Raw genomic sequence first — 72,089 nt, forward strand, 5'->3', positions numbered from 1 at the left:
GTTGAACACTACAGTATATCCCGCTAAAAACGTATCACCGCACCTCCGCAGATATTTCGGCAGGGTTCGGTTGAAGGAGCTGGGAGCAAAGCTAACTCTGAATGACATGTGGTGGCCGTGTTCTTACCGGCTTGCTGAGGAAAATGGCTGCTTGCCATAAAAAACTCCTCTTCCACCAAACCGGTTCCAGTGCTGGTTCTGGTTCACAACTCATCCAACTTGCAAACCAGCTGAGAACCGCTTTGTTTTTTCATTCATGTTTTTTCAACTCGGGTGCTATGGGGAGCGACGTCATTACGCTGAAAACGTTACATTGCTGTGTTTGCATCGGCACGAAAGTTGAAGCAATAACAAAGTATTTGCTCTAAAACGGACTCCGTGGATCATATCGCTAAAAGACAGGTGCTGCTCTGCTGTATCCTTATTAGGGCTGAAACGATTCCTCGAATAATTCGAGTAATTCGATTACAAAAAATTATCGAGGAATTTTTCTCTGCCTCGAGGAATCGTTTAATTTATTTATTTATTTTATTTTTTTTTCGTTTTTTCACCAGCTCAAAGCCTCGTATTACGCCCGGACTACATTTAATGCGACACAACGCGCTGACGCTGCGCCATACATCCATGCGCTGCGCACGTTAAAGGGGGAAGAAAGATGTTTTAGTAACATGCCATGCTCAGGCAGTCTGCAATGGCCCAGACGGGAGACTAATGTAGTTCAGTGCTTAACTTTTATTTTTAATCCACGCTATATTCTTCTGGTCCGTTCTCCTATATGGTCCCCTCTAAAGCCAAAATTATTGTTCCGCGTTAAATTGACGCAGAGTCTACGCCGCTCTCCGGCGAGGGCGGAGAGCGGCGGTCCGGCTGGCGGTGCTGCGCTCCCGTGCAGGCTGTCCACGGCTACGCCGTAGCCTACGGCGTAGGGTACGCAGCGACGCGCGCCATTATGCGTTGTTGTAACGCGGAACCATAAATCATCCTTTACCCGATATATAAACCTCTGTTCCCGCTACAGTTTTAACTAAAAGAAAAGGCAGAAAATGTCAGAAAAATAAAAACGTAATAAAGCTAACTGGGTAGTTTTCATTTCATTTTATCTCTGTAGTCATTCATGGATAAAACAAGCAGCACTGGAGTCTAATGTGCTCCAGTACAGCAGGTCTCATAATTTTATTTTGAACACTGCCAAAACTCTAACTTAAAACTTAAAATTTGCTTGACACAAGTGACAGTTCAATTGAAACACGTGGGAAAACACCTAACATTTTAAGTTATGTCTGATATCAGGTGTATTGGCATTTTTAGGTTAAAATAAGAACATTTCTTGGTAAGATCCTTAGTTTTTTGAGTGAAGGCAGTGAATGTGGTCGACTGGTGTAAATTCAGGGTTTTTGAATGCACAGCCATGAACCTACTGTATTATATAATTTAGTCTTAGTAATGTCAATTAACATCTAACATCTTATGTATATTTATAATTGCTCTTTAACTAAACAAAAATATGTTTTATCCGATTACTCGATTAATCGATGGAATTTTCAGTAGAATACTCGATTACTAAAATATTTGATAGCTGCAGCCCTAATCCTTATTAATTCATCGCTTATTTGAAAATGTCGGCGTCCTGCAGTCTTGCTATTGCCGTTGGTCTTAATAACTCCACTTACGTAAGTGGTTCTTTCCTCTAGCCAGGCAAACAGTTGCTGCTACCTTGGAACCGGTTCTTCTGTCCCGGAGTCAGTTTTTGTCCGTGGAAACAGAAAGCCCGGTTCCAAACCCAGCACTGGCCCAGAACCAGCACCAGCCCTGGGACCGGTTTGGTGGAAAAAGGGGTATTTGAGAAATGAGAAAAATAATGACATTGTCATTGTATTCGATTTGCTATATATTAAATAGTTTTTGATCTAATGTTTTGCACTGAAATTAATTATACACTACAGCCTGTTTATATAAAACAATTGTTTTGTCATGTTTAATCATCATATCGGGCGAGTTGGTTTACTGTTTTCTGGTTATCAACCATGTTGGATGCGGAGCTGTGATATCCAAACTGTCGCTTAAGTTTGCATTCAACTTTTTTTCCATTGTCTATTTTTATGAAATTCTGCCACACTGCAGATTTCTTTGACATGATATAGTTCAACAAATCACCGGACCTCGTCCTTCTACTTTACAATCTGTCTCTAGTCAGTGGTTACCTGAGAGGTTATCAGAGACGTTACCTGTGAAAGAGGTGTGCTCTGAAAACACCCCCTTTAGAACTTGGTACTTTCCTCTTGATGAAATTAAATTTAATTAAATGAAAGAATAACCAATCAGAATTTTAGTGAGCCAGGCTGCATCGACTAATAAATCGAACAGTCGACTGGGAGATTACAGCCCTGAGTTACACACTGTTACACTTGAGGCCAGCAGATTTTAACCAAGGTTTTGGTTATTTACGGTGGCTCCTTTTCTTCAAACTTTGGATAAAACATGTTTTCAAACCACAAGGCTTTTAAAACATCAAATGTTCTGCACCCTCCTGCCTCTGATCGTGGCTCAGGTGAGACAACTGCTGCGTTTCATGTTTTCTGAAAGAGATTATGATCTTTTCTGTTGGAGTATTTTTTGTTGTTTTTTAACACAAGCATAAGATTTGACAGAAAAGTCAATGACTTCCACCTCTTTTTCCATCCAAACGATGCCATTACTGTTTTTACACAGCTCATTTCTCTTTTTTGTACTGCTGGATGCTTTTCTTTCCCTCTTCTTATCTCTGATTTTATTTGCTCTTTTTGAAAGCACACAGAATGTTTGAAAACAGATTAGAAATGCTGCATCGTCTACTGTGCATATATTTCCTGATATACTTTATAATAAAACCACACCTGAGGACTCAGAGTAAAGTGACTGTCCGCTGGTGAGCTCACATGTCGGTGAGAGGTCATGCGAGGTGAGTAAAAGCACTCTGCGAACACTGTTTTTGTTCGTATAAAAGTATCTTCAGCAACTAGACAGGATTTTCTGCAGAGAGCTGCTGTTGTCTTTGTTTCTGTACATTTAAAGATTTGTTTGACAAAGCTGTGGCTGAGGTTAAGATAAAGTTAAGTACACACATTTACATACTTGAGTAAATGCATGTACTAGTGTAGAACTGATATGTACAACTTGTACACATTACAAATTACAAATTAAGTACTTTACATAAGAGACTTGTAAATATGGCTGGTAAATAAATGTATTTCATTAACTTGGGCAGTATTGACTATACTGAACTGTAATAAAGTACTATGCAGCTGAACCACAACCTTGATGCGCTGCTGCTGCTTAAGGTCATCCAGAAATATTATTTAATAACATGACATTTATAAACTGGGACAGTTAACACCGTGTCCATGTTTGTAGAAGCAGAAGTCTATCTTGTGTTAGATCTGAAGATGCATTTGTCAAGTTGAAGCTAACTGGGTTTAACTCATTTGTAGAGAGCAGTGGCGGCGCGGCAAAGCCCAGCAACCTGTTGGATTGCAGGCTGTCTCCACCCGAAAGGAAGGCCAACCAGTGTTATAGAAAACAGTTCCAGGGGTGCAGCCAACAACCTCGTACATCCTGCTGGAGCCAAGTGGACCAAAAGACGGGTTGACAGCCAAACAGACACACCCAGTAAAAAGCAACCGGGTGAAAACAACAGCACTGACATCAATTAACCCACTGAGGTGTCAGGGAGTGGGGGGGGGGCTCTCCCCCAGCTCCAGCACCTCGGGAGCACCAGCATTTGTTGTACACTGACATCACACTGTATTCTGAGTGAAGCACATTTAGTTTACACTCATGTCTAGATAAATTATGATTTTTATTTTATTAAGGCCCGAGCACTTACATTGCGAAGGCCCTATTGTATCTGTAGGAATTTTTTTTTTCTCTTTTTTTTTTTCCCGACGAAATGAGGGCCTTTTTGCACCCCCTAAACGTGCCCCAAAAGTCACCAAATTTTGCACGCAAGCCAGGCCTGGCGAAAAATGTGATATTTAATGGTTTGCATTAATGGGCGTGGCCTAATGGCTCAACAGCGCCCACTAGAAAACTTTGTGCCTCAAGCCCCACAATACGGTTTGACGTACATGCACGAAAATCGGTACACACCTGTATCATGTTGCAACTTAAAGAAAAGTCTCTTGGCGCCATGGCCGAAACCGAACAGGAAGTCGGCCATTTTGAATTAATTGTGTAATTTTGGCGCAATTTATGCCATTTCTTCTGCCGTTTCTTCGCCTGAACCGTAACGTGCACCAGGTGTGTTATACATCAAAATGTGCGTCTCGATCCTGCGACGATGCGCATTACTTTTCTCAGTCAAAAGCGTTACCGTGGGGATAATAAACGCCAAAGAGCGCGCCCCCCCCTTCATCTGATTGGTCCATATTTGACGGCCCCTACTTTCTGCCATAACTTTTGAATGGTTTGACATGAAGACTCGTGGGTGGTGTCATCGGACTCGGTTTTGAGTACTTGACTTTTATTGGTGAAAGTTGCACGCGCGAGGGCCCATTCATCGCTGCTTGCAGCTTTAATTTTGAGTTATTTTCAGAAGCAGTTGCACCTCTCCTCCTGTGGAGCAAGCCTGGGGACTGCAGACAAAGTGGATCTGTGATGTCATAGGGGGGGGGGGGCTTAATTGTGTTAGTTTCTGTTAATTTTCTGTGTTCCTCCCCCTCGTGTTTGTTGGGCTGATCATCAGCCACTTTAAGTTCCCCTTTGTCTCATGTTGTTAGGTCAGTTGTTTAAGTTAGTGTACTGTTATGTTACTAGTTAGCTTAAGTATAGCTGTGTTGCTTTGACCTCTTTTAAGGGGGCTTTTTTGCTGGTTAATTTGAGTTTATGCTTCTGTTTTTGTTAGAAAATAAAACCTTTTTAGAGCTCCGCCTGTGCCTGCTTGTCGTTTGATTGCTCGGTCCTTCACAACCTGCCTTTCCATCACAAGCAGCAGACATAAACCCAAGGTGGTCTTTAGCTGGACTAGAGGTGCAGTAGGGAACCTCCCAAAAATTTGAAATTTGAAGGCATACAATATTCATGCCGCCACCCCCCCCCCCACCCCCCCCCCCCCCCCCCCCCACCCCTGTAGTGCGCGAGCATGAGGAAGTTACGTTACTATGGAAACCCAAAGCGTTTGAGAACAGATGCAGAAGATAAATGAGTAATGGAACTAATTGAGGTAGATAAGATTTATATGACTAAACGGTATCTTAGTGTGTAACTTTTAATATTTACTTAAGACTTAGTAAGTATGTTTTCCTTAACCACTTACCTGGCATGGACATCAGGGAGCGAGAGCTTGCCTGATAACTGCACAAAGACCTAGTGTTTGTTTTGATATTACAACCAGATTGATTTACCAGCGGAAACCACACCAACATACTCGAATAATGTTCCAGTAATATTTGGATAAATAAATACAAGCCCCAAACTTCAACCGCATCATCACGGTGGTGCCGAGATGGTTGCTGCATGTCTGTTTGCTGCGTTTCACTACATGGCAGTGGTAGTGATGAAAGAGACTAAAACTTGAAGGGTTGTTAGTTTTAGTGGTATTGTGTTCATTATGTCTTCCGTGTTGATAGCTTTGTGGTTTTCTTTTGTTCAGACAAGGATCATAGGTCTTACCTTCAAACTTTTCTGACAGTTTTGGCAGAACTTGCCTTCTTCAGAGAGTCACTCACACAGAGAGTGACTCTGTCAGAAAAAGTTTGAATGTAAGATGATCCTTGTCTGAACAAAAGAAAACCACAAAACTTAAAGGGGATCTTAAGAAGGCTAAGCATCATCTCCTGCACAGCCTACCCAGTCAGGAACAAGGGAACGCCACGTCCCACCCAGCAGTTGTTCAAAGCCACGCTGAAAAACTACTGCAGGTAAGAGGCCTCTCTCGTCCTGGTAATGGAAACACATCTATAAAGCTACAGATCAGTTCATTCAGTCCTATTCAGGGTCAGGTGGAGGTCTGGAGCTTCTCATGGCTGTCGAAAGGGAACATGAAGCGTGCTGCCTGGAGATGTTAGCAATCCATCGCAGTGCCACACAGAGACAAATACTGGACAATTTAGATTCACCAATCAACCTAACGTGCATGTTTTTCAATCATGGGAGGAAGCTGGAGTACCTGTAGAAAGCACACAAGAGCATGGGGAGAATATACACCTCCACGGTACAGAAGATGCAACTCCTAGAGCCAGAAACCTGACGTGAGACAACAATTGTAAACACCGCGCCACATTCCTGCTCAGATGAGCAATTCAAGCCTCTCTTGTTCTGTAATTTTAATTTTCTAACAGCCCTCCAGCCGTAACACGTCCTTACCGATGGCTCAGGTTTTACTCCACGCAGCAGCCAAGCACGCACATACTGTATGCATACAGAAACATTTCACTGTAAAATGCTATTTGATGAAGTCACAGAGCTGCTATTTTTTTTTTAAAGAGGCATTTCAGTGTTAGAAAACAGTAAAGTGGAATCCAGCAGGCACCATAAACCCAATTTAATTAAACTTTTCACAGGTTTCAAGTGTTGCTCTGTCTAATTCTGAGACTATAGACAAGAAAAAACTGGTATTTATTTCTAAACACGTACCGGTAATCTGCAAATTATCACAAGTGGTGCATTTGGTCAGCTGAGTAGATGATAAGCCCACAAGTAAGCTGCCATGGTGACCATCCATCCATTAATCTATCCATGAATCCATGTTCTCTCCTTTCTGAGAATTTCATTTGAAATGAAATCAGAAAACTGAGGCTTGGCAGGAGCTTATTAAAATAAAAAAGCACAGCTTGTGAGTGGTTGGAGTGGCTTTCAGAGGAGATGCAGCTCAAAGTTGGTCTCTTGGATAAAGCTATTAGTATCCCTGATGTGTCTTTTGCCTCTGTTTTATCTCACCCAGAATGGGTATGCGGTAAAGACTGCCTGCATGTATGGAGGGAATCTTCCGCTTGGTGAATTGAAGAAGACAGGGTTTTGGTACACGGTCTTACAAATGTGCAACTCTCCATCTTCCAACACTTTTTAATGCATTCTTGCACTTCATCTTCAGATTTTATCCATCCTGAGAGGTGTCAACCAAGGCCAGTTAGAGCGTTTTTTCTCTTCCTGCAATCTATTAACACATCTTGCATGTTTTATTCAATTTGAAGGAAAATTGTTCTATTTAGTATTTAATTATTAAAACAAGAGGTAACTGCAAGGGAGCCCGCAGTATATGTTTGACCCTGAGTCTGCACAGAGGGAGTTTAGGTCCAAGATAAAATTAAAAACACTCCCCCACACGATCTTATTCATTTAGCATTTTTATTACCTTAATTCATCTAAGGTTCGAGGTGGAGGTTATTACTCCTAGTTCAAAAGCAACGTGTTGGGAATTTCAGCACTCGTTTATTTTCTTTCTTTCTTTATTAAACCTAAATTGCAAGCTAGACTCACCAGAAATGCCAATGAACCCTACATGGGATCATAACAAACTGCTTCAAATCCCCTCCCTCCCCGTGCACAACAAGGAGAAATGAAAATGTGTGAGGTAGATTTTTCTAATTATCATTTTGTCATTTGCTTGTGTTTTTTTTTTTTAATTTACTGGCTCAGAGAAAAGCAGCAGGGAAGACTACAACTATGATCTGGCTATAAATATTGCCTTAATGACAAGGCAGTCTCATTAAGCAGGATACATGAAGACTTGAAGACTTCATAGTTTGTCACACTGTTAATTTGATTAGAAATACAGGTTTAAAAGCTGGAAAATATAACTAAATCCTGACGATATTTCTTACAGTCAGAGCCTCACACTGATACAAATATTGTGCTTGATCTACTTAAAAAAAATAAGTAAACTTTTTGCATGAGATTATTATGTAGATCAAGAAAGACTAGTCTTTGTACAAACTACTTAATTTTTTGTATGTAAATAATACATTTTGCAAGTACAGTCAACTTAATTGTGTTAAGTTTACTTTATTTATCAAAATTAAGTGAAATAAATAAATTAATGAAATTTAATTTAATGAAATAAAGTTCATTAAATGAATTTTGTACATATAAAATTAAGTAGTTTATACAAAGACTAGTCTTTCTTGATCTAATAATAATAATAATAATAATACATTTTATTTATATAGCGCTTTTCTGGGCACTCAAAGACGCTTTACATTAAAACAAAACACATAATACAAATTACAATTACACAGGACAGTACAAAAGGACACAACATGAGACAGGACATTAATCACACATTAAAAGCAGTTCTGTAAAGGTGAGTTTTGAGGTGGGATTTGAATGCTGGGAGGTCAGTACAGTCACGGATGTTTTTGGGGAGGGAGTTCCAGAGGGTGGGTGCAGCGATGGAGAAGGCCCTGTCGCCCCAGGTCCGGTGCTTGGTTCTGACTGGAAGGGACAGGAGGTTGGCGTCAGAGGAGCGGAGGCTGCGGGAGGGAGTGTAGCGGTGGAGCAGGTCGGTGAGGTAGCAGGGGGCCTGGTTGTGGAGGGCTTTGTGGGTGAGGAGAAGGATTTTGAAGTGGATCCGTTGAGAGATGGGGAGCCAGTGGAGCTTCTGGAGGACTGGGGTGATGTGATCTCTGGAGCGGGTGTGGGTGAGCAGGCGGGCGGCAGAGTTTTGAATGTATTGGAGTTTATTGAGGACCTTGGAAGTTGAACCGTAGAGGATGCTGTTGCAGTAGTCGAGTCTTGAGGTGATGAAGGCGTGGATCAAGGTTTCAGCGGTAGAGAAGGAGAGTGATGGACGGAGACGGGCAATATTTTTGAGGTGGAAGAAAGCAGTCCTTGTGATGTGGTTGACATGGTGTTGGAAGGAGAGGTTGTTGTCCAGGATAACTCCGAGGTTGCGGATGTGAGTGGAGGGAGACAGAATGGAGTTGTCCATGGTGAGGGTGAAGTTGTGAGCGGTTTTGGTGAGGGATTTTGGGCCGATGATGAGCATGTCCGATTTGTTGTAGTTGAGTTGGAGGAAGTTCGAGTGCATCCATGACTTGATTTCAGCGAGGCAGTTGGTCAGGGTAGAGTGGGTTGCAGAGGTGAGGGATTTGGTGGAGATGTACAGTTGGACGTCGTCGGCGTAGCAGTGGAAGTGGAGGCGGTGGCGGCGGATGATGTTGCCAAGGGGGAGCATGTAGAGGATGAAGAGTAGAGGACCAAGCACCGAACCCTGGGGGACGCCTTGTGACAGAGGGGCAGTGGAGGAGGAGCAGTTGTTGATGCTGATGAATTGATGTCTGTTGGTGAGATAGGATTTTAACCAGGAGAGGGCGGATCCGGTGATGTAGAGAGATGATTCCAGGCGGGAAAGGAGAATGCTGAGGTTGCCGGAGTCGGAGGAGAGAAGGAGATCGTTGGTGACTTTGATGAGGGCTGTTTCTGTGCTGTGACGTGAGCGGAAACCAGATTGAAATGTTTCAAACAGATCATTGGAGGTGAGGTGGGTCTTGAGCTGAGTGGCGACGGCACGTTCCAGAATTTTTGACAGGAAAGGGAGGTTGGAAATGGGCCGGAAGTTGTTCATGGTGTCAGGGTTGAGTCCAGGTTTTTTGAGGATGGGGGTGACAGCTGCCAGTTTGAGGGTGTCCGGGACTGATCCAGAGCTGAAGGAGGAGTTGATGATGTTGATGATGAGTGGGGAGATGGCTGGGAGACAGTTTTTTATAAATGTGGATGGGATGGGGTCCAGAGCACAGGAAGAGGTTTTCATGCCCATCATGACTGTTGAAAGAGACGCTGAAGACATGGGAGAGAAGTGAGACAGGGGCTGAGTGGTGGAGGGGGGGTAAACAGGTGGGGAGGTGGAGGGGGCAGAGCCGGATTAACGGAGAGGCAGAGTAGGCACGTGCCTAGGGCCCGACAGGGGGGGGCCCAGACAGAGGGGAAAAAAAAAAAAAAAAAAATTTTTTTTTTTTTTTTTTTTTTTTTTTTTTTGTCTGCACACATATTAATGGTTGATAACATGCCGGTAAAAACCTAAGGCATATATATATGTGCATTATTACTATATTTAGTATACATACATATATATATACGCATACATACGCACAGGGCCGCCGCAAGGGATGTGCGATCCGTGCGACCGCACGGGGCCTGGCGCCCCAAGGGGCCTGGCGCCCCAAGGGGCCTGGCGCCCCAAGGGGCCTGGCGCCCCAAGGGGCCTGGCGCTATGGGCCGTTTTTTTTTCCCCTATTTTTTTTTTTTTCTTTATAAATATCAACAGTCACGTTCCATTACAGACCTAAATGTGTACTAGTCTGTTCATATCAATAAATATATGTGCAATGATGACGCGTGTCTGTTGTTCAATCCAATGATCAGACCAAGCGCAGACACAAGCTGCTCTGATCCAGACGGGTGGAGGTGGAACAAACTGTCACACAATGTCGAGAAAACGAGACAGATTCAGGAAATTTCGATCAGGGGATGAAAAAAGAAAAAAACTAAAGACAATGGAAGAGTTTAATGCCTCTCTGAAAGGCACGTTTGATAAATTTGTTACAAAAATCACCGATCCGCTCGGGTCTCAAGCAGCCGTGGGGCCCCGCGTCGAGGTAAGCCCAGATGATGATGAGGCAGGGGAAGGTATCCAGTATTTTGCTAATTGGAGAGTTAAAATTGCGCATAGAGACACCAGATCCGACCCGAAAAACCCAAAAATTTCGCGCGCGCTCGCTACGCTCACGCGCGAGGGCCACCCTGGCTATTTCACACAGGGTCTCGCAAATCTCTCTTATGGCTCTGCATACGCATACACATACATACATATACACATACAGACATACATACTACAGCACACTTTGTCTTACTGCAAATTGTATTGGTCTTTGTAGATTTGACTTCTTATTTAACTATTCAATTTAATCAACACATTTAATTAAGATTTTCTGCAAAATGCTCACAATCGATAAGATAAGGATAATTTAATAGCATTTAATAGAGCATTGTAATAACGTATAAATAATAAAAATCTAAAAATAGTCTGATAGACTGTTTAATATACAACACATGACTTATTTTGGAATACAAAGAACCAACTTGACTATGACTTTGCTATGTAAAATGTGAATTAAGTTTTATTAGTAACTTTGGTAAGTTTAAGATTTCATAAATAACATCGATGGAGGGGGGCCCGAAAATCACAGTCTGCCTAGTGTAGTCCATTTATTTAATCCGGCTCTGGGAGGGGGTGGAGGAGGTGATCAGGTTACTGTAGATGGTCTGGATTTTGGATTGAAAAAATGAGAGGAAGTCGTTGCACTTAGAGACTGTGAAAGAGTTGGAGATGTTGTCACTGGGTTTGAGAAGTTTGTTGATTGTGGAGAAGAGAGCCTTTGGGTTGGAGGAGTCGGAATGGATGATGTTGGAGAAGTAGGTGGAGCGAGCTGAGTTGAGGGCATCCTTGTATTGGTGGAGATGATCAGTGTAGGCGAGTTGATGAACAGTTAATCCGGATTTCTTGCAGAGTCGCTCGAGTTGACGTTTACGGGATTTCAGTTTGCGGAGTTCAGGGGTGTACCAGGGTGCTGAGCGTGCGAAAGAGACTGTTTTGGTTTTGATGGGAGCCAGTTGATCAAGACAGGAGGAGAGTGTATGATTGTAGTAATCCACAAGGTCCGAGGGGTTGTCGGGTGACGGGGGAGGGGAGGCGGACATCTGAGTGGCAAGAGAGGCTGAGAGGGCAGAGGGGGAGATGGATCTGATGTTGCGGAAGGATATTTTGCGTGCTTCTTTGGGAGTGGGGATGGGGATGTTGATGTCCATAATGATTGCCAGATGATCAGACACGTGGAGGTTGAGGCTGGAGAGCTGATTTATGGTGAGGCCGGTGGAGCAGACGAGATCGAGGGTGTGGCCGCGGGCGTGAGTGGGGAAGTCGACGTGTTGAGTGAAGTTGAGGCAGTGTAGTAGGTCCAGGAATTCAGCAGCAGGTTTACAGTTAGCATTGTTGATGTGGAAATTGAAGTCACCCAGGAGGAGAACAGAGGGAGAGATGGAGCAGAGCTGGGTCAGAAAATCCGAGAGATCCGAGAGAAAGGAGGGGTTTGGTTTGGGGGGGCGATAAATGACAGCGGTGACAAGAGGAGTGGGGCCAGGTAGTTTGAAGGCAGCATGCTCAAATGACGGAATGACAGGAATGGGGATGGAGGTTGCTTTAATGTCCTTTCTGTATATTGCTGCAACACCGCCCCCCCGCCCCTCAGCACGAGCTTGTTCCATGTAGGTGAAGTTGGGGGGAGTGGCCTGATTTAGTGAGAAATAGTCCAGGGGTTTGTGCCAGGTTTCTGTTAAACAGAGGAAATCCAGATTATTGTCCGTTATAAATTCATTCAGCAGCAGGCTTTTGTTGTTGAGTGAGCGGGTGTTGAACAGAGCCAGTTTCAGGTGGTGTTGCTTGGTGATTGGCTGAGAGGACTGAGGAAGTGGACGGAGATTGGACAGATTCACATGCTGTTTGTTGTGGTGACGTAACGAAGTTGCAGGACGGCAGGAAGACCAGAAGGAAGGAATGGAGTTTGGCGACGTGAAGTTGTAGGAAAACATGCGTCCTGAGCGGCTGTGTGGAGGATGGTTTTGCCAGAGTGGACCAGGTGTCGGACGCGGGTGGTGGGCCGCGGCGGAGTGGAGCGGCGGCATGGTCCGGGTCGAGAGCGGTAGCTGGAAACTAACGAGAGCTAGTGTCGAGGAGCGGAGGGTCCGGGTGTAGAGGAGCGACGAGAACCCCAGGAATATCCACAGGATTAGCCACAGCATGCTACATCCAGCAGGTAAGCTTGTTGAGGAGGAGGTGGTGGTGGCTGAGGACGGAAAACAGCGGTGACCAGTAACGAGTAATGGCAGAGTAGCGAGCAGCTAGCTAGTTGCTTTAGCCGGTAGTTCAGAGCAAAACTTACTCGCGAGGGCTCCAAGAGGAGCCCGCAGCGGAGAGAAGACAGTTGCGGTGTACACGGGAGAAGTTAAAAGTTGTATCAAAACTTACCGGCAGAGGCCCAAATACTGGGCCTGCTGCGTTGGAAATGCTTCGGTAAGTTTGACGTGAGCGGGTGCCAGGGATACACAGACCACGGTTCTGCTGCGGTGTCAGGAGGACCAGAGGTTCTGCTGCGGTGTCAGGAGCAACAAAGCGCGGCCGAGTTGGGGGGGTGGTTTCGCCGAGGGTGCTTAGGTCCCCGGGCGGGCCCGCACGTCGCGATATCTACATAAATATCTCATGCGAAAAAGTTGCCTTAATCTTTTAAAAGTTGATCAAGCAATATATTTTTTACTGTGGTGTTCTACTTAAACAAATAAAGCATGTTTCATCTCAACGTTGGTCAATCTGCCCAATAGATTAAAATTGTTAAAGGAAAAGTAAATACAACAAGATCATTGCTTGTTGTTTGTGTGTAAATGAAAAGATTGCCTGGGATTACATAAATACTGCTTGTTAAAGAAAAAATGCACAATGTCTTGTTTTTTGAACAAATGCAGATGAAGTTCAAAACTAGATGTATTCATGTAAAGCAACAAACTTCATTTTTAATTGTTAATATCACAGATTTAAATATGTTATATTTACATGCGCTTAGATTTCTTTTTTTCAGTGTATCCAGGACATTGTATAGAATATAGGGTTTAAAACCCCTTGATCACCAGAGCCCCCTGAACAAACTCTTAAACAGAGTACTTGACAATTACACATCATTCAAATGCCATTTGTCCATAAAATAAATAGAAAAGGCTGAACCCCTCTGTGCTGTGCTTTGAAACGGAGTTGTTCTAATCCCAGTGACTGAAGTTGTCCTCTACGAAGGGTTTAAGATAAACTAAAAGGCAAACAGCTCGGAGCAGCAAGTGTTTTGCTGCTGTGAGAGTGCCACCTGCTGGCCAGAACCGTGCACGACACCCGGCTCTGCAATAACGAGCCTGTGCAGCCAGTACATCAAATTGAAACAGCAGGAAACGTGTGGCGGGTAAAGAGCAGCTTCAGCCGGTCGTGCAGCAGTTAATTATGAAAATGCCCCAGGTCTGCAGGCTGTTAAAGCCTCTTTATCATCCACAGGGAGGGAAGTTACGATATTAAACACAAAAAGCACAGATGAATCCCCCAATGTGTAATTGCCAGTGACATTAATACAGACTGTTAATGATCAAGGAGAAGATTTTTTTTTTTTCATAATAAGAAATAAAGCTGGTCCTGCATGACCGCAGGACAAGCTGCAACCAAAACTGAACTCAGCAAAGCTGCCGGGAATTAAAATTGTATTTTTTCCCATTTTAACCGTAGTTTTCAGAGAGGCAAAGGATTAGGAAGAATAAGAACTGCAAAGCGTGATTTACAGTGATTTAAATGTGAAGGGAAATAAAATACTACAAGACCCTCATCTTTTACAATTCATGATACCAAAAGCTGCATCCTGCAACGGATAAAACATTTTTAAAAAAGGAGAAAAAAAACACCAACATTGTTCAAGCAGGCTATGACTAACCATGTCCTTGGTTCCTGTTGTTTAAACAAACATTGGGTCAAGGATTTAGCTCATTAGGGGATGGATGAGTGTTTACATATATTAGCTCTATTATCCTTTATACTTCACCCTCTTTCACTAGATATTAACTAGATATCTGTCATAATACAAGATGAATAAGGAGGCTGCAATTAGGCAACACTTCCACCTCTTTCCTTTTCTATTTCCTCTTCATTTCCTCTTTTGTGCTTCTTGTGTAAATGGGCAGCAGGCTGACTGCAGGCTCAACTCCCCAGGAGTCAATCCAAGCTGTACGTTCATATATCTGTTCCTACACCTCGCCAGCAGGAGTCTTTTTTTCCCTTCTTTCTTTTTTTCCTTTTTTGGCAACTTGCAGTGATAATTAATCACTGGAAATCTTTTTCAGAGAAGCAACTCTGGATTTTACTTTTGTTTATCCTTCAGTGTTTCTTCCTAGTTTTTTCAGTACACCGTCCTTCATGAGCCACTTGTTTGCTCACTTTGAGCCTCCTTTAAAGTCTCGTTGTCTCAATCAGTCCGTGGCAGCAGTTTGCTTATTTAAAGATGTTTAAACTGGATGCAGTAATTTAAACTCAGCTTTTCCATGTCTAATAGGCCAGGCATTGTTCTTTTTACTCAATCTTCGCTTCGCAGCCCCAGTCTGGGTGGGTCTATATTTGACCCAGCACTGCCGTGGTGAAATTACCCTAATTCGATTTTCTTCTTAAAGAGTTTGTGGCTCTGGTGACCTTTATAGAAATGTTACTTGACTTGAAATTGAGCAGAGAGAGGGAGGAAGACACCACCAGGACTGCGTGAGGACAGTAGCCTCTGAATATGGCGTGCCGGCTCAACCAAGTGAGCAGTGCAGCGCCAGGGATGAGTTTCAGCACTGCAGTATTTAGAGAGTATTTTTTAACAGAGTTGTATGAATTTAACCCTCGACAAACATTCCTGTGGGGTGTTTCATCCACAGAGGGCAAGATTTTTAAGGGAGAGGTTTTTAAAAGTGAATGTGTGTTCACATGTGGTCACTTACCGGTATTTTTGTTGGTTAGATGTAAACATTACAAAATGTGCGGCAAAACAACCAGACACAGGACCAGTTTCATCCGCGAGACTGTAGCTCTGATGAACTCTGACAGCTATGTAATTTCAGCAAAAATCTATACCCTGGTTTAAGTCAAACATTGCTCATGCACATGCATTTATGCACTATGAATATTCTTTAAGTCTGTTTATATTGACGGTCTATATATTTTTACTTACTGTTTTTATCCCTTTTGAATGTGCCGTAACCACTGACATGTATCTGCTATTTGCAGCAATAACTGACTCCTATCTTCTCTGTAGTAGTTTGTAGTTAGTTAAATTAAGGCCTGTTCAGATCAATTCTTCAGTAATGTAGTCTGACCAAATTGAATCTGATTCTGCTTATACATAATTTTGTAAAGGCTTATTGTGTAGCCCTATAACCTTATGATATAGGAACCGTGGCATTTTGTTTTCTTGAGGGATGAAGGTCTGGTTGCTTGGTAACAAACAAAGCCAATGTAATAAAAGAAAAGGAGGAAAAAAATCGAACAACAAAATGGAACATTTTCTGTAAACTTGATATTTCTTATTTCATCAAATATATCACATCACACTGTGACTTGAAACACACATAAGTTCAATATTTAATGAGGGAATGACAGTGATTACGACTGTGAGTTCAATGCATGTCAATTAATTTACTTTCATTAAATGAATAGTCATTAAATAAACATTTCTTAATCATGAGCACTGAAAGCAATGTAAGTAAGAAACCTATAAATTCAACAAACACTGCAATCTTCACTTCAAGAGATAAATTCATGTATGTGGGATTTAAAGCATTTGCCTCAAAGGAAAGCTATTAAAGTAAATTACCAAAGCTGATGAACCAGATACCTTCATGTATTAGTAACATTCAGCGTGGATTGGTCCTCGGGGGCTGGGAGTCCCTTCTTCTTAATATTCTTGTTTGCAATCTGTTCAAAAAGTTCAGCTTTTATATATATATATATATATATATATATATATATATATATATATATATATATATATATATATGTAGCAGATTGTTTGTATCATCTCCCTCTTGCTATTTCTCACTTTAAAAAAGCAGGACAGCAGATTATGTACATTAACTGACACTCACTTTGAGATACCTTATGCTAGAAATAATAGTCAGACCGGATCAATAACTACACATTTTTCCAACCACACCACCAAAACTATGTGTATTATTACGTCTTAATGCTTCACCCGCCAGTTAAAATGGTGGCAGCTGGAGGAGTGAGGCACAAGCGAGCATACAGTTCATAGACAGAGTCATGTCACATTTTTATTTTGGAGACACAATACTAATGGTTCACTTCAGATACAAACCCTTTCTGTTTTAATTATCATTGCTCACTGAACCGCTAATGATATATGACACAGTACTCATAATTGTAAGTGTTGTGTTTTAAGCTTAGTTTCCCTGAAGACTACTTTCTCAGAGAAATCTCTATTATTTATTGTACTCTTAATCATGTGCATAAGTAAGTCTATCCTTTTAATCCTTTTTTAATGAAAGAAAAACATAATAAAAACAATCTGATCATAATATTAGACAAATACAACCTCAGACCTTGGTTGTAACAACCTTAGTCTTGAACGCTTTCCACTTACACATCATTTTTCTCACCCTAGAATGCCTAACTTGAAATTGTTGGCATCTTAACTATAAACATTGCTTAAGTCTTTCCCTCTTGTCATTGAGTTAATGCTCCAGACTATCATATTACCAAAACATTTGACGAATTCATCATGGACTGATGATTAGTGGCACCCGGCTGCACTCATCATGTCAAAAACCACAGATCTGGCGAGGGAGTATTGAGCATAATCCATGGGCCTTTTTCTTTTGGGCTTCATTTTGTTATACAAATAAGGTAATACTGAAAAATGGCATTCTGTTTTTGCTTTCCCGAGGCTGCGTTTGCCTAATAATAGGACCCAACATGATCCAATATTTTTTCCTAAGCCGTTGGCTGCTTGAAACATCTTGACTCTTCGGCTCTTTAGTTGTATCATGTTTGAATGTTTCAGAGCAGTCCTGTAATAAATATATAAATAAGGCCACATTACAGATAAACCAGGTCCACTGTAATGTCTAGTCATCTCCTGTGCACTTTGCAATAAAATTGCCATGAAAGAAGTCCAGTGTGGTTGCCTGGCAACTTCAGGGTGATGTCAGCATGCCAGGTGCACTGACTGAGACATCCTCTTATTGCAACAAAACATCATGTTCTTTGTTTGACTGGAATTTTTAACAATAATAAAATCTACATTTCAGATGTGCTGATGGTTGGATTCGTTTTCAGCCTTCGGTGTGAGTGTTTTCATCCTTTGTGTTAATGCACTCCTTATTCGTTCACTTGATTGCATCCAAGAAATGAGAAATATCTTACATGTGAAAAGAAAGTGCTTTGTGTGTTGTTAAGTCAAATGGAGGCTATATCTTCAAGTCATGTTTGAGATGCAATTACAGTATTCTGAAGAGCTACTCTTCACTTGGGTGTTTTGGCATAAATGGGGAGAGCTTCATGTGCGAACTGATTTAGGTGTCAGTGGATCCTGAAGTGTGAAAGCGCGGCCCGGCCTGGTGGCAGGGATGATGTTTGGGCTCCTCTCATGCAGTTAATAGCCGTAGACTGGCTTTAAATTAGGCAATGATTTGAAGGATTTATATGGGAGCTAATGTGTTATGAGACCCCTGAGGGTCTGAAGACAGCTGTCATAAATCTCGGTTCATGTGTGAAGCCACAAACATACTTGCATCTCTCATTTCAGCTCATGAACTTAACCGTAAAATGTTACAGAACAGACCACAGCACCCTCAGTGGATCACTAGAGGGGGGAGAGCTTCTCCTTTTTTTTTTTCAACCCAGTTATTGTAATCTAATTTGAGGACCGGCTTGGATCCAAGTGGAATATTCGTATTAGTGTATTACCTAACAGATAGATCAGTCTGATACTGTATGAGGAACATGATAACAGAAGGTTGTTGGTTTTGAATTGTTGTTTTTTTTTTCATTACAAATGTTTCCCCTGCATATGGCTCATTTTCTTTATTCGGTTGTGTGTGTAAATATTTGCAAATTATTTGCAAATTAATTGCAACTTGATTGCAAAGCAGGGAAACGTGTGCAGGCTGTCACTGGCAAGGTGGTTTATGGAGTTTGCTGTTCCTCTGCACATTCTGTTATTGCAATATGTCGAGAAAACACCACCTTCAGTAATTGACTCATTCTCCTTGACGTTAAATTTAGACTTAGATATTATGCTGAATACATTTTTCCTTGACTGTCTTCAAATTTGATTGTTGTTGTAAAACAAATCTCTAAAACTGTTATCAGAAATGTTCTTTGATTACAGCACTAGTCTGTGTTATTACATCTACATCTCGTGGTGCCGCTGCTCACTTATCCAGCTCGTGGCTATTCTCAAAGACTTTAGTCACGGCAACTGGACTTCCTTTTCTTGTTTCTTGCAGACATTTAGCCTTTCTCAGACTGACAAAGTCCTCTGGATGGCAAGGGAAAGTCTTCAAGAGCCAAGAAAAAAATGTCCAGTCTGTAGTTAAAGCCTTTAAAATAAAGAGCATGGCATAATTTAAATCAATACAGAGCTCAAACACATTATTTAGCTTCTTTTTTTTTTAATACTGCTATATGTTTATGTTTATGTTTATGTTTATTGAAGGATCCCCATTAGAGACACATGACTGAGCCTCTAGTCTTCCTGGGGTCCTGAATAAAACAAATACAGTACAAATGTACAGCTAAAAATACAATTTAAAATAAAAACAGAAAATAAAAATAAAAAATAAAATAAAATACAAAGAACACAGATACAAAGAACAAATTCACATTATAAATCAAAAGAACAGATTTACAACTCACAGTTATGTACTTGGCAAATTGGCTAGGTATATCTTGATATTCTTTTTGAAAGTAATTTTGCTATGTATTGTAGAAAATATATTTTTGGGCAGTGCATTCCAGAGGGTTATTGACCTATATATACCAGTATGTTTCAGACAGTTTGATTTAGGTGTTGTTTGTATTCTTATGTTACCAGAAGCTGCTCCCCTGGTGTTGTAACCATGTTCAGAAGTCATTTCTAACTGGTGAGCCAAGCTATACGGCTTGCCAGTGGAAATAATGTTCCGCAGTAGCATTATAAGACTCACTGCTAATTTCTTTTCAACCATTAGCCATGCCAGATGTTCATGCATATAACTAATACTTGTCATGTATGAACAGCCCAATGCCAGACGAGCCGCTTTATTCTGCGCAATCTGCAACTTTTTCAAATCAGATTGTGTAGCTGATGACCAGATAACAGGGCAGTATTCTAAATGAGACAAAACCAAAGAATGAATAACAGATTTCATTATCGAGGGAGTGATGAAAGCAGAACACTTCCTAGTCATACCAATTCCTCTTCCCATTTTGACGACAATATTATTTATATGTTTGGACCAAGATAGAGAGCTATCTATAGTTACTCCCAGAAGTTTTATAGTGTTCACCTGTTCTATTTGTGTGGTGCCAATTGACAGTTTTAACTGAGGACTCTTACCTAACATGTGTCTAGATCCAAGCACAATGGCCTTTGTCTTAGAAATATTTAACACCAGCTTGTTGCTCTCAATCCATTTGTCAATGTCTGCTAAAGCCATATTTAAGGTGTCAGTTACAGCTTGCTCAGATGTGTCCGCGCTATATAATGTTGTGTCATCGGCATACATAATTGTATTAACATTATTTATACCCAATGGTAAATCGTTTGTGAAAATAGAGTATAGCAAAGGCCCTAGGCAGCTACCTTGTGGAACTCCACAGTTAATGGGGTTCCATTTTGAATAGCTTCCATTAAAGAAGACACTCTGTTTCCTCCCTGAGAGATAATGAATAAACCAAGATAATGCATTGGAGGTGAAACCATAACACTGTAACTTATCTACAAGCAAGGTGTGATCAATTACATCAAAAGCCGCACTAAAATCCAGCATAACAGCACCTACTAATTTCCTATTATCCATAGAAGATAACCAATCGTCATTCATTTGTAAAAGTGCAGTGCTTGTGGAATGACCTTCCCTGTAAGCATGCTGGAAGGGTGAGAGTAAATCATTATTGGAAAAGTAGTCCATGACCTGTTTGAATACAATTTTTTCTATTATTTTGCTTAGCAACGGTAAAATACTGATAGGACGGCTGTTTGGACCATTAAATGTTTTATTCTTGTCTTTTGGAAGTGGGATGATTTTAGCATCCTTCCATACTGTTGGATGTACCCCTCTATTTAAACACTGATTGAATATATGACATATAGGAGTAGCTACAGAATGTACCACAAGTTTCAATATTCTACTGTCTAAGTTGTCTGTACCAGAACAAGTGGAATCTGCTTGTGACATGATTAATTTCAGAACCGTTTCCCTATCGATCTGATTAAAGCTAAAGAGACAGTTTTTGTCTCTCATAATGTCTTTCTTTATAAGTGTATGTGATAGTGAACCATCGCTACTTTGTTGACCTTCTCTTAATTTATCAACTTTATTTTTAAAAAAATCATTAAAATGGTTTGCAATATCATATGGTTTTGTCATGAACTTCCCCCCAGATTGTATGAATGAAATTGATGTATTTGATTTTCTGCCCATTATTTCATTCAGTGTTGACCATAGTTTTTTCCCATCATTTTTTGTTTCATTAATCCTATGTTTATAATACTCTTTCTTTTTCTTTGTATTTAACCTTGTTACTTTGTTCCTTAATTGACAGTATATTTGTCTGTCTGATTTCAAACCCAGTTTGTTTGCTGTTTTCTTTGCATTATCCCTCAATGTCATTAAATCAAAGATCTCTTTATCCAGCCATGGAGCACCTTTCATCCTTACAGTAAATTTCCTAAATGGTGCATGTCTATCTACTATTTCCATGAGCAGATTCATAAATACATTAAGTGCTATTTCAGGGTTGTTCTCATTGCACACTATAGACCAGTCCACTTGTTCAACCTCACCGACAAACACTTCCGTATTGAAGTGTTTATAGGATCTCTTGTTGATAATTTGATTACCTCCTTTTGGGATTTTAGTAGTCCTAGACAGTGCAACCAAATTGTGATCGCTAAATCCTACCGCTATTGAAACTGCTTTAGAACAACGTTCTGTAAAGTTTGTAAATATGAGGTCCAAACATGTAGAAGAAGTACTGCCATGCTTATTAGTGAAAATCCGAGTTGGTTGAGATACCATTTGTGTCATATTGCATGCTTGAGCCATAGATAACAGCTTAACTTTCATATTACACTTATCAGAATGCCAATTAATATTCATGTCTCCTAAAAAGTATACTTCTCTGTTTCCATCTGAGGCTTTATCCACCATACTGCATACATCTGACAGATAATTAATGTCAGCATTGGGGGGTCTATAACAGCATCCTACAAGAAATGGTTTAGTGTGTGGTAGATGTACCCGAACCCATACTGCCTCAACACTGCCATCAATGGTTAGATCATCCATGGGTTCAGCAGGGATATGACTTTGAATATATATTGCCACACCACCACCATATCTATTTCTGTCTCTTCTGAATATATTGTAGCCCTGTATTGACACCTCTGCATTATCAAATGAGGGTTCAAGATGGGTTTCTGATACAGTAAAAATATGGATATTATGCTGACTAGCCAGGCGCTGGACCTCATGAGCTTTGTTTCTAAGACTACATACATTTAGATGAGCCATTAATAGGCCTTTTGTTGGAAATTTAGACATAGCAACTATGTGAAATAGTACAGCCTCCTTTAACACTCTGCCAAGTATTTAAATTATATACATTACGGCCATATATTAACAAGTACATTAACAAGTGTATGCCAAAAACATGGTCATATTGAGTATATTTGAAATTACAAGAGAAAAGTATATAATAGAAAATAGCATTAACAATGTTCTTTACTCTGTTAAAATTATCCAGAGTCCAAACCATGATACACAGTAAGTCAACTGGTTACCATAACCATGACAACATGACCCCTCTATACAGACCCATTATCACTCCCCTGCTGTCTACCAGGGCGAATAATGAGCTTGTCATGTCGCAAAACAGCATAAAGACCCTTATTTCTTGCCTCCTTCATCTTTGGTAGTAGCTCCTTTCTCTTTAGTCTAACAGCTTCTGTGTAATCTTCATTAATGAATATATTTTTGCCTTTGAGTTTATTTGCTCTTCCTAGCACCATTTCCCTATCCTTGAACCTCAGGAGCTTAACAACAATGGATCGTGGCCTGTCCTTTTTCTTTACAGACCCCTGATCTCCCCCATTAGCCTCAGCATTTACACTCAACCTTTTCCCTGTGCGATGGGCCCTTTCAATCTCCATCTTTCTAGGGTCTAGATCGAGATTTTTACTGAACATATCCCTCACTTTCTGTTCAGTGTCAGCCCATTTTTCCCCATCATCCTCTGGAATTCCGTCAATGATAAGGTTATTTCGCCTAGATTGACTCTCAAGATATTCAGCTTTAGAATCTGATGAGATGAAGGATTCCCCTAGGCTCCCAATGTCCCTGCCAAATGTTTTGCAGTCCAAGGACAGCTTGTTGCATGACTCTTTGAGATCGTCTACATCCTTCTGTGTGAATTGGAGGCTAGTTTTAATCTCATCTCATGCCTAACTGTTTCTATTTCCCCCAGTTCCCTCCGATATATATTACTTATATCTGTGTAACTGTTGAAATTTTGTGTTAAATGGCAACGTCGGTGGAACGCCACGTGGTCATTTGTCTTTACAGCAGGCCAGCGCCTAAAATGTTTTGATGAATAAACACCAGGCTGGTAAAGTGTTGGATAATTGATGTTACAGATATTGTGATTTTTCATGCCGTTGCAATAGTCAATAGACGTTAATTACGTTGGCATTCATAAGGATTCACCTCACGGCAATATACCGCTTTGAGAATCTGAAGGGAGTCTTTGAGAAACGATGTAATTATTGTGGATAAAGTTTCACTCTAGTTGTTGATTAATTGAGCTAACATTAATTTCATAGTAGCTCGTTATATTCTAAAGCCCTTTAAGAAACTTTGTGATATGAAGAAATAAGCAGTAGCTGAAAGCACACTGTATTCTACAGTCTTTAATTTCCCTCGAGTGTAAAAATGGCTAAATCACTGGATGAGTAGTTAAAGAAGGAGTCAGTTCTGTACTGTCAAAGCATATTGCTAGTTAATAATGCATGCACACAGCAGGATTTAGGAAATGTGTCCCCACTCTAAAGCCTGAATTATAGTTCCGCGTTAAATCGACGCCGTAGTGTACGGCGTAGGGGGGCGCGTCGCCGCGTACCCTACGCCGTAGGCTCTGCGTTGGTGTAACGCGGGACCATAAATCATCCTTTTACTGGAACTGTTTCCTGCAACACACTTTTCTTTTAAAAACAAATGGAAAAACAACAACAAAAACACAAAAATAGCAGCTGATGAATCATAATATATACAAATAAGTATTTAACCAAATTCTTTAAAATTGATACTTTGGTATACAACGCAATATTCAAGATTGTGTTTTTGTTCATGCTTTTATTTTGAAGGTTCGTGGTCAGTTCAAGGTGCAGACGGAGTTCGCACTCGAGCCATTTACTCCGTTTACTTCTCCCCGAACTGAATCTTTACATCGATTGTAAAGCTCAGAGCCCTGACTGTGCTCTGAGCAGGACGACTAAAGCTCAAGACCTTCGCTTAGGTTTATATTAACGCGGCGTGTCTCGTTGTGACATGGCTGCAGCATGGGCTGCAGTCTTTATTATTGTGATAGTCTCAGCTGTTCTTCCGGGTTGCGGTAAGTTTCCAAATTTAGCTAAATATCTAAAAATGTTAATTACCTAATACTGGAATTTGCACTGAAACCACTTTACCAATATAAAATATGGACAATTATAATGTAGATCATTTTAAATCATTGTTTTTTCATGTCATCAAATCTGCAAGAAAAAAATAAAATTATCTCCCTCATCCTTCCTCTGTGTGTGTGTGTGTGTGTGTGTGTGTGTGTGTGTGTGTGTGTGTGTGTGTGTGTGTGTGTGTGTGTGTGTGTGTGTGTGTGTGTGTGTGTCCGTGTGTATATGTGTATATGTGTGTGTGTAGATGGGGCCCTGCTCTTTGCCTCCTCCTACGGGGACCACATGGTGCTGCAGAGGGCTCCCCAGAGGGCTGTGTTGTGGGGGTTTGGCCCTGAGGGGACCCTGGTCACCGTCTCCCTGTCACCAGGGAAGCAGAAACCCTCACCAGTCACTGTGTCAGGAGGTAAATACAGTAGTGCTGTCGTCTGACACCTGTAACCTACTGAATGGAAACAGGGGTAACGATTAGACGTGCAAATACAGTATGGGAACAGGTGTCCTACTCCTCTGTACTTTAAAGGGGACCTATTATGAAAAACAGGTTTTCTCTTGCTTTAACATATATAAAGTGGTCTCCCCTCACCCTGCCAACTCAGGAAAGCAACCAAATTCTGCAGTGTCTGTACAGCCGCCCGGATGAGGTATCCAGTGTGATGTGGCTTCTACGAGCCGTTCAGATTCTGCTCCTGTCGTCACGTAACCAAAATGCAAATCACACCCACAACTAAACACCGTGTCCTAACTGCATGTGAGCATCCGACTATCACGTATCACTGCGTGACATCGGACGCTCTCTGTCCATCTCCCTCCAGCCAGCTGCCACTTTATTGAGGGTTTTGTAGTGAAATGAGGAGGTATCATAGAGATAACAAGAGATTTCAACGCGGGCGACAGGAAGAAAATAGAAGCAGGGCGTCCGAAAAATGTTCAGCTCAAAACGGCGCGCCGCGTCACGCTGCGCAGCGCTGCATTGCTGCGGCCAGTTAGGACAGTCCAATAGAAAAAAAATTGATTTTGTTCCTGACGCTCGCTCGCATCGCATGCAGTTAGGACACGGTTTAATAGTGTACGCAGCCGGCTACTCTTCTGCCCAGAGCGATGCTTTGTGCCGTCCCTGCTACACGTCAGTCAGGCAGCCAATCAGCACAGAGCCTCATTATCATAGCCCCGCCCACTCAGAATCCCTCATAGATAATGAGGTTAGAGAATGGGAAGATAAAGACATGGTTTAGAGGCTGAATTTCTAATTTATTTAGCAAAAACAATCAAAAGCTTGTTTTTAAGACATTCAAGGCCTGTTTAAAATACGGTAGGTATTAGATGCCATAATAGGTCCCCTTTAAATAACATAATTTTGTGAGCAAAACTGGCAGCCAAAAAAAAAAACTAAATGTAAAGGAAAAAAAGGTTCACGCGAGCAGCGGGTAAAATATAAACTCAGGTAGGACACTGTGAATACATTGATAAAATGTAAGATATTATAAAATATCAGAGCAGCGTTTCAGTCAGCCAATACAAATGAAAATCAAAGGCAAATAAAATCAGGAAAGGCCTCTTAAGAAGATATTGAACAGATTGGTGACCGTATTGACCTGATTTCCTCCAGCAGCTTGTTCCACAGTTATGGCCTTTGACTACAGATCCTTCTTTGCTTTGTCACCTCAGGTCTTTAGCTGCACCCCTGGAACAAATAAAAGCACTCTCCTCAAGGATCTCAGTCTACTTACTGGCTCATATGGTATTAACAGGTCAGAAAGATTAGAAGATAAAGGGCTGCAATGAGCTTTAAAAAGTCAATACGGAGATCTTAAAGTCTTTTTTAAAATGGTGCAAGTAGAGTTTAAAATCTGGCAGCTGACAATCTGGAGGTGATTAATGGATTTGGGTTGAGACGAGTCAAAAGCTATTAGGAGGTAAAAGTGTGTGAAAATGTCCCTTTGCCTTTATAACGATAAAGTCGAATCTAGAAACAGTTCTTTGCTGATTTAAAAACATACTCTCGTAACGTGGTGGTCAGGTTACAAATAAACAAGCTTCTGTGCCACAGGCTCTCAGAAGAAGCCAGCAGGTGGCAGGATCTGTTTAGTCATGTACTGAAAAACGCCTCACAATGACCTCCGTTTCGTTACATTTGAGTTTTAAACATTCTGGCTTTTAATTTATTAAAGGCACTCATGGTGTAAACTCCGCAAAGCATTGAATTAGAAGCTTCTCACAGGTGAACATCGACGAACACCAGTGTGCCTTTATGTACTGAAACAAAATTATTCCCAAAACTGACCCCTGAGGGACACCATAATTAATAACACTTTATCTTGCGATCTCTCTATTTTGTTACATGCCCACGTATCAATACCTTTCACAGGAATTTGGCAAGTCACACTTGACCCTGTTGATGCCGGGGGTCCCTACAACGTGACGGCAACCTCTAAAGCAGGAACAGCGGCCCTGACGGACGTGCTTTTTGGAGACATTTGGCTGTGTGGAGGACAGAGCAACATGCTCTTCAAAACATCACAGGTACTGTGTGGTAAACATCTGTCTCACTTTCTGATTCGTATACTTACGGGGCTGGACCTTGAAACAAAATGTTTTCACATACGTCAGTTCCCAAAAAAATGTCCACGTCATGTGTTTGGTTCAGTAGATTTAGCTTTGTCAGAACTCGAATGCTAAGAAGAAGCATCTGAGTGATCCATCCGTCATCTATATCACTCAGAGGGCTTGTTTAATACTCAAGTTCCACGAACCATTCAAAAGAAAAGAAACTTGCTTCTTGAAATGCACGTATAAATCCTTGTTTTATCAATTTTTTGTTCCATTTTCACAATTGAATTATTTTTATTTGTAATTGATTGACTCTCCAGTAGATTTTCAATGCATCGGGGGAGCTGGCCCTCTCGGCCAAATGTTTTTTGTTTTTTTTGTGATCAACTTTTTATTTATTTTTCATTTTTATATATATATATATATATATATATATATATAGAGAGAGAGAGAGAGAGAGAGGAGAAGCATCCCCACAGTCCAGGAAAAAAACACAACAAAACACCACCTGCTCAGATGCTGCTCCCCCCTTCCTCCCCACACCCTCCAGCTCCCACCAACCCACTCCACCCCACCCCATACCCTCCCAAATAATGGATCCAATGCAGAGAGCCATCAAAAAATAAATACTGTAAGTACATATACATATCTTACAAAAAAAAACAAAAAACAAAAAAAAACAGAACACACAAAACTAAAACAACAGCAACAACAAAACACAAAGCACGTACACCACTCCCAACCCCCTCCCCTTGCCATCCAGGAATCCCATGACATTCCCATTCACTAAACAACAAACTTGCTTCTTGAAATGCACGTATAAATCCTTGTTTTATCCATGTTTTGTTCCATCTTCACAATTGAATTATTTTTATTTTTATTTGTAATTGATTGACTCTCCAGTAGATTTTCAATGCATCGGAGGAGCTGGCCCTCTCGGACAAATATCCTCATGTGAGGCCTTTCATGGTAGCCTTGAACACCAGTGAAACGGAGCTGACTGATCTGATTCAAGTGGAGCTGCCGTGGTCTGTGCCCACAGCTAGTGAGATGAACATTTCTTTCTTTGGTCCCTGAATAATCTGAAACACTGAAAGTTTGTGCATCAGAGTAGTCAGCCTCACGTGAGGCATATCAGAAATGTGTATGTCGTGCATCTATTTTTAAACCAATGCTAAAACTAGGATACAGAATACGGTTAAGATGTTTAAATACATACTATAATGCGATATACCATCATCATCCTGTTTGTATGTATGTGTGTATGTGTGTGTGCATTTTTCATTTCCAGGTGTTGTGGGAAAGTTTTCTGCCGTCTGCTGGCTCTTTGGACGTTACATGTATGAGAAGCTGCAGTACCCCGTAGGACTGGTGGAGTCCTGCTGGGGAGGCACGCCTGTGGAGGCCTGGTCCTCTGCCAGAGCCCTGCAGCAGTGTGGACTGGGCCAAACTGAGGACAGGTGAGGACACGCTCCATCTGAGCTGTAGTATACAGGACTGTTTCAGAAAATTAGAATATTGTGATAAAGTTCTTTATTTTCTGTAATGCAATTAAAAAAACAAAAATGTCATACATTCTGGATTCATTACAAATCAACTGAAATATTGCAAGCCTTTTATTATTTTAATATTGCTGATTATGGCTTACAGTTTAAGATTAAGATTCCCAGAATATTCTAATTTTTTGAGATAGGATATTTGAGTTTTCTTAAGCTGTAAGCCATGATCAGCAATATTAAAATAATAAAAGGCTTGCAATATTTCAGTTGATTTGTAATGAATCCAGAATGTGTGACATTTTTGCATTACAGAAAATAAAGGACTTTATCACAATATTCTAATTTTCTGAGACAGTCCTGTACATGGCAGGAAGGTGTCATGACGGCTGCCCGGTGGCTGCTTTCTGTTTGTTTCATCCTCTCAGTCCTAAAGATAATTCTGTTCTGTGGAACGCGATGATCCACCCGCTTCTCAAAATGACCATCTATGGAGCCATCTGGTACCAAGGTAGCACACACACCAAAGACCGGATACATTCAGTACATTCAGGATACAACGTACATCTGTAAATCTGTCACATTGTCAGGGGAGGAAAACGCTTACCATCATCAGGACAAGTACAACTGTACTTTCCCTGCTATGATTGATGACTGGAGGATGGCGTTTCATCAGGGCTCAGGGGGTCAGACAGCCCTCGACTTCCCTTTTGGATTTGTCCAGGTGGGTTCACCTTTATGAAGGTTAAATCAACATATTGGAGTCCACTTTTGCAAACATGTTTACATTTATTGAGCAATTATTGACTGGTTTGTTTGCATGTGCAGCTGGACACGTACAAAAACAGCTCCATCGATGACGGCTTTCCAGCAATCCGCTGGCACCAAACAGCTGATGTGGGCTTTGTTCCAAACCCCAGGATGAAGAACACTTTTATGGCTGTTGCTTTGGATTTACCTGATGAAACTTCCCCCTACGGCACGTAAGCATCCAGATCAGAGGCGGTTGTTGCAAGTGAAATCTTAGGAAAACTGCTCAAAATTCCTACATTTTTCTTACATCTACTGCGCGTGAGATTCACACTTTGTAGCTCATGAAAAGATGAAGGGATGGTAAATATCCGCCCTCGGCTGTGAAGAAATCTGCATCCCATAACGAGTCGGTAACCAGCGCCCAGGGAGGGCATGTCCACTCACCTTGCTGTGAGGCATAGAGGAAACGGAAAGCACACTTTAGTAGATGAAGACATTGTTTTTCAGTGTGATAGAAATACACCAGACACCAAGTAAAAATATCTGACATCTTTCATGTAGTTCATCAGGATTTGATCCACTGAAAAACTAACTCAGAAAAGGAAACAAACTGAGCCGCTCGGTGGCGCAGTGGTTTAAGCAGCGGCTCATATACTGAGGCTACAGTCCTCCTGCAGCGGTCGCGGGTTTGAATGCGCAGGGCCTGCGCACCTTTGCTGCGTGTCTTCCCCGTTCTCTCTCTCGACCCCTTTCCAGTCTGCATCTCCAATAAAGGGCCACTAGAGCTTTAAGAAAAAAAAAAAAAAAAAAAAAGAAAAGGAAACAAACTGAAAATTAAAGATGCAAGCAGCGATGGACTCGCACTCATGGACACCGCCCCCCACCCCCCCGGGTTCCCCCCACATTCCTAGGTCAATAATACTATAAAAAGTGCCTTTGTTGTTCACATAAAACTCAACTTATCATCATAAGCATATCAGAAATGACACCATCCACAACTCTCTATGTCAAACCATTCAAAAGTTATGGCAGAAAATAGGAACTAGTATCAAATATGGACCAATCAGATGAAGTGGGGGTGCGCTTTTTGGCATCTATCAGCGCCACGCCACGGTAACGCTTTTGACTGAGAAAAGTAATGTCCATCGCCGCAGGATCGACATTTTGATGTATATAACACTCTATATAACATACTGTAACACTGGGTGCACGTTACGGTTCGGGCGAAGAAACGGCTGAAGAAATGGCATAAATGGCGCCAAAATTACACGATTATTTCAAAATGGCCGACTTCCTGTTTGGTTCGGCCATGGCGCCAAGAGACTTTTCTTTAAGTTGTGACATGATACAGGTGTGTACCGATTTTCGTGCATGTACGTCAAGCCGTATTGTGGGGCTTGAGGCACAAAGTTTTCTAGGGGGCGCTGTTGAGCCATTAGGCCACGCCCATTAATGCAAACAATTAAATATCAAATTTTTCAAAATTTGGTGACTTTTGGGGGGTAATGTTTAGGGGGGTAAAAAGGCTCTCATTTCGTCGGAAGAAAAACGAAAATAAAAACAACAAAAAAAGAAATTCCTACAGATACAATAGGGCCTTCGCACTGTCAGTGCTCGGGCCCTAATAAGTTCTACATTTCCAGATTAAAAATGTGATTTGACATGATTGGACAAACTAGGTAAAAAAAAAGAAATATGGTTGGAGAACCTAAGGGCTGTGTGGTGGCGCTCACAGCAAGGCGGTTCCTGAGTGGAGTTTGCATGTCCTTCCTGGGAACTCTGGCTTCCTCCCACAGGCCAAAAACTGGTCAGGTTCATTCATTAACTTCCCTTCAGTGATTAATACAGAATTTTGAATTGAATTAACGGTTTTAAATTGGCAGTAGGTGTGAGTGGTTGTTTCTTTGTGCGTGGCCCTGTGATGGGCTGGCGGTCTGTCCAGAGTGTACCCCGCCCTTTTGCTCGGCCGGGATAGGCTCTAGCAGAACCCTGTGACCAAACATAGGAATGAGCAGCTACTGATAATGGATGGAGGGTTGGAAATGTGAAAGGTGTCTTTTAGCTATTAGGTGGGAGAGGTCCCAGCCCTGCCCTGACCCTGAAAAATCTATTTACAAGCTAATATAGCTTTAACTGGTTGAAAGAAAGCGTCAGATATTTAGGAAATTAGAAAAAGCGTGGGTTATATGAAGCAAATTTCATATTTTAACCTGTTTTCAACACTGCATGGAACTTAGGGTCTTAAAGCATAAACATGGGCTAAGTTATGATTAAAGAGACTTTAAAGAGTGAAAAGAGACTAATATAGTATAATTTCATTTTCTGATCCAGGATTCATCCCAGAGACAAGCAGGACGTAGCGCAGCGCCTGACGCTGGGTGCCAGGGCGGTGGCTTATGGTGAAAAGGGTCTGCTCTTTGCCGGACCGTACCCCAGTCAAGTCCAGTCTTCTGAAATGTTTGTCAGCATCACATATGACCAAGCAGTCTCCGTCACACCATCCAAAGACATCTTTGAGGTGAGGCCGACAGCAGAGCGGATGCTGAGTTGGTATTTGTTTGAAAAGTTTTTCTTCTGAAATCAGCACTACGAGGGCCGAAGAACATAACCTCCTATCTGAACATTTCACTTTTTTGGGAAAACAAAAAAAACTGTGTTGTTGCTATTTTGTTTTAAGGATACCTATATGGGTGGAAATAACGTACAGAAAGGCTGTGATGTCATCTAAAGTGAAGTCAGACAATTTTGCAGATAGGAGGTTATGTTCTTCGGCCCTCGGGTAGAACTTTGAAGTAATCATGATAAAACCTTACATTTCTGCAGGTTGTCTCAGTTGTGTTTGTCTGAGCGAGACGTTAACCTCTTAATATTTAATGATGCAGTTTGCTCTAATTGTTTCAAAGACAACAGCATTTGTTTGCTGCACTCGTATCCTCATTTCATTTTTATTTCCCATCCAGATTTGTTGCTCAGGAACTCGGGCCCCATGTGGGTCCATGTCCCGTTGGGTTGCAGCTCCCATAATGCAGTGGGGCCAGACCACTGTCCGGCTGTCGGCCTCTCTGTGTCGGCCCTCAGAGGAAGTTGCTGCTCTTCGATACGCGTGGAAAGACACGCCCTGTGACTTTAAAGCCTGTCCCGTCTATAGTGCCACAGGGACTTTACCTGCACCTCCTTTTATTATCAGTCGATACTCCGGCAGAGGTAACATTTGGAAAAGTTACTGAATCAGAAACTGGAAGAAAAAGAAATGAACTAAAAAAAAAAAAAACATTGTAATCGTTCAGAAATTCCTTTAAGGTCAATTTTGGATAAATGTTGCACTGTGTGGATTTTACATTCAAAAAGTTATGACTTTTAGCATTTAAGAACATTTTTCATCCAACTGCCTCCATGTTCAGGGTCTGAATTAACTAAAAAGAATTTCTCAGTGCAAGTGATGAATGCCGTCATTGGGCCAACAATAACAACATAAATCAATAAGAGATTGCAAAAAAACTTTATATGAGGCCAAATCAACACATTTGTACATCCATAAAGAGAAAGAAAAGTTACTGATGAGTTCAAAAACATGAGAGGCCTTGAAAAACCTGAAAACTAAAGTGAATGAATACAGAATCATTTCCTTGGTGAAGAAAAAAGCCCTCATAACATCAACAGTCAGGAATATTCAGGAAAAGGTAGTAGAAGTACGGTAAGTTTGTCAGAATTTAAAATCAAGAGACTCGTGACTGTAAAGCTAGATTAGATTTAGCCAAAAAACAAAAAATATATTTCCCCGCGTTGGAATCAGATTCTTTGGACGGATGAGACCAAGATGGACATCTATATGAATTATGGGAAAAATATGAGGGAGAGAAATGGTTCATGAGCACATCATGTGTTAAACACGGTGGGTGCAGTGTGATGGTACGGGCATGTATGGCAGCACACGGAAAGGCCTCGCTGGTGTTGCTTATATTCAGGCAAACGCTACGAAACTAAAAGGTCAGCGCTTTACGCTGCAGATGGATTATGACCCTCAACATGCTGTCAAGGCAACTCAAGATGTTTTGAAGGCAAATAAATTAAATATCCTTCATTGTCAAGAGTCCGTCGCCCCATCTCAGTCCAACAGAGCTCGAAGTTCAGTTACTGAGACAAAATTGAAAGCAGAAAGATGCTCAAACAAACGGCAACTAAAGATGGCTGCAGTGAAGGCTTGGCAAAACATCTTCCGATTTAACTCAGAATTCGACGACGTCCCTGGGATCCAGACTTCAGGGAGTCGCTGACTGCAAAAGATTTTCATCCACGCATTAAAAGCTACGGTTATATTTAAAGTGATAGATTTTTTCGGTATATTTTGGAGAGGTGGTGAAAGGTGGTTCGCTTAAATGCCATATTTCTGTGAAACCAGTTAAAGCCCAGAGTCTAAACTTGGATTACATCTTAACTTTTAGTTTATAAAGAGAAAATGTGTCACTGTCCAAATAGTTGTATGTTTGTGTGGTCTCAAAATCACGATAGCTGGTGATTGTACATTTTTCTGTCATCCCAATAAAATAGCTTTCTGAATGTTTAGTTTTTTTCCTGTATGCAACCTAAGCTGGCATTGGAACTGCATCGCAAACAAATGGTTGAACATTAAACTGCTGGGAAGCAGCAAAACTGTAGATTGTGATGTTTACAGCACAATGCATGATTGCATAATGTACAGTAAATAAATAGCACAGAGGAATAATATTGTTTCTTCCATTACTTTCAAAGCCGCTTTTAATTTGAAACAGAACATCAAAGCGGTTAAATTATCTGTTAATTCAAACATGCTCTTGTTTCATATGGACCAAAGGTGAGCTGCAAGTTGAAGCACTGCATCAGTTAAATACCAGCGCAATCGCACACACTCTTTCAAAACCTGCTTTTGCATGTGTAACAGACCTTTTTCTGCAGTATGCAAATACATTTTTAACAATGAAATATTAAACATATTGTAAAATAGGATTAAACTTATCCATCACAGTCGTTAAAACACATACAACAAAACCTTGGCCATGGGGTTTATTATAGACATGAACAAATCTTAATGTGCCAAACCGCATACAGAAGCCTGACCCTAAAAAATACTGCCGGAGGATTGCCAAAACATAATAAATAACTGCTCTGAGTGACCTCAGTAAATTAAACAAACATTTGGGAAAGAGAGCCCCTGTGGTGTTTTTTAATGAGGATGAAAAATTATGGAGATGAAATTCAAGGTACGGCCATGAATTCAGAGGAGCTGAATCTCAGGAGCTGAAATAAGAGGTGGACGGCTTCATGGTGGAGGAGGTTAGGTGGTGCTGATGAGAGGAGCTTGGAGACTGTGGTGTCTGACCTGAAAAAAGATGAAAAACGAAGTTTCAGTGATCATGATGTCAGCCTCACAAATTTCTTTAGTGGAAAAAACTGGTATTTTAACCATGCTTTAACTTTGAAAGGTCAACATCTCAGATTTCTGCAGCAAATACCCACTTCCTGTTCATTCATACCCCACTGTCTGGGAAGGTACACTGTACTTACACCTTCCTGCACAACAAAATACAGACGAGCAGCTGCGGGGACTTTGCCAACAGATGTACTCTTAGGGAGGATGACAACTTTTATTATTAGTCCCCCAACAAGGGACCTGACCCGTGACCTGCTCCCGATACTGTAATCAGATAATGCAGTGTTCCTGTTGGTTTGATTGAGTTTTATTGAACCAAGAACCGAGCAAGGAGAGGCAGCGTTCAGTTATTCTGCTCCTCACCGGTGGAACAAACTTCCTGTAGACCTGAGGTCTGCTCCAACTGTCAGCTCCTTTAAATCAGGCCTAAAAATATTACTGTTTACTGAAGCGTACTCTTAAATTAAATACTTACCTGCTGAACTCTACTGCCCTTACTTTTTAACAACTTGTGCTTTTTATTATCCTACCTCTTTTCTTATCATTGTATTTCAATTTATTTGTTGTTTACTGTTTAATTGTGTTTTGCTGCTTTTTGCTGCTTTTAATGTTAATGACATATTCCAACATTGTTTGGGGCGTTTCTTATTCTTCGTACCTTACTCAATTATTTTTAATTCAGAAAAGATTTTTGAGAATGATATAATATTCTACTCATCAAGCACCTTCTGCACCCTTATTTAGCAAATATATAAATTATTATCAATTTTTTCTATTAATATGTTTCAAACATGCCTGTTTATGTTTAAGTTCCTTCATTCCAAACAAGACATTCCAGGCACTTTTCATAATGTTTTTCTGTTATCATCAGATATTCATTCTTATTCAGTTAGAGGTTGGAAGAACTTTCATTTACCTCTTTGTCTTTTACCTGCAGTCACCAATCCTTTATCAAATTCCATGGCCCTCAACTCTGGAACTCTTTAGATAGGTCTCTTAAGTTTGCATCATCCTTAAAAATGTTCAGGACCAGCTTGGTGGTGTATCTCTTATCTAGGCAAAATTAATAGGCTATTCTAATTGAAATGAAATTGCCATTTTATGGATATTTTTTGTTTGTGTGTTTATTGTGTTTTTCTTTTACCTTTTCTTTTTTCCTTTCTTTTCTTTTCCTATTGATTGATTTGTTTTTGTGATTTTGTATTGAGGGGGAGGATTTTTTATAAGCCCTTTGGGCTTCTTTTACTCTCCTGCACAATTATTTGTCCTTGTATTGTTAATATAATTACTGTTTTATCATTGTGCATATGAAAAAAAATGTTGATGTAAAGCACTTTGAATTACCTTGTGTTGAATTGTGCTATACAAATAAACTTGCCTTACCTATTCGACCCCTTTGTTTCCTGATTCTGAAATGTTATCTAAAGTACAATAGCTGCTTGCATGTTTGTAACAGAATGTGATGACTCAGACTTCTTTATTGTCACTGGACCCATTTACAGGATGAATGGAAGCCAGATTCTCAGGTTTTGGTATAGCTTATAAAAATTAAAAGTGGACTAAGTACTAGTAATAACAAATAAAATAAATAACCCTTGCCATAATAATAAGTAATGAACAAACAGACACCACTGGAATACTTAACGTCTATTAATCTATAGACATCGTGGTGATTTGTTTTCTCCCCTTTATTTTAGTTTAGGGGGTTAGGTAAGTCTTTATTTTCCATTTTGTTTTGACAGGTAAGGTAGCACTTAAAGGCAGGATGTTTTTGCTTCATCCCCTGATTGTTTTCCCCATTTTTAAGGAGGCCGTGTACAGCCCAGAAAGGCTCTTTCACCAACGACATGGTGAACGTGTGAACGCGGCCTCAGCGCCCAGAGCGTCCCCTTCTAGCTGTGAGGCGGATGCACATCCCCCCAAAGGCAGCATGTATATTTGTTATTTTGGCCTTAGTTCACCCGGATGTTCATCTTGCTTCACTTTCACCTAATTAACGTTTGTAAGTATCCTAACATGTCAACTTGTAAATAAATCAATTCCATATTTGAGCTCCATACGACATTTTCTGCGGGTTTGGGGATGGGGAGATGAGAGCCGGTGTCCCATGACTACTAGACGAGGGGGGCATAACATGATTATGCTTGGTAAGATCACACATTTCTCTTTGAGTGATCTCTGTTGGTCGAGCGCTCCTAGGGAGCGTAGCCAGACGAATTCATTCAATTTATCCACGGCCTGTATGAAAAACAACACAACTCCAACACAAGAAGGTTCAAAGGGATCTGCTCGCTTTAAAAGGCCTGCCGTACATGCCACGGTGAAGATTTCCCTAAACTCAGAAGACAGAGGAAACATGCAGACGTGAGCTGCAAATATAAGAACTATCTAAAGCACCTGTGACGTGCTCCGCCTTGATGTTTCCATCAAAGCCTTGGCGCCTCAGGTAGGCTTCAAAGTTGACTGAGGCATCGTCCTCTGATAAGCTGTGGGGGACCTGGCCGTCGCCACGGCGACACACCTCAAAACGAATCCACGTGTAGCTAAAAAGAACCAGATGAAAGTATTAACACGCACAAATAACTGATGTATTTTAAATATTCCTGTGGATGACAGAATTGTGTTTGTGCCCTTTAGCTGCTTTTTGAGTTTTCATCATAGAACTGGAGCTTCATCACAAAAAAGATCTCATGCAGCATAAACATATATTTGAAACAGCATGGAAAACATACTGAGATCTGTAATACTGCCTTCTTAATATTTGCCTGCACAGAAATAAATAAAGACTGTATAAGTAATTAGTTTTTGTCCGTTTAAATCACTCCATAGGAAAACAATATCACTGGATGAGTTTGTTCCTCACAGTTATATCGCATTAAATGTGCTGATTTGGTAATAAAAATACATACAAAAGTTACAATATGGTGGTTTGAAGCCTTAATGATAGTCTGCAAATAAGAAAAAAATGTCTAAAAAAAAAGAAAAGAAGAAGCTATTTACAGTAAATGTTGAGTGCCGTGTTCAGAAAACCAAGTGAACTTACTTGCTGCACTTGCGCGCTCCGGGACAACTCTGGATCAGGTTCTGGATGGTGGGATGAGAGAAGCCGAAGAAGTCTGCTCCTGATGGCACAATCGGTCTCACAGACTTGGAGCTAAGAAAAGGACAAATATTGTATTAAAAGCAAAAAATTATAACTTGGTCAGCAGCAGAAATGATGTCTTAAACAGTTTCTTTAAAAATAAACAGCGGTTTGCTATTGTAGATCACACCAGGAACAGAAACAATAATTGGTTAGAAGCTTGTAAAGTGTTTATAATCCAAGTGGATAGCAGAGTCCACACGGCAACAATAAAAGCGACAATAGTGGTAAAGTATATTGGGAACACTGAAGTAATTTAATATATAGTAAAAATAAGTGCTATCCATCCAGGACACAGCTGGGTCACGTCCTCTCCGCTGCGGTGCTGACAGATGACGGCTCTGACGCTGCTCCACCGTTTCCTCATTATACATTATATTCTGTACAGTATTAATGAACAGGAAGTTATTTAGCCTCCCCTTTTATGTTAGTTGAGTCTGAAGTTTGTTTGTTAATGACATCCTGACAGTAGCATGAATAAATCAAACAAATGATGCATAAATATGAATTAAAGGAGTTCCTAAAAGTTGACAACAGAGAGGTAGATTCTCTGAAGGCCCCTCGTCTCCGGAGGGCAGGTTTACATTACAAACGGGAGTAGAGGGTCTGCATTGATGTCACATTCCAGCTGGAAACGCCCCCTTACTCGCACTGAGTGGCAAAAACAGCTGCAACTAGTGGAGAAGACGGGATAACAGCTGATTATGGACTTAAATTAAAGTGACCCGTACAGTTACATGAAGAACCAGTGGTCCATTGACATTAATATTTGGCAACGAATCCAGTTTCTTGATATTTATATGTACTTAATTTCTACGCCGGGGAAATACACGAAGCTAAGCTTGAAGGCAGACAAAAGTCTTGACGCTTGGTCCGACTTCAAGGCAGGATTTGTTGGAGAAATTAAAGTGATGAGGACACCGAACTTTATGATTTGACCGTTTAACGTTAGCTACCCAAAAATCCAACATTATCTGATACAAAATGGGAACCGCAAATCCACGTTTCCGTGTCTGGAATCCAGTTGTTTCTGTGAATTGCAGGGATCCATTTGTCTCTCTTAAGCTTATTTTTCGGCAGTCTGTAAAATGATAACTCCGATTTCTTGCTAAATCTATGAGTACAGTCGATCCCACAACAGCTCTTTCCCATCTTAGATGTTTTCCAGTTGCTCAAACTGATAGTTTAAGCTGACACTCAGTCTTTCTGACACTCAGTCTTTCTGACACACTCCGTCTTTCCGACACTCCGTCTTTCCGACACTCCGTCTTTCCGACACTCCGTCTTTCCGACACTCCGTCTTTCCGACACTCCGTCTTTCCGACACTCCGTCTTTCCGACACTCCGTCTTTCTGACACTCGGTGGGCGTAACCGGCTGTGAAGTCGCATCTGTGACGTCATGCACATTCCCTCTATACTCACATCACAATGGTGACAGTTATTGTTCTTGGTGTGGACATTAAATCCTAGCACTCCAAACCGGAGGCTTCTTACAGCATAAACGTTATGAGTTGCCACCTGTGTAGTAAATGTTGTTACCTGTTAGATGCAATGGCCTTCAGCAGATTTGAGTGGCACGTCAACGCAGAGGAGGCCACAATGGCGTTCTGGGGGTCTTCCTCAGGCACAATCTCAAACTAGGGATGAGGTGAAGCAGATGTATGAGAACCGTCACGTTAACACATCCTGAAAAAGTATTTCTGTTGCTATAAGTCAAGCTGTGCTGCATTCAGCCGGTCTTAAAAAGAACAGCTGTGCACGTACCTGTGGACCGGCTCCTCCATCTTTGATCTGGCACGTGTAGAGACACTGCTGCTCTGGGTTCTTCATGCTGGCAAAGACCCGCGTGCTGCAGAAGCCCACGGGGTAGATGGCACACTCGTCGTGGAACAACATTCTGTCTGTGATGATCTGGAGAGCGGCACAAGTTCCAACTCATTAAAACTCATTTAGGGATGTTGGCTTTGAGATGATTTCTTATCTGTAACTTATACCCTTGACACAATCGACGCAGTTTATTGCGGTATCAATAACGTGTTTCTAAAGATACTGACCTCTCCCAGACTGTAGACCGTTAAACCTCCCAGGACAATTGGGAAGACGGGGCGACCAGACGAGTCCAGAGGGATGGGCTGCACCAGCTTCCGAGATCCATCCGCCAGCTTTCTCTTCTTAGAAATCTTCTTTGGAACTAAGAATTTAAGAAGAATTATTATTATTATTAAGAATTCCGTAGGTCAATGTAAGGCATAGTGACAATGATAAGACCTGAGTGCAATGGTTTGTGTTGTTTTGTTGTCGTGTTTGTTTTAAGTGGGGTTTTCCCATCGTTTATGTCTGTTTGTTTTGTTAGGTTTTTGGTTTTGTTTTCGTTGTGTTTTGAGGGTATATGTTTGGATATCATTTTGGTTCTTTAACGGACCAGTCCCAACTTAGGATAAGAAAATATGACATTAAGTGTTTCCTATTTTTATTTTTTTTTTTTTTGATAAGTCCCCTTCATCATGAAGTAGGGTAGGAATATTATTTAACTATTTAATTATTATTTCAGAGTCATTGATATGACAGATATGGTAGAACTATCTGGTATTTTCAATTAGTGCAATGAGTAGAATTTTTGCTTAGTATATTTGGCATGATTATAGCACTATGAAATATGTTTTGGTATGTATGGACTTTGACTGACTTAATTTTTTTTTTTTTTTGGAAGTTGAGTTGTGCGGGTTTTGTGTTCTGTGTATCTAAGGTATACCCCCTCTTTTTGTGGTTGAAAATATAAAAATACAAAAAAAAAAAAAAAAAAAAGAAATCTTCTTTGGAACTAAAAGTACAATTTCTTATTATTTATCTAATTCCCATCACGTCAGTCCCTTGTGTCTACATTAACGCTTACACTCTTCTTTTCCATTTTCCTTTCCGCCTTCTTTCCTTTCCTTCTTGGGTTTTTTGAGCAGCCCCTCTTCTCCGGTGGACACGGAGGATATGAGGCTGTGTGCTGCAGGGAGGCCTGACGCTCCTGCTGGACCCGCGGCCAGCGGCGCGGCTGGGACGGCCGGCAGCACGCTGGAGCTGGGAGCGGGCAGTACGTCTGCCTCTGACAAAGACTGGTACTGCAACAACGACTTCAACAAGAACCTGGACAGAACATTAAAAAAGAAAATGCAGCAGCAAAATGAACAATGTGCAAAAAACAAAAAAAAGAAAAACAATCCCCTATGATGATGGAGCTGCATGTCCAAGGAACTGGGAAGTTTTTCACTGCAAAAGCCAGAGTTAGTTAAAGGGGACCTATTATGGCATCTAATACCTATTTTAAACAGGCCTTGAATGTCTTAAAAACAAGCTTTTGATTGTTTTTGCTAAATAAATTAGAAATTCAGCCTCTGAGCCATGTCTTTATCTTCCCATTCTCTAACCTCATTATCTATGCGGGATTCTGAGTGGGCGGGGCTATGATAATGAGGCACTGCGCTGATTGGCTGCCTGAATGACGCGATACGCCGCCACGAAAAAATGGCGGAAGCTCCGGCCGGCGGAGTTAGTTGTGGGCGTGGTTTCACGCATCGGAGGCCGACCTATGTAAATCACATTTTCATTACGTAACGACGGGAGCAGAATCTGAACGGCTCGTAGAAGCCACATCACACTGGATGGATCATCCGGGCGGCTGTACAGACACTGCAGAATTTGGTTGCTTTCCTCCTTCTCTGAGTTGGCAGCTGAGGGGAGACCACTTTATAGATGTTAAAGCAAGAGAAAACGTGTTTTTCATAATAGGTCCCCTTTAACATTTAGGATCAGATCCACGTACCTGCGCTCCTCCTTTGCTCTCAGAAACTTTTCTTCTAAGTGAGCGACTTCATCACAGAGAGCTGCGTTCTCCTAAGAACGAGACACCAACACAACGCAGGCAGCTGAGAAGTGGACATTGTTTCAACAACACTTTTTTTTTGATAGAATAGATAAGGTACACAGTTTGCTTACAAATATCATGGCACGTGCAGCTTTGCGAAGCCTCAGGTACTTGAGCCTGTACTTTTCGTTCTGGTTTTTCCGAGGACCCCTCTTCATCTTGGGTTTCAGCTCAGAAGAGGAGTGAGACAGGTGGGCCGGCGCCGAGGCCCCGGAGCCAGAGCTGGAAATGCTGTTCTGCTGCGGTGATCCGAGGAACGCCTGAGCGGCGAAGGCCTGCAGGGCCTGCTGCCGCTCCTCGTCGGTCTGCGAGACGCCGGACAAGGAGACAGAGACAGCAGTTGAGGGGGATGCTCGGCTCTCCCTCAGGATGGTGATAATGACACAGGTTTCCACATTGTGTTGTAAGACAGACAGTGACCGTCAATGAAAACAAAATGTGCACGGGTTGTTGAAAGTTTGAGGAATTAAAAAGCATTTCAGTCTAAGTACTAATCTGAGTGTTTACATCTTCTGCCATATTCCACTTTTCGTTTTTTTACCAAGACGTATCAAAGCATATTTGCAAAATTCACTTTTTATAAAACACGCCGCGTTGTTTTTTATGTATGAAATGTGCCACACATATAATTTTGCCCTGCGTTCTTACAATATAAAAAAAGAATGAAAACATCAGGGTGAAGTGGGGATAAAATTCCATGTTTAAAAAAAAAAAAAGGAAGAAAGAAGGACAGAATTTCTGACTACAAACATGCAATTTTGTGATGGCAAAAAACCCCCAGACAAACGAGCAAAAATTTTAAAAAAAAGCAACGGGAAATTCTTACTTGAGATGAAAAACATGAGTTGAAAAACAAAGAAATTATTGGGGAAACGACCAAATGTACGGCTTTTCTTCCCCCTCACTAAACCTTTCCAGAAAAATGTTAAATTGGGTTTCTTTTGTTTTTTTCTAATTGGCCCAAATAGATCCTTGACATACTTTAAAGTACAGTATGGAGCCAGTATCAGGCTGATAATAGTGAATCTTCACTTTTAAAAACTCAGTTATTTTAAAAGGTCTTGAATTGTAATGCTGCGTAGATACTGGATGTGTAGAGTAATTATGTATATCCATCCGTTTGTGAAAAACAAGGGCTCAGTTCATGAACAGTCAGTATAAGTGTATTGTTTTGTATCGTTATAACATATTTGCATTCTGTAGGAAAGTGGTGTTAGCATCCAAGACAACTCACCAGCAATGCAAAGACTCCATTTCTGTTTTCAATCCTCTTGAATCTCCTGCTGCCTTTTTGTGTCTGAAACATAATGCGAGACTAAAGCCAGATGCATAGGGCTACAAGAACTACCTTTACGTCCAAAAGTCAGAGTCAGCTTAGATTTATCAAATTATTACTGGATACATCGAAACTGGGCCTTGTGCATCTGAGCACAGAGCTCCCTTTTATCCAGTCACAGCTCAAAAAAGTGTCTGTCTCGTTTCAAAATGTCAATATAAGTTCAGAGAAGCAGGATGGGGTGACATGGTTATTGGAAATTAAATGAGGGAAATTAAAAGACGCTACCACAAATACACATGGCACGTGTACCAGATCCACAGAACTAAAAACCGTGGTACTCAACAAGAGATGGGTTAAACACAGTCCTTACCTCACGGTACATGACAGCTTCCAGGCTCGACTTTGCACTGTCACGGAGAGAAGATTGATTTAAACAGAGTCTTAAAAGTAGATTATCAAACAAGGTGAGGCACAAAACGTCTTTTACATGTGATGAACTAGTGCCGGCGCATGAGTAATGCACCCTCACAATATCAAAGACCAAAGCTGAAGTAAAGTTGGAAATTAACAGAACTGATATTAGATCACAAAAATCTGTACTTTGGTATACGATTTTAAAATATGCATTAAAAAAAACATGAAGAAGAAAGTATACCATCTTTCACTTCTAAGGTTTTACAAATCAGAAAACTAAAGAATAAAAAAAAGAAATCTGGTTTAAGCCAGGTCTTCTCAGGTAATGGCAACCTCACATGAACATCGCCGCGCTATCATGGTGTTCCGTTATTTACTTTATTGCATAAAATTAGGTGCCAAATGTAGAAATAATGAGTGAAAATCTAAGCACAGTAGTATCAACAAAGATGGTAAACAGGTGCAGCTAATTAAATGCACCTGATTAATTGGATCTCTATAGAAGCAGAGGTTCTAGCAGTCTGCTCGAGGAGCATTTGCATGTGTAACACAATTTCTCCAAGGAAAGATATCAGCAATCATTTCAGAGAGCCTGCTATTTGCACCCACTGATCTAGGAGGGTTATAAGGCTATTTTAAAATAATTTGGAAATCCAAGCAAAACAAAGGGAAACTTCTGCATTTTGGCTTAGGTTTTGTTAAACACATACTGTCACTAGTACAAATAACCCCAGAACTGGAAGATGGTATACGTTGATTGCCATGGGACTGTATGTAGAGCACTGAAAAAGGCTGTTGTACTTGGATTGAACGAGTCCCCTGTCAATTATTCTCTGCTTAATCTCCTTTATGTGCATGGGACGCCCAACTTCTTCCAATACGATCTGCACAAGAGAAAGGATGACCAAAAAGATGCTTGTAGCTTACAACACCATCAGACGGTGCATAATCTTAGATATTGATAAATATGTGGTAGATGTACCTGTGCAGCATCAAGCCACGTGAGGTTTGGTTTCTCTGCAATTTCACTAGGGGGTTCACTAGGAAAGAAAGAAAAAAAAGAAGATTACTTAGCATTTATAAAATGAATGAATGTAATTTGCAAAATTACAAAAATGTTATGTAATAGATATAGTTATATATTTTGTATGTATGTAGCATATATATTTATAGGGATATTTATGTAGTTTATATAGTGTATATTTATATAGATTTATATAATATTTGTATTTTCTATATATTGATATAATATTTATATTTTCTATATACTTATATGGATAATTATGTAGTAATAGGCATGTTTACGTAGTACTAGAAAACTAGGAAAAAGTGTATACTTCTTCCTACTCCTTTTTCGAACCGAATGTGCATATGAAGATGTTACTGTATATTTTTATTTTTTATATACATGTTGGAAATAAATTCATTCATTCATTCAAAAATAACATATTAAATTGTCATACACATATACATATATATATATATATATATAATAATAATTATAATGAAGCTGCATTACTATCACACATTTCTATAACTGAAAATGCACTTTTGGACAACCAGATAATATGACCAAGATGTAAAGGCTAAAATAAGATGCAAGGGTCATTCTTAAATTACATTTTACTTTCCCACTGTTGTGGATGGCTCATAGTATTGATACCATTCCATTGAAGCTTGTTTTACATTTGATTACGAGATTGTCAATTCTACTTTAGTTCTAAGAGTGCTCAGGAGTAAAGGATTTTAACTGCTAAATGTGAAACTATGTGTGTAATGTATTCACTATTGTAATATATGTAAATGTCTAAGATCGTGTTAGTATGAAGATTGATGTGTCAGGTTGTTCTCCTGTTCCTTCTATCTTAAATAGAAGCAAAATAACAAGAACAGAAACTTTTTGCACGCTTTATTTGTATTTGTTCTAACTTGTTGTTTAACTTGTCTTTCTTTTATATTTTTAGCCGGGGGACTGCCAATGGAAACTAGCTCTGTAGCTAAAATTGGGTGCATTTGCATTTTTAATTCTAAATGTATATGAATGTACACTGTCCCTTCCCAAATAAACTGAATTGAATTGAATTGAATGATGTGTTAATAAGAATAACAAAGCACAATAGTAACAGTGTGTGAGTATGTGCAACCTCTCCAGAGTCTCAGAAGTCCCAGACAGACTCGCAATACTGTCCAGGGCAGGAAACAGAGAGTAGCTGCCCTGCCCGTCCGACTCCATCTCGGATTCAAAGGTGTTGAGAGTCTCCATGGAGGCCAGGGACGAGCTGCTGCAAGACAACACACACCACAAATCACACACGTGTCTGCAGCAGACACTATCCTGCTGTTTATCATGTCTGCAAATAAAATAAACGTCAGCGTAAACGATGATCGCGATGAAAGCTTGAGACATACCTGCAACTCTGCAGCAAACTTAGGTTCGTGTTCCTTTCTGGCAGTTTCCCGGTCAAGCGGAACCTTTCCCGTCTGCTTCGTGTTGTTGTTGAAATTTAGACTGTGTGTCTTCATTAACGTAAAACTGTAGAAAATGATAGAGGAACTAAATACTTTAGTTTGCACCGAGCACTGAAAGCGTGTGCACCACCGGATACTGCTGGTTTCGCGTCCGTTTAAAACAATAAAGGGAAGTTAAAATCTGTCTTCAAAATAAAAGCCTGAAGTCAGATAAAGTGAAGTTAAATTAATGGTTAAATGCAGGTTAAGAATGAGGAGATGTCTGTATGAGAGTGTCCTTAAAATACGAACATACATGAACCAGTTCTTTTAAATCTAATAAGAACGTCATCCTGATTAATGTGACTTTAAACAGCGTCCTCAAAAAGAGTGCTTGCTTCTGAGGAACTACCTTTTGCTTTATTTTCTTTTTTCCGACATAGTGTGGTTTTATTTGATTCATTTATTTACATTACCCCTTAATATATATATATATATATATATATAGGTAAACCAATATGGTTTTTTACTTATTTAAAAGTGGGTAGGCCTATAGTGTTATATAATAGTGTTTATTAATTGGCCAAGATGAATCAGTCTGCCTCCGATTATCTTATTCTATTTTCTATAGTATTCTATAGTATTCAAATAAAGAGATTAAGATGATGATTAAAACAGCAAAACTGATGTTATTTCAGCCTGAAATACAATTTTCACCCTGAAAGCTCTAGTGGTTTTTTGCCATTCTGAGTTCAGTAGAATAACAACACACTATTGCTGAATATCTAGTGTACTATATATATATATATATATATATATATATATATATATATATATATATATATATATATATATATATATATATATATATATATATATATATATATATATATATATATATATATATATATATATATATATATATATATATTTATATATATATATATATAAAATGGTATTTTAGTTATAATTTTAGACATGTCTTTAAAACAAAAAAGTCCTCATTTTAAGAAAGTAGTGTAGAGGCAGGGGAAATACTGACTGTAAATGATTTATAATCAATAAGAATTTTCAGGAATATGAAAAGTGCCAAGTCCACTCACCAGGATATTTAAAAACAGGCTTATGTAGAACAAAAGGGAAGTATCTGTTGTCATTATTAGGGTGGATTGACCATTTAATGGCCATTTACTTTTACTTTTTTATTTTCGAATCTTGTGTGTTTAGTTTCTGTTTTCACAAACAGAAAGTTGTCTGTGTTCATAAACATAGCAATCAGGCTCAAGTGGTTAAACAAACTCAAACCTAATTGCAGCATCAATGCATAAAAAGGACATGTTTAACAAGGCAGCACTTGACAACAACCTATAACTTTTCTTTTGTCTCCCACATTGCTAAACGCAACTAACTTCAGTCTTCTTCCCACTACCGTAATTTAAATGAGACAAAGAAATTGCAACAGAGCTTTTGTGTAACTCAGTCTTTAAATGTATTTGTAGTGAGCAGATGTGTTCAGGGAAAAACATCCCAACTCTTATTTTACATCGTACAATTGTGCAGCTGGGATAAATACAGATTCCAGCTTGTATATTTAACATTAGCTCCCGGAAAATGGATGGATGGATGGACATCTGTAAACATGTTTTATTAAGAACATTGTAAAAGCATCCCCATGATTCTTGTGGAACGCAGCTGACGTACTGTAGTTGTGTTCTGGTGGATGGTTCCTGGAAGCAGTTGAACCTCTCGTAATCGAACAACATATTTGTCACTCTTCTGTCTGGCATGTGCTACAGACTGGACAAAGAGTAGAGAAGAAAATTTGGCAGACACGTCTGTGACCAACATGAACATCACAGCACTGTTTACTCACAAAGCTGATTTGACAAATAGAGTTTGATGTCTGTTCCCAAGCAGACAGGGAGGAACGTTGCTAATTATTCTAATTTATGCTTTTGGTTCTTTTTTTATCTCTACCAACAAACTATTTTAGTGAAATATGTTCACCAAACACATTTTACTTAGCCCTGAATAAAAGCCAAAACACTGGTGCTAAACATACAGAAATTCTCCATCAGCCCAAAATTCCTCAATTTTCACCGTAAAGACACCCTCTGTAAATATGGTGTATTAGATACAATTAAGAAACTGGTAAAATGACATGAGAGACATTCTTTAACATCATTTTCATAACCCCCTTTTACATTGGTGAATACCCCGCATTTAACGTGTGGATTTAGCGTGTAATGTGTCCCTTTTACAGTGACTGACGTGTCCAGCCGCCCCATGAATAACTCGGCTCCGGGGTTAGTCTGAACCGTGAGTCAGGTCCAATGTAAACAGGACTAACGCGGGGTGGCAGGTCATGGGAGGGGTTTGCTGATCACTAACCTGAGGACAACCCACCAGGGGAGGTTGTTTATACTTTATTTATCATTATTGTTTTATAAAATAAGGAAACAGCTGATGAGATTAACAACAACAGCAGGACGTCAAAGGTAGGATCTATATTTGCAAGATGAGTAACTGGGGAGACGAGGAGATCCGCGAGCTACTCAGCCTCGGAGCCGAGGACGCCATAAACCAGCGTATGTCCAGAAACATAAAGGATGGTCCATTGTTTGATGAACTGGACACAAAGATGACAAACCGGGGGTTTGCAAAAAGCAAAATGCAGCCAAAAAACACTCATCAACGGTGTATAAATCTTGGTGATGTGGGGACAATACTTCACTCTAGAAGCCCACACGTTTTATTTCACGGATAACACCTCCCGACTTGCCTTCAGGCCTGGGGTGACAAATATCACGCCTTGCGTTTACATTACCAATGCGTGGTAAATACACATTCATCATCCAGCAATATTAGCGGGATCCAATCTATAAACGCCTAAAGACTGCAGCAGCTTTTCTGCTGGTTCTGGCAAAATCCCAGCTAATGTTAGCCTAAAGGACTAGACGTACCACTAACCAATTTAAATTAGCTTTGCAGGCATGTCTAGCTACCATAAATATGCCCAAAAGTTTTGCAGAGCCTTTAAAATCAGTCTATCTTTGCAGGGAAAGTCTCGGGGCTTCCCATGATGACGGAGCGTTGATATAAATTGGATGTAAATAGTGTAGATGGCTGAAGCTGAGGATTAATCCACTTTGTCATCCACAGTTAAAGATTCAGACTTTTTTTTTCAGAAATTGCAGTAGCACCCCTTGGATGTGGAAGCCCTGTGGATAGTTTTCAGACCCCTTCATCTTCATCTTTCTCTTCACCTATTAGTGTTCAGCATTAGTTGATTTTGATTTGAAGATTTTATTTCGAACATGCATGTTAAAAGAAGAGTACAAAAAAGTAAAAAAAAAAAACGTACATCTGTCCTCATCTGGCCTTTATCCCTTCATATCACGTTGATATACTGGTGAATTACCAGTAAATCAGTGCACTTCTGTCGCTCGCATGACGGAGGCCCAGGGAATGACCAAACTCACGAGCTGCCACAAGCAGCAGATTACTATCAAACCAGTCATGAGAATTAATCAAAAACATTCATACGCATGGATTACACATGAGTTACAACTTCAATAAAATAAAACAGTATTATATATTTATTTCTTGAGGTTAGTTAAAGTTTTATCACCATCAGTGTTTGCATCCCCTCTCTCAGTTTGTCCAGAAGAGCCAGAAGAGACTGCAACAAAACACATGAGGAATATTTTTGAGTGTTTAATATTGTGTTTGCAGCATGCATTGCTCTAAAAATCAGTGATGAATTCTTGTTTTCTTCATTTTATTTTTATCCCAAAGAGAATGCGCTCCAAACCGTCTCACATCTGCTCTTGAAGAGAATAATGACGTCTGCAGCACCGCTGTAGACCACCAGCCAATCCAGGGGGATGAAGTCACTGTAGAGCTGGAAAACCTGAGTAATGGTTGCGTCCACCTGACTGTGGAGCAAAGCTGGAGTGTAATCAGTGTTCCTCTTCAAACCAAATATAGTCATTACCACCAATAGTCTAGAATACAGTTTTATTCTATATCATTGGTAGTTTATTTCAGTTTTATTGTTTAAGTGCTTGTACAGTAACCATTTGTAATACACCTTTATTACCATGTAGATCACCAGGGGAAGTGTTCACATTAGTTAATGTTTCACACCTCGGGGCCTTCATCATCTCTAATTCTTTGTTAAATGACCCACCCTCACCAAAGTCCTAAAGGATATTCATGTAATCTTAAATGCTATATCTATTTTACATGAAGAACATCACAAACTCTCTCAATATCTGAGTTTTCCTCTTTAATAGTGCAGAAAGGTTGCATTCATTCAGCGGCCACCACTCATTTTTATTAAAACACAGCTGTTGTAATGGTTTTCTTTACTAAAATAGATATTTATCATTACTATTGTTTCTTGAGGTACTTCATAAGTGGTAAACACTATTGTTATCAAGAGCTTGATCTTGTATAGCCTAAAAAAGAAATGGGCAGAGTAATTTTGGATGCTAAAAAGAAAGTGACAGACTTTCACTGTCATGGCATGGAAAAATGCTGTCTCACTCTGCTTTGTAAAAATGCTGTCATCTGCAGCGCCTTGGGAGCCTCTGAATGTAGAGTTATTGGCAAATAATACCGTAAAGAAATGCTGATGTTGCGTCTTAATTATTTTAACTTCAGTTGTGTATGGCATAGTGGAAAAGAAAAGAAAGAATGCTTTAGTTGTGGCTGAGATCAATCAGAAGTACATGCAAACTGCATTTTAAACTATATTTAATTTCTTTGAAACATCTTAAATAACTAATCTCCGATCATCTGTCGATGCAGGTTGCTTCAAATCCTTCTGTCTCTTCATGTGATCCTATGACGCTGAGATCAGGGTTCTGTGAGGGCCTTACCAACCCTTTCAGGACTCCTGGTCTACAAAGCTCTGAATGGTCTAGAACCAAAATATATCAGTGACCTCCTGACCCAGTATGAACCTTCCAGAACTCAGGTCATCTGGATCCATTTTTTTTAATCATTTCTCAGAGTCAGAACCAGACATGGAGATGCTGCATTAAGCTTCTTTGCTCCACATGTCAAGAACAAACTCCCAGAAAGCCTCAGATCAGCTGAGACACTCAGTTTATTTAAATCCAGGTTGAAGACTCACCTGTTCTCAGCTGCATTTGAATGAAGTTCCAAATCTTACTTTTAACCTTGGGTTTTAAAACTTGATTATATTTTACATACTATCTTTATCTCTTGCTCTTTTTCTTTCTTTCTTTTTTTTATTTTAACTCATGCTTTTACCTTTTGCTATGTGAAGATATTTTAATGTCTTTGTAAAGCACCTGGAATCACCCTGTTGTTGAATTGTGCTCTATAAATAAGTTGGCAAGGCAAGTTGGCCCTTGCCTTGCCTTAATCATGATCAAATTCCCAACTCTGCAACTCCTATCACAGAAATGAAACCCCAAAACTACAAGGGACCTGCATCACTGTTGCCTGCAAACACCTTATCATACTGTTCTCCAGCCTTTTGGTAACCAAAGTCTAATCTTCTATGGTCAGATAGTTCAATTTTAATAGACCTCTCCAGAACAATGAATCCCATTTATCTGCACCATTCTCCAATCAAGACTGCATCTGTACACATATTTTTCCAGACAGTAGATGGGTGTACCGGGGTTCCACTGGTTTCCGTTACCTCTGAGCTGTTGACGCTGCTGGAAATCCTCCAGTTGCAAAGGGAGGTACGCGTAATGTGTCATTCATCTGCTGCACCACAGCGACACAATCCTCAACATTGCCAGTTTCTTTGTGCTCCAGTTAGCCTTGTCACGGTGTATGACTCTGGTCCACAATAGAACCTGACCTAGATTGCACGTGTGGCTGCTCCTCATCCTGTTTTTAGTAACCTATAAAGCTGTTTTGGGTTCAGTTAACGTCATGTTTCAATCGGCATATGAAATTGATGCAGATTAGCACCTGTTTGGTGTACTGTGACATCTGACTGTGATCCTAAAAAGTCCCCAATTTTGTACAAGAATTGATACTGTTTATATGGGAAAGAGTTGTCACATCAGTTATTGATTTGATTTTTATTCCACTTGGGATTTTGTGGAATGGTAAACAATAAACAATCACATTTTTTTTATTTTGAAAGTATGCTTAGTAAACAACATCTTCCTACCTACCTGAATCTCAAGTACAGTATCAGTCTCATCCCACCTAACCTGTGTACTTTCAATTCTCTTTCCATTTAGCCTGTTTTTGTTTTTATTTGTATCCAGTTATGTCTTTTGTGTCCTTGCATTTATAATTAAGTATTTTTCTGTGTATTTTTTTCCTGCTAAGGCATCCTATGAAAATTACTATTATATTGTTGCTATCTAGAAATAGTACGTTGTGTCGTGTTGTATTTATTTTATCTTTTTATCTTTTTATCTTTAAACTTTTAAGAATGTCTGTCCATCTGCTGTGCCTGTGCCTGCGCACTTTTTATGTTTATATGTCTATATGTCTATACGTTTATATGTTCATATGTTTACATGTTCACCGTGGGAGGTGGGAAACGTCCCTCTCGATCTCTGTATGTCTTGACATACAGTATTGACAATAAAGCTACTTTGACTTTGACTTTGATTATATTACAATATTCTGAATATTTTTTCCATCTGTTTTCCAAACAACCGCTCACCACAGAAGCCGCTCAGATGTGTGAATAAAAATGGATTCTATTGAGGTCAGTTAAATATGGTACATCCTCTTTATAAACACATTCAGTTTTACAACATAACCATGTCTACCATAATATCATGTCACACCATGCCATTTGAATTTCTGAAGAAAATCAAGCTTCAAAATAATGTTAAAATGCGCAGCTTTATCAAGATTCTGAACAGAATCCATGAAAGTCCAAAACAGCAGCAGGAAAAGAAACCCTGCATTTGACTTTCTTGTTACACAAGTTCATAAAACAGATAAACTTTACAACTTGACAGAATAAGCATCATAAACTAAACAAATACAGTCAAGCAACATTATAATCAGTTCCTTGAATTTCCCCTCTGGTGATCAATAAAGTATTATCTTATCTAACAGCAAATCATACAGCTTACTTAAACGTTTAATTATAAAGAGGACGTGTTTAAGTCAGCATCCCAGCCAAGAATTTCCTGAAATTATTTTCAACACACGCTTTTGTCTGAAGTCATATTGGTAGGACTTTGTACCACTCAGGAAGAAGATGCTACCTGGAACACTAAGACAGAACAGAAGAGAGAAGATTGAAAAATGTCTTTTTGAAATAACAACACATATACAACACATATAGTCTGTAAGTTATTTATAAAGTAGAGGCTATCAGAGAAAAAGTGGACACCAAAGTTCAGCTGTGACTTATTTTAACTTCAAGTTACATGCTAAAATTGGGGCATAGTGTGTTTTCTTCTTTTTTTTTCAATGAAAAAAAGGGTTTGTAGTGCAGTAAACTCCACCCATCTACCACCTAAACATGATAAAAACAAGAAATTACAACTTCTATTTCAGTTCAGCTCTATTTCTGCTCTGCTGCTCAGATCCATGTTATACGAAGATCATAAACAGACTTTTCTTGTCTTACCATGCCACTTAAACGCAGCATCGATCTTGCTTGGGATTTCATTCCAGTCCTTTTGGATGAGTCTTGGGAAACCAGGGTCCATCTGTTTCCTGTGCTCATCATACCTGTGGTTGGATTATTAAAAGGAAAAACAGAACAAAAGCAGCATTTTCAGTGTGGAAATATGCGTTGATATTGAAACTGCTCTTTTCAATGTATTACATCTTATATTGAAACTATAATCTGCACCTACATCTTTTCAAGTTTTACAAGAACAGTATGTTAGACAGGACAAATGATATCACTTAAATAGCCTATTACAAAACCTTTACAAATTAAACTGTCGTTAATTAATCATTATTTTTTTAGTATAAGGGTAACGCTAGTGGTGCATTACATTTAACCTCAGAAGTCAGGATTCAGAATCACAAAACATCCGAGTTGTCTGCATTGTGGTTTCAAAGTTTGAAATTTAACCTTTTCCAAACTTGGAGTAGCATTTTCTGGGGCTAACCACTATCGAATGTTTGTTACAACCGTGGAAATTTAGCCTGCACTAACAGCTTAGAAACCATAGACTGTAAGAACTGACTCAACAGACGACCCGGGAGGCCCCCCACAGGTTTACCTCAGAGTGGTTTTGAAGTATGTGTGTTTTAAAACCAGGCTGTGAATATATTTATTTCTGCTTGTGACGACCCTGTCTAATTGTGGGCATGCCTGACTTTCTCTCTGTTTTGTCTTTGAGGAGTCTGGTGTGAGCTGGGCTGATGTGGAGCACCTGGGCCCAGTGTTCCAGGCTATAAAACCTCCCTGCCTTCAGTGTGGCTCTCTCTTCCCTGCCAGTCCCATTCATTTGTTTGGTTTTTGATTCTATTTTTCTTAACAACACGCACCACACATTTTCCACATTCACACACACTGACACTACTGATGCTGACCTCCACACCTCACAAGTTGGTTTATTTTGCATTTGCCATATTTTTCTTTAAAATAAAGCATATTTTTATTTGCACTGTGCTGTTGTTTTTGTCATGGCCTAAGGGCCAGGTTATGACATGATACAAAGTTGGACATTTTAAGATAAGAGTCAGTGGTGACTGACTCATTTTGGGAGCTAGCCTCCAGTGGTCAGTCAATGAACTCCAATTTCTGTTACTTCCAGCTTGACATCAGTACGGAAGCCGGATTGGTGGTGCTTGGTAGCAACAGACCCACTGATAAAATGTGAACAGGGCATTATTTATGTCTGACTTAATGTGAATACAAACAGGCTGAACTGCTATAAACAAAGCTTTTAGTGTGATGATCCGAGTATCAACTTCCATCCATCCATTATCAGTATCAACTTGGAACTTGGAAATTCTGGCTTCTGAGTACAAATGCAAAGCAGTAGGCCTATAATGATAAGAAAAATTATTTAGAAATGTTCATACAAAATTGGAAGTGATTTTGATTTCAATAATGAATGATTCAAATAACAAAAATATATACTGTACATATGTTTTTTATTTGTTATTTCTTATTTCAGACATTAACAAGATGGGGAATTTCAGCAGTCCCACATCAGTTTTGCTTATTTCTACCAAAATCAATGATTAACATAATGAAAGTGAGTGAAGCAGCTACGAAGATCTCACTAATCGTGACCTTTGACAGCTTAGTTCTGCATTGTTTTTTCAGTAACTTTCTTGTACGTCTTCTTTTGTGTGAAACAGAAGATCAACTGACCAATCCAAACATTTCAAATGTGAGCAGACTGGCACTTGTAATTACCTGTAATAAAACTCTCCTACGAAGAACATTGTTTTCCCATCAACATGAACAGCAGCATCAACCTGCTTGACTCTGGAGGGGAAGCCGTACTCATGGATGGGTTTAGCTTTGATTCTTGTCTTAAGCTGTCGCACCACCCAGTACTTAAGACCTGGAAAAACACTGCCATGTCACTGCATTTTGAGGCATGGTTAAAAAAAACTAACCCTAACACACCACAAACACAGCTAGACTAAGTGAACCCTTTTGCATGGATTGCAACACTAAAGCTGCAGAGGGTTGTAATTTGGGTGAAACATTGTGTTCTCCTGGAAATCCAGCCTTGTCATGCTGACAAAGCCTGTGTGATACTTTCCAGACTATTCATTACTCTACCAGTGAATATGTACGCCACGCCTTTGGCAGGGATGTCATAAGCAGCATCAACACGAGCAGTGATGTCTGGCAGAAATGTGCTGATGTGGCTCTCGCTCAGGCGATTCCAATAAGTCGTCTTTGTTGTTCTCATCCACATGTAAATGTAAATTGACATGACATCAGTTATTTGTAATTCACTCAAATTTCAAATATTTATGGAGTTTTGATCCAGAGCATGTACCTGTTATTAAAGAAAACCACATCATTCGTGATCATTGCAGCCGCATCAAAAGAAAAGTTGGGGTTGCATTTTTTGGGAGCGGTCGATTCTGTTTCCACGTTTGTGCTGGGCTTCCCTGAGAAATATTAATAAACATAGACAATATTGCATTAAAGCTGTGCTGAGCGCTTGCATTATTGCCATTTTAAATGTTGGACTTGTTCCTCACCATACAGCATTTGGATGCCGAGCACATCATCTGTGGCCAGGGTTGGCTGTGTGCTGCTTTGATACCTGTAACTGGGGTACATGATGGCAGCAGGGTCTCTGGAGTGAGTCAGACCCAGAGAGTGGCCAAGCTCATGAGCTGCGATGGCAAGCAAGCTTTAACCTGAAATACAGCAACCAACAACCACTCATAGTAACTTTAAAGGAGCATGAGGCTCCTTTTAAGAAATGAGACTCTCTAGCGCCACCGTTCGCCACGACGGCCATCGGGGGTACTGCAGCCAACAGTGAAGCCGGCACGGGAGAACGGGGAGAACGCGCATGCAGCGTCATTTGACGTCACATCCGCAGGACAGCGCAGGAAATTCCGGCCAGGAATTGCAGCACATTTTGCAGCACACAGCCTGTTCAAGGCAACGGAGAGATACGGGTAGAGGGTTCATTCTTTTTGGTTTGGAACGCTTCATCTGACATTATTACTAGAAAACTTAAAACGTATGCAAATTTTTTTCATAAATCCTGCCTCAATCCTGCCTCATGCTCCTTTAAAAGGAGTCAGAATGACCTAGAAAACTGCTGACTATTAGTGTGAAAGCTTTATTGAAACATCCGGCCCCAACACTGATTGCTGACTGCTACTCGCCATCATCTTTGCTGACATCTTTGAAAGGAGGGTGAACCCTTTTGCTCATCCACAAATGAGCCAAAAAACTGTTCAGTGAAATCAAATCAATGACAAAAGATCCACGGTGTCTCAACACGTTTACCATTAGCGACTCGAGGTCGTTATCCGCGCTTCCTCCCACAGAATGATGAAAACCTTTTGGATGACAAACCTTGCCTCCCTGCTGTCCATGTCTCATCCTCATCAAAGTGCACATCTCCCCCCATTCCCTCGCCTGGCTAAAAGGAATGAGCACACCCCGGTGTCCGTCAAAGGGAGAGAAATCTCCGTGAGCTGCAGCAGACAAGAGAGATATTTGTGAACACCAAACATGAGTTCTGCATAGTTTTCACCAACCATGATTATCAACCAAAGTAACAGTGTCTCAGGCGTGTTTTGAAATGTACCTCCACGGGCAAAGGAGAGAACTATATCAGCTTTGCCGTGGTCGACTTTGATGAACCTAAGGGGGGGCTGCTTTGCTCCACATTGTTCAAGGCTGAATCAAATGACTTTCCCATTTCCTCTCTCCTCATGTCTGGAGTATATTTCGCAATCCTGCATCCAACGTTAAAGCAGAAGCAGAAAATTGTACACCATCTCCAGTAACAGATCAGTAATTAGGATTAGAACTCATTCTTGTAAAATGGGGTCTCACATGTAAGTGATGGTGTGGTTCTTCCATTTTGGCCTGTAGGGGTAAAAGCTATAGTTGTCCACATCTGGCACGCCACACCTCGGCTCCCTCATCACATCCAGGGTGTCTGAGTCCAGGACTCCTGTTTCTCTCAGACCAAAGACGTTTTGCATTATCCTGAGCTTGTCCTCCATGGCCGACCTGATCCGCCCAGTCGGACCTCTGTGGTTCCTGCTTCTGAGGCTCGGACCGTAGAACCTCCTCAGATAGTCCTGCTGACACATATGAGGGATTCATGTCTGAGGGCTTGGACTTATATATTTGCTTTGTTTCCTTCTTCTTCTTGTAGTTATAGATCAGCATGAGCTTTACAATATACTTTATTTTACAATAATTGTTGGCGATGGAAAAATATGCATCAGTCAAATGTGAAGTAACTGTTAATGTAGTCGGTATCTTTACTCTGTTGGCATGAAACTGTGTTTTCTGTCAAACATGTACCTTCAGGTGTAGATTGGGGAAGTAAACGGTGTTGTTGGGTTGATTATGATCCTGTCTCGGCACAGACCGTAAACATGATCGACTGCTACTTTTGGGAAATTACCAGCTGTGGTTTGATGCGGTGCCCTTGCTATCCTAGCAATAGTGAATGGGGTTTTACCTCATAGACTGTAATGATGTTGTTCCATTTGCATTTAGATTACTACAGTTGTTCTTCCACAAAGTTAGATAAAAAAAAAGATCACTTTCATTGTGTTCCAAAAATGATTTGTCGCCTGCTTGTATGTTTTTATCATTTATATTGCAATTAATATCCTCACAAGCAGAATAATCAGAGTATTCATCACCTCTGCATTCAACACTTGTCTGTTTTACCATAAATATGGGAGTACTTACGTAGCTGTATGCATGTAGAGGCGATAAATCTTCTTTCCACTTACTGACTGTAGTGTGCCTGGCATCGGTAGTCATTTTGTTCATAATTTAGATGGCAACGACCAGAAGATGTCAGGTAAAACATCTTATACACTTTTTATCCACCCACAAAGTTAAAATCACCTCACTTTGTCTTTAGAGAACCTACCCGGACTATCTGTTAAGTGGAACGACGTTGAGTTTTATCTGAGACAAAATGAAATGGCAAATTATTTGATGTAAGTCTATTGTCCTAACTGCTCGAATGAATTGCCATTTTTCTGCAAACACATATTATGTTATAAATGTTATAACATTACGTGTTCTGGTCCCTAACAATGTACGTAATTTGCTGTATGACAATTGACTAATTGTATATTACTGTATACAGACCATGACAGTAGGATATCAGTGGATATGAAAATACAAAATACATGAAAATACAATTGCATTATTAGGGCCCGAGCACTTACAGTGCGAAGGCCCTATTGTATCTGTAGGAATTTTTTCTTTATTCTTTCTTCTGACGAAAGGAGGGCCTTTTTGCCCCCCTAAACGTGCCCAAAAAGTCACCAAATTTTGCATGCAAGCCAGGCCTGGCGAAAAATTTGATATTTTAAGGTTTGCATTAATGGGCGTGGCAAAATGGCTCAACAGCACCCCCTAGAAAACTTTGTGCATCGAGCCCCACAATACGGTTTGACGTACATGCATGAAAATCGGTACACACCTGTATCATGGCGCAGCTTAAAGAAAAGTCTCTTGGTGTCATGTCGAGGAACCGAACAGGAAGTCGGCCATTTTGAATTAATCGTGTCATTTTGGCGAAATTTATGCCTTCCTTCGGCAGTTAATATGGCCCGAACCGTAACGTGAACCCAGGTGTGTTATACATCAAAATGTGCGTCACCATCCTGCGACAACGCGCATTACTTTTCTCTTTCAAAAGCGTACACACCTGTATCATGTCGCAACTTAAAGAAAAGTCTCTTGGCGCCATGGCCGAAACCGAACAGGAAGTCGGCCATTTTGAACATTTTGAATTAATCTGGTAATTTTGGTGCAATTTATGCCATTCCTTCGGCAGTTAATACGGCCCGAACCGTAACGCGCACCCAGGTGTGTTATACATCAAAATATGCGTCTCCATCCTGCGACTACGCACATTACTTTTCTCTTTTAAAAGTGTTACCGTGGCGACGCTAGACGCCAAAAAGCGGGTCCTCCCTTCATCTGATTGGTCCATATTTGATAGTTCCCCAAAAGGCACCAAATTTGGCATGCAAGCCAGGCCTGGTGATAAATTTGATATTTCATGGTATGTATTAATGGGCGTGGCAAAATAGCGCAACAGCGCCCCCTAGAATACTTTTCTCTGCCATAACTTTTGAATGGTTTGACATAAAGAGTCGTGGGTGGTGTCATCGGACTCGGTATTCAGCCCTTGACCATAATTGGTGAAAATTAGCCCCGCCCCTTCTTCTGATTGGTTGTCCCTATTTTCTGCTATAACTTTTGAATGGTTTGACATAGAGAGTCGTGGGTGGTGTCATCAGAATCGGTATTGAGTCCTTGAGCTTCATTGGCCTGAATTAGCCCTGCTTCTTCTTCTGATTGGTTGTCCCTATTTTCTGCTATAACTTTTTAATGGTTTGACATAGAGGGTTGTGGGTGGTGTCATCGGACTCTGTATTGAGTCCTTGACCTTCATTGGCCTGAATTAGCCCCGCCCCTTCTTCTGATTGGTTGTCCCTATTTTCTGCTATAACTTTTGACTGATTTGACATAGGAAATCGTGGGTGGTGTCATGTCTGATATGCTTATGGGGGACGGTGGCCACGAGTGCGAGGGCCCGTTCATCGCTGCTTGCAGCTTTAATTTTATTCATTTTTTCAAAGGCTTTAGAAGATTATTAAATTCTGCTGATAGTTGGGGGCCCCGGGGCAAAATAAGGACCGTTTGGTTCAGATTCTCGCAAATTCTCCAAATTTGGCACAGATGTTGTCCATACCATACTTAATCATTTTAAGATGGGTGCCAAGATTGGCGCCCCATGGTGCTGCCATATTTCGCAATCCAATATGGCTGCCACCCCCAAAAAACGGAAAGGCCTAGAATCATAAATGATACCACTTTTTATGGGTTTTCTGGATCGTAGAATCTGATTCTGGTGTTATTTCAATGATTTGAGGTCAAGATTACCGCTCAAGGTCAATTTTACTCATCAAAGTTGGTATGTAAAGGCAATATGGATCCATGAAGCTGGCCAGACCCTTCACGCAGCATATGTCAAAGAAAGATTGGAAATGGCTTCAGTACCAGTATCTGATACCATCAAAACGAAAAACATGCTAACATTCGCCAACCGTAGTGGCCCCAAGAAGAAAGGTTCCAAGGACAGTGGCACACAGAAGCAGAACATGGTTTTAATCACACAACTGTTCCTTTCACTCCAGTCACGTCCCAATGCTGACATGACAGACTTCTTTCAGTTTGAAAATCAGAGAGAGCCACCGAGCCTGGCGGACAGAGGGTCTCTGCGATCTGGGACAAAGTCCGACATTCTTCAATGCCTCAATGCTAGCACAGGTCGTGCAGCTTCTGCCAAACAAGCTACCGTTGTGGTGTTGGATATGGCAGCAGTCATCCACATGGTGCGCCCCACAACAGCAAAGACATTCAGCAAGTATGTCTTGCTCAACATTATGCCATTCCTGGAGGCCCAAATGACAACTAGTACCCAACGCATTGATGCTGTATTGCCCCTTTTGCACTAGTATTACTTCAGCTCGGTTCTACCCGTTTTGCGCTTTCGCACTAGGGGCTGAGACGGGTAGAGCCGCTCCAAGCCGATACCTTTTTCTGTAACCATTTCAGTGAGGTTCTATAGCGGGCTGAGCAGGGACTATTTCTGAGGTCACCACCCTCCACGCCTCTGATTGGTCGGGGGGCGGGGCCGTCACCACTTCCACGCCTCTGATTGGTCGGGGGGCGGGGCCGTCAGACGTTTGAATCAGGAAGCGGGAGTCAGCGCGAGGGCGACTGGCGGCTCGCAGCGATTTTATTATAAAGCACAAACGTCTGTTTGGTGATCCAACTCTGAGGTGCAGATGTTCATAAACCTGGTGGCTGTCGAGAAAAAATTAAAAAAGCGATGTAGACGGGCTGTTTTACTCTCAGCCGCTCGCGGCTCCAGCTGATTTCTGATCAGCGCCGACATGAACAAAGGTGTTGCGCAATCGAGTACGTCACAGCAGCTTCACCACAACCTGCACACTTCTCCCCTGCGGGGGGGGGAAATACACGGGGACAAACGGGAAGAGCCGCGACGAGCCGAGCCGGGCTAAGGTGGTACTAATGCAAAAGCGCCATATGGGACAACTACCCAGAGGAAAATAACCTAAAATATCTGACGCAGAAACGACGTGGGAATGGTTCACGGACAAAAGTAGGTGATGGTAGCACTCCAATCCCTAAGCATGAATGGAACAGTGGCTTCCTAAAAAACGAGGACAACAAAAAGGAGCTCTTCTCATTCATCAGCACACAGATCTCAAAGAATGACATGCGTGGAAAGCTCCTTCTGACTACCCGCTTTGAGACTGTGCTCTCCAACATGCCTTGTGATGTCACAAAACTTCAGAAGTGCAACCATTCTGAGGCAGACACCAGGATCCTCCTGCATCTGGCACATACAGCAGAGCAGGGTCATACAACAGGCTATGTTCGCACCGTAGACAGCGATGTTGTCATTTTGGCAATCCGGTTTTTCGAGACCCTTGGCCTAACAGAGCTCTGGGTGGGTTTTGGTACTGGTCGAAAATATCGTGACATACCAGTCCATACCATCTACTCTGATCTCGGTCCATCAAAGTCCTTGGCACTACCCCTCTTCCACAGCTTAACAGGATGTGACACAACTTCCCAGTTTCTTGGATGTGGCAAGAAGACAGCTTGGGCAGCCTGGAGAAGCATACCAGACCTCACCAACACACTAGTTGCTCTCACACACACCCCTGACCTCTTCAGTCTTGAGTCTGTGCATATGCAGAACATTGAGCGTTTCGTCGTCCTCATGTACAGCAAGGGGTGTGGTGCAGCTGGTGTCAATGAGGCCAGACATCGCATCTTCACCACTGGAAGTAGATCACTGGAAAACCTCCCACCTACCCAAGCTGCATTGTTCCAGCATGTCAAGCGAGCGCTACTGCAGGCAAGTTTCTACTGGAATCAGGCAACCTCGGTCCAGCAGGAAATTCCTGACTTCAGTGAGTGGGGCTGGCACAAAGATGGCACTGGCACATGGCAACCACTGTGGACCACTCTTAATGATGCATCAGCAGCATGTGACCTTCTTGTACGCTGTGGCTCAAGGGATGCATGGTAAGGTGCAAATGCAATCGTATCGGTGTCCGATGCACAATCCTCTGCAAATGGGAAGGTGGGTGCCTTAATAACAAAGATGACAGCCATTAACTCCCCGCTTTGCAAGGAATGGAGACACAATAAAGAATGTGAATGACATTTTGAAGTTTTACGGAATAACTATTTTGATTACATTGTTCCCTACTGTCAGTTGTTTAGTTAAAGTTGAAGTTGTACTTGTGGAAAAAAAAGAAAAAAAAAAGGCTGTGTCCCTAAACACATTTTGTTTGTCTTTTTCTGTTGGCACATATACATTTTAATTGAAAATTGTTTGTTATTCGTTTTTTGTTTATAATAAACAATCTACTGTTTTGAGTTGTGAAACATTGATACATACATACAAGTATAGCTTATAATGAAAAAAAAAAAAAAGAAAATGTTTTGGGCGTAGCATCTAGCATGGCACACCAGAAATACTGGATTTTACCCCTATATTGCCTTTATATACCAACTTTGATGAGTAAAATTGACCTTGAGCGGTAATCTTGACCTCAAATCATTGAAATAACACCAGAATCAGATTCTACGATCCAGAAAACCCATAAAAAGTGGTATCATTTATGATTCTAGGCCTTTCCGTTTTTTGGGCGGTGGCAGCCATATTGGATTGCGCAATATGGCAGCACCATGGGGCGCCAATCTTGGCACCCATCTTAAAATGATTAAGTATGGTATGGACAACATCTGTGCCAAATTTGGCGAATTTGCGAGAATCTGAACCAAAATATCCCCGGGGCCCCCGACTATGAGTCATTTTCCTTCTCCATATGTAACTATCTTTTAAAATTTTTGTCATAACATTACAAACTAATGACTAAAACCACAATTTTACACTGGAATTTCACCGTTAATTTACACTCAACTTCTTTACAGTAAAAATTAAACTCAGGGTGGATGTTCTTATTTTGAAACTGGTGCTATCAGACTTACAAAAGACATTTTTTATTTTTTTACATCCATACTTTCTCCATGAATTATGTTTCCATCACATGTTGGTTTTCTTTTATTATTATTTATCAGTTTTATGTTTTATTTGATAAAGGACATAGGTAATTCTCACAAAATCTTGTATTTAAACATGTTCAGCAAAAGAGTTACAGCTAAAGTATACAAACTTTTGGTTCTGATTTCAAGTTCTTTGGGACCTTATACTTTAAAACCACTGAAGTTAAAAATAATGATAAAACAAAAACATTTGGTAGTATTGATTTATTATTCATAACAAGTAAACACCTTCATTACATTGTGCGTACCCTTTCCTAGTTTAATGCTCAGCTGAAGTCAGAGTCAGGGTGCAGAGCTGCACAGTAGAAGTTACAAAGATGCAATACGTTTTATAAGACACTTGTAATGGTGCTTAATTAAAGTTTTACATTTTCCTTCTACAAACTCTGCGGTGCAGCCATCCACTCACAAACCTCAGCCAGCTCCACGTCCTTAAGCCTCAACTGCTGATCCTCATCAACGAGTCCATGAGATTTCCACTAAACTCAGTTTTCCCAAAACACATCCACGTCAGCTCCATGTTTCAAGTGCTCGTTTCCACCGGGCTTCACATTTTTATAACGGAGTATTCCTGGGGCTGTTGGGCAATCACGGGGCCATAAAGTGCTCAGTCCTGATAATTACAGCTGCATCTACCTGCACTAATTTTCAGGAGGTTTTGTGGTTAAAAACCTCCCAGGAAACAGTAAAATATGTCTTGGACTTCTGTCTGTAATGGTACATACAGTAACATGTGCAGACAGTGAATTTCATAGTATAAAAAGTGTTGTAATGTGAAAAAGTGTCTGTCAAGTTGAAACCTGCTGACATTTGCAATGAAAACCTAATTTACACTCTGCTTCAACTACACAGCCGATCAGTCATCACAACATACAGAATGAATCAAAAAGATTTATGTCACAGCAACTGCAGAAGCTGCTGAGAACTGCTGAGAACATTTTATTTTTGACATATGTCCAATCCCAACAAACACGTATTTGATAAATTATGTGTGCTATTTCAAAAAAGTTCAAGAAACAAGGAAATGCAGTGCGTCTTCCTTCTTGCTGCAACGAAGGTTTTCAGGTCATTTCTTTGCTGCGTGTGCTCCGAACAGTGTTTAGCATCCGAGCCAGGAATTCGCTCTTTCAACCCCAACAACTTGTTTTTGCACATAGCTGAATTTGTGCACGTGTGGTCCCACAAAGAAGTATATGAAATCTAAAAAGAAAAACATAAAGTAAAAAAGGATAACTTTAGATTTTCAAGAAGCAAACAGTAAAATAAAAAAATCACATTTATTTCTTGCTTATAACACTGTGTCATCTCAAATGTTGCAACTCTGCTGATTATGATTGCAAGGATGAGGGATGTCTTTATGTCTTCTGGACGCATATATCTACTGCTGCTTCCAGCTGAAATTACAGTATGTCAAAACAACTGGCGTGCTGTAAAAACTTTTAAAAAAAAAGGAAACTAGCACTCTTGTGCAACTAATGATAAAGCAATTTTCAAAACCCCCTTGAGCCCCAAACAGGACCACACTGCATACTGCTTTCATACGTGTGTCATTTGATTTTATTGAGGCACAGGCGAATGAACATACGTTGCAGACATACTTTGAAGTAGATAATATGTGCTCACCCCCTTTATAGAAAGCTGCATTTATCGTGCTGTTGATCCCAGGAAAGTCTTCGCTGATGTACTTTGGATAACCAAAATCCATAACCTTTCGGTTCTCGTTAAAACTAAAAAAGAAAGTACACCGTTTTGGTCAAAAGCCACAATTATGTGTCACCAGTAAAACTTCAAAGGCAAAATAGAAATGTGCTCTCAACTATCTGAGCGCCACAACAAATCCCAAAGGTAAATGATTCGTTAAAGGCAGTATGAGGAAAAAGGTCTGATGAAATATTATTTTGTGCTTTTATGCTTGCGGTCTCTTTATCACCAAACTTCTCTATTTTCATGAACGGCAAGGTGTCACAAAACTCCAGTGCAGCTGTTGACTTGGATTACTTCAAAATGATCAAACTCAACAATGTTGTATCTTCACGTTAGCCCGGCCAGCCATAAACATTCACTTTATCTCCTGAAATGGGTTTTTGTATCCCTCTCATTCAGAGTCACTTCCACCAGTGTCGTACATAGTGAAGAAACTGCAAAAGGGGGGACTTTATGTGATAACTCTGCAGGATTATGTAAAACCTCCAATTCAAAACAACCAAGATGGCTGCAGAGTTACTAACAACACCTTTAATTAACGAGTCTTTGCTGCAGAAATGGAACGGTGGGTGTTCCTACGTCTCAGCATAATTTAGGTGTCTTTTGTTCATACTAGCCATGTTGTTGCCCTGCCTGTGCCACATGCTTTGTTTCTCTGATTGCCTATCAAATGGTGTCCAGAGGCAGTTTCTTCTGCGCCCGTTGGTACTGTAAATAAAAGTTGAATCCAGTACAAGTAGACAAATTCTTTGCAACAAAGAGGAACAGATTTACTAACTTAACATGGAAAAATTGAGAAAACTGTTGACTACAGCTTTGAAAGTCAGGTTCTGTACATGCAAGTTGTGTATTAATTGGCTCACCTCCAGTAAATATCATGCATGAAGAAAAGTGTGCGTCCCCTTTTGACGATGTGTACTGCTGCGTCAACATCTTGAATCCAAACTGGAAATCCAAAGTGGGTGAGAGCTCTGGGTTTCCCCTTCACAATGGAGCCTTTCACAGTCCAGAACATGGATTCTGTCGAAGGAAATCCAGCATTAAAAATATGTTTCATGAAGCATAAAAGTTACAAGTCATTCATTTACTGACACATTGAAAATATGTCTGAAAACCATGCACATTGGGAATGTTTAGGGTGTAGTTTCACACAATGACCAACAGTTTGACTGTAGAGAGTCTTTGTTGTCATTATAATGTTAAAAGTCAGTGGTTGAAGCCTGGAAACGTGTGCGCTGAGTAGTTACCGTGGATAAGGTAGGCGGTAGATCTGCGAGGCACCCAGAAGGCCGCATCGATACTGGTTTCAATCTTGGGCATGAAGTTTGTGATGGGTCCCTCTTTGATGTCAGACTGCTTATTGTGCTTAATCCAAAGATATCTTGCGGGGAAAATACAGTCAGGTCAAAAAGAAGAACTTTTTAAATCATGAGTGCACAGTTTGTGCTCTTTCTGAGATTGCTTCCGACGACAACAGGCTATAATGTGTATCTTTTTTGTGAGCAGGTATGAACATACCTGTCTCTGAAAAAGAAGGTGGCGTCCCCGACAGTTGACACTGCATCAAAGGTCAGGTCTGCAGCGCATCTGTCCTGCATGAATCTGGGGAACAGTGGTACAGACGCCATGTGACGACTTCTGAGAGGACCTAACGCACAACAGGACATGTTTTTGAGGCAGAGTCCACGACGAAGGAAGCATTCAAGATCAAGCATACTTATTATACAGTCTCAGATAAACAAAAACATATTACTATAAAGTGCCTTGATACTGGCTACGTCTTCTGCTGATAGCAGGTTGGCAGGAAGGAAGGTTTTGTAGGTCGGATACATCAGCGACTCTGGGTTGTTGGAGTGCTTTAGGCCCAAAGCATGGCCAAACTCATGAGCAGCTACAAGAAACAGATTAAAACCTGGAAGAGCATAAAGAGGATAAGTAGCACATTCAAGCAGATATGATTGCAGTCTGTAGATGTCTGTGTAACATCCACCAGTGTGACTCGATTCTGTACCCGAATCTCCTGCTGTCCAGTGCTCATCATCGTCGAAGTGTGTGTCCCCTCCAGTTCCCAGCCCTGGAGCAAACGCATGAGCCAACGTTCCTCTGGGGCCATCGAATGGAAACAAGTCGCCGTGTGCTTCGTGATATAACCCGGCCCAAACATGAAATGGAAATAACAGAGAAAAAAACCATTTTACTTCATACAAACAGGAAATAAAAGGCCTCTGTTTGCCTCACCAGCCAAGGAAGCATGACACTACCTGGGTTAACAGTTAAATTACTACTCAGGCTCTCCACATCCACTGACCAGTTATATTTACATCACTGACTCAAATCTCTACACAGAGGTCATTTTCTTTTTGTCATGCTTTCTCTGTTACATGCGGGACAAATGACAAACCCACCATAGGTGACAAACTCCACCATGATGTCAGCGTTCCGGGTATGTGTCCTGACAAACGTCAGGCTGCTGGCTCTGGCCCAGACACCAAAGGCCGCCTCGATCAATGAGTCCACGGTGTTGCGGGGCAAATCTCTGGTGTATTTGCCGATGCTGCAAGAGCGACACATGGCGGTCAATGCAAACAGAAATCTAAAAGCAGTCCCCATAACCTCAGTAATATACTAACTTGTAACATACAGTATTCCATCCCAAGAGTGGTAGCAAGCCCAAACTAACAGCAGACAAAACAAGTATCACAGCCTGGGTTTTACAAATCTCTGAAAATTGACTGTTACATTTTAAGATAGTGACAATAGCTGCCTCCCTGAGCTTCTTCGTAATTATACATCTGATCTGAATGTGATCCATCAGGAATCTCTCAAACTAAGCCTGCACCCGAAATGGACTCAAATTATTTCATAAGTTCAGACTTGTACGGTCAACTTGGCACTCTGGCAAACCACAAAAACTCTCAGAGGCAGGAGTCCAAAGCTCGAAAATCTGTTAGCCACAATGATTTCTGACAGTTGCTTCTCCCTATTTCTGCCAAAGGTTTTATTGCCTGTTGGCTGAAAATGCATTTCAGGAATTGGTGAGGTTTGCCTCTTTGGAACAACCAGACTGATTAATATTTTTGTCTCAGGGGATAACTGTCAGAGTGACTGTCATATTTCAGTTTTTCAAGTAAAACAAAATCAGACTAGAAGTGTCATTACACATGATTATCAGCCCATTATTGATACCTATATGTGATGACATTCTTGTTCCAGCGTGTTCCCTGGATGTGATGGTACTCCTCAACATCAGGAACGCCACATCGGGGGCTCTTCATCACCTCCAGAGTCTCATCATCTAAGGTGCCTGTTGCATTGAGCCCAAAGAAGAGCTGCATTTCTTTCACTTTGAAGGTGAAAGGGGGCTCGCTGCGCTTCATGCGCTCCAAAGAATCTTTCTGCAAGTTGTAGTACCGCTCAAGATAGTCCTATAAGTGAATCAAACATTAAACAGCATTTTGTATGCGAGTGAATTATTCCAAAAAGCTCAATTAATACAAACAGTTATTCCTAACTGCCGCTTGCATTATAATTTATGTCTTGCTGTTAAACATTTAGGATCTATTTAACAATTTCAGTTGTGACAAATCACAACTTTTACATAAATGTCCTAATTTACAGCCTGTGAATGATGGGATTTCCAACATCAGCTTGTTAATTAAACTTTCTCAGACTGCAACATAAATCTGTTCACAACATTAAGCTCCAAACAAGCGTTTGCAGGAGGATCGCTCCAAAGCAATAACAGAGGTATGAAAGGGAACTGGCACGGAGAAAAGAGAAAACAAGGATGCCGAAAGAATGCTGAAGTATGCAACATAAAAACAACAAAGACTGAGAGGGCAGAGCAATCACTTACCTCCGCCTCCCACCCACGCAAAAACTAATGCAATAAAAACAAATTCTGAACATTCAGGCAGGCAAAAATGAATGGATGCAGTGCATGCTAGAAACGCTTTCAAACAGACACAAATTCCTACTGTCCAAGAAGTTTAGTTACACGCTCTCCACTCTTAAACACTTCGAATGCTCTTCATGCAATCATGCACTTACTGTGGCCAGCATCAAGTCAACCTGTGGTTCTGGTGAAGGAGTTCTCTCGTTCTCCGGTACAAGTGTAGGTGCTGTAAAGCCTGGACCGGGCATAAGCAAGACCAGGGCACAGCAACACAGCAGCATGACATGCATTTCACAGACTTAACACCACATGAACTGCAGTGACCTACTGTAGTTTAAGCACATGGAAGTTCTGGTTAATGAGAAAGCCTTTTAAATGCTTATTGTGACTCATACCACTTGCAAATCCAAGGAAAGCCTCATACAGCACTATGGAATTAGGGAGGGGTTTGCAGAGAATGATGGACACACCAAAAAAGAAAAAAAAAGAGTCATTTGAGCTTTTTTTGTCATGTGCTAGTGATGATTCAAATGGATATTCAGTGTACGGTTTCTGTTTCTGTTATTTAAATCAAACGTGACATCAAACAATTATGACATTAATGGTTGAACTTTTTTTTGGGGGACCCGACATGATTAATCCATAATCCTAAATAAGTGATGAAACCGCTTGACTCACAACGTACAACACAATGTGCTCAGTGCAGTCGCAAGAACTGCGACTGGCATGAACATCCTGATATTTGCAGCACTTAAAAGAAAAACCCCACATACTGTAAGTTTGATAATGAATAAATAATATCATCTGCAGAGCCTCTGCAGGGGGAACTCAACTAAAATCCATCCAGACCAACACAAAACAATGACCTGACTGGCTCTGCTCAGTCCCACGCATTCTGCAAGGTCTCCCTGAAATAACCTCATAAAACTCTATTCTTGTCTCGTGCATGTAAGAGTTTTCAATGAGAGAGTTCACGAAATATGAGCTGAAATTGCAGGGGTGGATTTTAGGCCTTTGCAAAGTAAAAAGGCCAGGACGCCCAGACTGGCGAGGGTGGTGCTGTGGTAAATTTAGGCTACAATTACAGTTCATAGGTCATTGTGGAGCTTTATGGGACCAGCAGCATTCCTGTGCAGGGAAACTTGAGCTGACTTTGCCTAGACTTCAAGAATTTGCTCTGATTTTATGGTCCAAGCACAGACGAGGTAATGAAGTCGATTTAGGGAGAGTGCAGAGCGAAGCTGCCAGGTTACAAGCTTGGATAAATAAGGGCAGAGACTTTTCCAACCACTTGGGTAATTAAACCAGAATAATTCAGCAGGGGAAGACTAACACTCAGAGAACAAACAAACAAAAAAGAAAAAGAATTCAAGGCCAGAGTCTCGATTAAAATTTAGTTTTTTTGCTATATTACAATCATTACACACAATTGTGAACTGGTGAATCACAATTACGGTGTTCATTTAAGTCACTAGTGTGTCAGAAGGTGTTAACGCTAAAAGAACAAAACAACATCAAGGATGCTCTTTAAACCGGAGGGTACCTGAACTTTGTCAAATAGGCAAAATCAAATTAGAAAAACAACAGAATCTAACAGAAAGGCAACAAAACCAACAAAAGGGCAACTAAAACAAAAATACACACCTTGAGTCATGTGACCAAAACAACTCACATGCTGACCAGGTAAACAACTTACAGTGGAGAAAGTTATTGAAACACAGGTGGGTTGGTCAGTGATTCACGTGTGACAAAGTGCAAATGTCCCAGCAACAGCTTATCAGCCGGAAACTCCCCACCGATCATTAGAAAAGACAAGTGCTCGTGTTGATTCTCAGTGCCTCAATTTGAGGTTGCAGTGAGAAGTTCTATCACTGCAATATTATTATATTATTGTGCAGTGGTTGGCAATGTTCTGGATCTGGATCAGTCCTTGGTAAATGCTTGAAAAAAAGACAAAGAAGACCTACATTTCTGACGTCATACAGGCTTAACTGAAGATGTTACATGTTAAGTTCATGACAGTGTAACCGGCTCCAGATCTAGTGAGATCTAGATCCAGTGACCTTTCATGATCCACCAAGCCTTTCATGGAGGACAGAGACACTTACGCACCAGCCAACGACCTTACCACATTGATGCCGGCCAAATCCAGCCGCAGCGCAAAGTGCTTTACATAAAACAAATACAAACATAAAACGTATTAATGCCCTGCCCTGCCTCTTTTTAAAAACATGAACAGTCTCTGCGGCCCTGAGGTTCTCCGGGAGGCTGTTCCACAATCGGGGGCCATAATAACTGAATGCCGCCTCCCCGTGTGTCCTGGTTCTTACTCTTGGTATCGTTAAACGGCACCGGAGGACCTCAGGGTCCGCGAGGGTCGATAGGGTAAAAGTAGTGCAGACAAATAAGAAGGCCCAAGACCATTAAGACACTTAAAAACTAGTAAAAGTACCTTAAAATCGACCCTGAAGCACACGGGGAGCCAATGCAGCGATTTTAAAACAGGTGTAATGTGCTCCTGCCCTCTGGTCCTCGTCAGCACGCGTGTAGCTGAATTCTGTAATAGTTGTAGGCTGTACATGTTCTTTTTGGGAAGACCAGAGAGCAGGGCGTTACAATAATCTAAACGACGAAATAAAAGCATTAGCACCGCTGTACTAGCCTGAGAGAGAAACGGGCGGACTCTGGCTATGTTCTTAAGACAACACAGTCTCACATAAAAACGTACCCTGCCTACGTTGGTCCAAAGTGCAAAAACGTAGAGGGGTTACAATAATAGCCCTTGAATTGTATAACTGTTACATTTTTCTGACT

General features: G+C 40.7%; 3 protein-coding genes across 3 annotated transcripts; 1 reads left to right on the top strand and 2 right to left on the bottom strand.

The window, feature by feature from the left end:
* The first annotated feature begins 24,195 nt into the window (after nucleotides 1–24,195).
* On the top strand, nucleotides 24,196–36,067 carry siae (sialic acid acetylesterase). The gene is made up of 10 exons (XM_061718888.1): nucleotides 24,196–24,412; nucleotides 24,718–24,876; nucleotides 26,839–26,993; nucleotides 27,927–28,065; nucleotides 28,312–28,480; nucleotides 28,945–29,027; nucleotides 29,107–29,240; nucleotides 29,345–29,499; nucleotides 31,601–31,787; nucleotides 32,230–36,067. Exons 1-10 carry the CDS (start codon nucleotides 24,349–24,351, stop codon nucleotides 32,494–32,496), a joined length of 1,512 nt encoding a protein of 503 aa, XP_061574872.1. The 5' UTR covers nucleotides 24,196–24,348; the 3' UTR covers nucleotides 32,497–36,067.
* Nucleotides 32,750–46,010, bottom strand: tbrg1 (transforming growth factor beta regulator 1). The gene is made up of 15 exons (XM_061718887.1): nucleotides 45,835–46,010; nucleotides 45,570–45,707; nucleotides 44,408–44,465; nucleotides 44,227–44,309; nucleotides 43,382–43,418; nucleotides 42,967–43,029; nucleotides 41,804–42,037; nucleotides 41,631–41,701; nucleotides 40,713–40,954; nucleotides 39,874–40,010; nucleotides 39,584–39,730; nucleotides 39,359–39,456; nucleotides 37,720–37,830; nucleotides 37,074–37,219; nucleotides 32,750–34,625 (listed from the first exon to the last, which is right to left on the bottom strand). The coding sequence occupies exons 2-15, from the start codon at nucleotides 45,686–45,688 to the stop codon at nucleotides 34,537–34,539; spliced, it is 1,635 nt and encodes a 544-aa protein (XP_061574871.1). The 5' UTR covers nucleotides 45,689–45,707; nucleotides 45,835–46,010; the 3' UTR covers nucleotides 32,750–34,536.
* A 6,991-nt stretch (nucleotides 46,011–53,001) lies between these two features.
* LOC133442490 (matrix metalloproteinase-20-like) lies at nucleotides 53,002–69,602 on the bottom strand. Its single transcript, XM_061720498.1, is given in 20 exon segments — nucleotides 53,002–53,102; nucleotides 53,471–53,574; nucleotides 55,226–55,376; nucleotides 55,601–55,739; nucleotides 55,820–55,938; nucleotides 56,032–56,193; nucleotides 56,867–56,950; nucleotides 56,953–56,988; nucleotides 57,102–57,165; nucleotides 57,168–57,252; nucleotides 57,353–57,603; nucleotides 65,262–65,403; nucleotides 66,244–66,400; nucleotides 66,628–66,761; nucleotides 66,899–67,018; nucleotides 67,121–67,292; nucleotides 67,392–67,517; nucleotides 67,786–67,934; nucleotides 68,567–68,805; nucleotides 69,431–69,602. Coding segments are annotated over 20 exon segments (2,670 nt in total). The 5' UTR covers nucleotides 69,566–69,602.
* Between the last annotated feature and the right edge of the window lie 2,487 nt (nucleotides 69,603–72,089).

Source organism: Cololabis saira, chromosome 4 (assembly GCF_033807715.1).
Source record: "Cololabis saira isolate AMF1-May2022 chromosome 4, fColSai1.1, whole genome shotgun sequence".
NCBI lineage: Eukaryota > Metazoa > Chordata > Actinopteri > Beloniformes > Belonidae > Cololabis > Cololabis saira.

Excerpts from the sequence above, each read along its gene's own strand:
- siae (XM_061718888.1), top strand. The coding sequence starts at position 24,349 with ATGGCTGCAGCATGGGCTGCAGTCTTTATTATTGTGATAGTCTCAGCT. Across the intron at positions 28,066-28,311 it reads GTGGTCTGTGCCCACAGCTA|GTGTTGTGGGAAAGTTTTCT; the intron begins GTGAGATGAACA and ends TTTCATTTCCAG. Across the intron at positions 29,500-31,600 it reads GAAACTTCCCCCTACGGCAC|GATTCATCCCAGAGACAAGC; the intron begins GTAAGCATCCAG and ends TTTCTGATCCAG.
- tbrg1 (XM_061718887.1), bottom strand. The coding sequence starts at position 45,688 with ATGGAGACTCTCAACACCTTTGAATCCGAGATGGAGTCGGACGGGCAG. Across the intron at positions 39,731-39,873 it reads CGGTCTACAGTCTGGGAGAG|ATCATCACAGACAGAATGTT; the intron begins GTCAGTATCTTT and ends GCCGCTCTCCAG. Across the intron at positions 37,220-37,719 it reads GGAGCGCGCAAGTGCAGCAA|CTACACGTGGATTCGTTTTG; the intron begins GTAAGTTCACTT and ends GGTTCTTTTTAG.